This window comes from Poecilia latipinna, unplaced genomic scaffold, assembly GCF_001443285.1.
Source record: "Poecilia latipinna isolate Pla-1442-1.1 unplaced genomic scaffold, P_latipinna-1.0 Scaffold1369, whole genome shotgun sequence".
NCBI classification, from domain to species: domain Eukaryota; kingdom Metazoa; phylum Chordata; class Actinopteri; order Cyprinodontiformes; family Poeciliidae; genus Poecilia; species Poecilia latipinna.
In genome coordinates this window covers 119,731-177,609 of record NW_015113985.1, presented here as the reverse complement: position 1 = coordinate 177,609, position 57,879 = coordinate 119,731, and the positions used below count along the sequence as shown (strand labels likewise).

The 57,879-nt window shown below is 38.8% G+C and overlaps 1 long non-coding RNA gene across 2 annotated transcripts; it reads left to right on the top strand.

Annotated features, from left to right (window-relative positions):
• The first annotated feature begins 3,803 nt into the window (after positions 1–3,803).
• On the top strand, positions 3,804–33,872 carry LOC106962089 (uncharacterized). Of its 2 annotated transcripts, XR_001427898.1 has the most exons (6): positions 3,804–3,934; positions 5,592–5,674; positions 20,947–20,999; positions 24,840–28,976; positions 29,297–29,351; positions 31,297–33,872. It is a non-coding gene; the product is annotated as an uncharacterized LOC106962089 (long non-coding RNA). The 2 variants fall into 2 exon arrangements; XR_001427897.1 differs by having other exon boundaries at positions 24,840–29,351.
• The last annotated feature ends 24,007 nt before the right edge of the window (positions 33,873–57,879 follow it).

Here is a 57,879-nt window from a genome sequence, read left to right as displayed (position 1 = left end):
TTCGATTCCAGGTTCGATTCCAGCTTCCACATGTTGATGTGCTCCTGGGCAAGGTACTTAACTCCAAACTTCCTACGTATCGGCGTGTGTGTGTGAATGGGTGAATGTGACTCTAGTATAAAGCGCTTTGAGTGGTCAAAATGATTGAAAAATGCTATATAAGTTCAGTCTATTTACTTCACTTTTTCCACATTTTGTAATGTTACAGCCTTACTCCAAATTTTATTCAATTAACCTTTCCTCAAAATTCTACACACAAATACTTCTGTATGACAATGTGGGAAAAGTTTGATTGTTTTGACTTCAAGATGTTGTTTTCTGGCAGCCATTTGAGTTTTGGACTCAGTCTTGGTGTTTTGGATGAAAAATACCTTTTAGTTTTAGTCAGTGTTAATCATTTCTAGATGGGATAGTTTTAGTATAATTTTGGTCTTCATAAAGTTGGTGTAAAAACAAGAATTAGTCTTTGCAACTTGAACTGAGTTCTGAAACCACTCCTTTGAGATCTTGGTCATGTGTTTGAGTCATTGCCGGCTAAAGAGTGAACCGTCGCCCCTGTTGGAGGTCAAGAATGTACCTCGGCAGATTTTAATCTAGGATGCTATTGCATCCAGCTTTCCTTCTATCCCGGCTTCCAGATCCTGTAAAATATCCCCATAGCATGAACTGTCACCATCGTGCTTCACTGTGGGGATGGTATTGGCCTGGCAATGAGCCCTTCCTGGTTTCCTCCAAATATGATGCCAAAGAATTCAATCTTTGTCTCATCAGTCCAAAGTATCTTGTTTCTACTGGTCTGAGAATCCTTCAAGACAAACTCCAGGTGGTTTGCCATGGGCCTTTTATTAGGGAGTGTCTTCCATCTGGCCACACAGGTGGTGCATTGGTTGTCCTTCTGGAAGATTCTCCTCTCTCTGCAAAGGAAAGCCAGAGGTCTGACAGAGTGACCATTGGGTTCTTGGTCGCCTCCCGGACCTGTATCATTTTTGACTTTAAAGTTGTGTGCTACTTTGTAGTGGTCTGTAAACAAATCCAATTAAACTAAAGTTTGTAGCTGTGATGTGTCATATTGCAAGAAAGGAACTCTTCTATATGGCATATTATAGATATGGAGTACCTAAAGGTTAACACAAATATGAGCGAAAATTGTGTTTTTTTCTTTTATCTTTCCTTTAAACATTTTTCTCTTAATGATGTTGTCATTAGACGAAACAAGAAAAGTTTGTGTTGTGACAATACACACTATTTCAGTAAATTACAAAGACATTGCTCGCTGCACAGGAATGTAATAACACACATATGAAACAGTCACATTTGATTAGGTTTGTGTTTTTTTTTTTGTTTTTTTTTGCTGCTGTGGGAAATTGATTTCATTGCGTCCAATTTAAAATCAAATGAAAGCTGGCAGTCTGAAGGCGTAGAAACACTACCTTTATCGCAGGACCCCTGCTGGATCCCCGCCGATGACCTGATACTCGGACCACAAACTTGAAATAGCTTGCCATTAGAGCTGAGATGAAGGTTCCTGATACGAGTGGCTCAGGTTGGTGGACTGACTTCAGCCCACGCAGCTCATTATTTTTAATTAGCCCCACCTTTTCAGCTCGTCCGTTTTTATGACAGTGCGTCATTAAGCACCCGAACGCTGACTTTTAAATACAATCAGACGTTTGATGTTGAGTTTAACACATCAACTGACGTACATCTGCAGCCAAGGAGCACGGTTGTTAAACTTTGCGATTGTCTTTGTAAAGTTTGCTCTCACTTATTGTTTGGACAGACTGGAAACTTCATATGTTGTCACTAATTGTCTGTCTTAAAGCCTCTTTATGTAAGGATAAGGTAATGAAGGAGAATAACTTTTACATCTAATGAGCTGTAGAAACGTGACATTACTGTTGCATTTTTTAAAGTAGTCTGTTTCCATACAGAACTTTGGCCACTTCTCAAGGCTCGCTGGTCAATTGTGAGTGATTTTATGTGCTAGTTATTCACTGACTTGCTTATTTAGCAGACACTAGAACTTTTATTATATTGATAAGTTACATATTAGTGACTATTTTATGCCTCTAAATAAATATAGAATAGTGATGGGCCTATTGTTTGACACAAAATGTTTTGAAACAATGACTCATGGAAGTTTTAAAATTCAGATTTTCTAACTTCCTTCCTAAAATACTGCTAATGGATTAGCAGTATTTTAGGAAGAGAGTTGTTTTTTTGTTAGGTTGTTGATTATGTTTGTCCTCTGTAATATTGCCACAGCTAGAGACTCTAGTTTTTACATTTTTGTTTTTTTGCATTAAAAGCACAGAGACGTTCAGTAGCGGCTCCTTTGTCTGGAAAATGTAATTAAAAAATAAAATACGCCTACAGTAACACAACCTTACTTTTTATTCAGCCTCTGTGATTCCTATTTTTCATTATTCACAGCCATGCTTGTTGGTTCCAGGCTGCACAAGGTATTGTATAATAGAGCTGACTTTAAAACAGATTGAAACAAGGCACTTTTTAAAGGAGATAAATAACACCAGGCATCTCTTTGACAAAAACACACATTTTAATTCCGACACGAGACAACAGATTTGAACCATTTTTCAGTTTGATATTTTGTAGCATTTTGTTATAATTTTTGCATCAGAAATATCTGCTGCTACCTCTACTTCTGCAAACTTAATGCGTCTTAAGTCGATTTCAGATATGGGATGTGGATTATTAATGGTTTTGACAACATGGATTTTAGCACATTTATGATGTTGCTCTTCACAGCCTCAACTGTAGTTCATACTGTACAGTTAGAATCGAATACAAACACAGATACACACACAAATAATTGAAGCGGGTGAAGGTCGTATAAAAACAAGTTATAATTATATCAATTTAACCTGCCTACTTTGATTCTGGATTTAATAAAGTCAATCACACAATCTCCAGATAGACATTTTGTAGAGCAAATATGCAATGGCACATCTACCAACCGTCTTCTCTACGTGGTATACCTGAAATTCCAAAAGGCAAGACATGTAAGAAAGAAACAAAACTGCATATGACAAATGTTTTTCACCCAGGTTATGTTTCTGCCACCAGTCAAATGTTTCTGAAGTGGCCGTAGACAACATATTCCATGTTGACAGCACAAAGGCTCTCAAAAAGACCTATATGAAACCTCATGCAAGCCTTTATTTTTGACCCATCCAACACTAAGCTGTTCTAAGACAACATGGTTAAAGTATGGGTTTGAATTGTTCAAAGTCATAGTTCAATGGATAAGCCTCTGAACATAAAAATCATTCAGTTTTTAGAAAAATCTCCATTATCATCATCAAGAAATTGAAAAAGGAAGTTCACACTCAGCTTTAATACAGTTTAGAAGTATGACTTGTAAATGTTGACTTTATGACCAACTCTTTAGTCAAAATGAAAACTTTACATATAGCTAACATTAGCTTTAACAAACTACTTGGCATGTAAAAGGTGAATGTTAGCTTGATTGAACAAACTCATTCTCTAGTGAGAACAAGCTTCATTAACACAACTTGTTGACATTGATATTGTTATACGGCATCATCTTATCAGTTCTTGTTTTCTTTTGAGGAACAGATTCAGAATTACAATTATTTACATTGCAAAAGCAAAAATAAAAAATAAAAAGCAAAAAAAAAGACATAAATAAATCATCTCGTGACTTCCGAAAGCAAACTACCCAGTACGACTGCCAAGTCGTTTATGCTGGTTTCTAGATAACAGACTACATGAAGAGGCCATCTTCCTCTCCAATTTAAAAAACAATATCTGAGCAACTGTTGAACCAAGTTACACTACATCCGGGTTCCACACACTCCATTTTTAGAGGATTAAAGATAAAAGACTGGATTCAAATGCCTTCATTTGCCAAGTGCATGTTTCTAATCAGGAATTAGAACCTTTGTAATAAGTGAGTGATGAACAGTTTCTCCTTCTCAATAAATCTTATAGATATTTGCTTTGAGGATACAAATAAGGGGCAGATGGAATTAGCCTAGAAATGAGAGCAGGGTGGGGTATGAGAAATGTGTCACTAGGGGTCGACGTCTTTTTGTGGAACATAAGTCCCATTTATCCCAAATTACGGCGGGCGCATGGCTGACTTACTTTGATGCTCTTCTTGTTGGAGTGCAAAGGGATGAGGGTGACTGTAAAACCATGAGCCAACCATGCTGCTAGCACTTCACAACAACTGATAGGCAGAAGTAAGAGCACTGCCCTCCACAAATAATGATCCATACGGAACATGGTTCGCTACATAATAAAAACATACTTTAATGAAGCTTCGAGGCAGAGAAATTTTCCTCAAGGAATTTTAATAATCGAATCACTCGGGGAATCGTTTAAGCCCTAGTCAATACTTTGTAGAACAGCCTTTCAATCAACAACTCTTCCCAATGATTCTCTATTAGACCACGTTGACACAGCAGCTTCTCAATTCCAACTTCTTGCTAAAATCAGAGCCATGAGTGGTGGGATTGTGATGTGATACACGTCTGTGAAACTGACTACATTCATAATGTCGTAGTTATGATTTTATTTTAGTCAACGTTCACTTCCTGTCTGCCTTTTTCTGTCATGATGTATGTCTCACGTCAACAACATAAAAGTTGAATAACATTTTACATGACTGTTCAGACACTTTGAAAATGATCACAGTGAGTTTTTTGGGGGGTGAGAAGATCGGAATTCAGACTGTTGTGAAAAATTTGGACACGGGTTGCTAATGAGCAAAGATATTTTATTTATCCATTACGGTACTTTATCCATTCTATTGTAGCCCAGGTCAGATTCAGACTCATTCTTCCCTGATTTCCAGGTAGTTAGCTCTAACAATCTAACAATGTAAAACCCCTGGTGAAGAAATAAAAAAAGCATCCCCACAGCATGATGTTACCACCGCCGTGTTTCACCATGGTGGTGGCGTTGTTCAGTTACATTTCCACCGTATACCAAATATTCAGAGCAAAAGTAGAATTTTAGAGCAGAGCGCCTTCTCCTGCGTGTGTCACGTTGTTTCACACACATAACCCTTGCCTTCAGATTCTCCACAACTTTACCCCTGACCTGTCTGCTGCATTGCTTCATGATGCGTTTTGTTCACAAGTGTTCTCCAAAAAGCCTCCAACACCTTCACAGAACAGCTGGGCTTATAATGAGATTAAGTCGCACACAAACAGACTCTGTTTATTAATGAAGGGGGGTGAACTTTAGTGCTCTGCACAATTTTCAGATTTTGAATAACTGGTTTGTGGGGGGTGGTGGGGAGTGAAAACCAAGAATTATTATTAATATTTTTGCAATAATATTTTTTATAGATATTAGTTTCTATAAATATATTAAAAATGCAATTAAATTATTTATTAGCCATAATTTTAATTGAAGGCAGAATCCTAAGATATGTCAGCGTTACATTAAAAGTAGAATTAGATGCAAAGTGACACAGCTGTACATGTACCACTGCTGTCACTTCTTTTCACTCAGATGGAGATTTGAGCTTCTTTTCAAATCGAGGTTGCTGTTTTCTTCTTCTTCTAACTAAGTCAATATTGTTTCTGTTACCTCAGGATTATGACGACGGCTACGGAACCGCTTACGATGACCAAGGGTATGAGTCTTACGACAACAGCTACAGTAATCAAGGACAAAAGTAAGTTGCTGCATTTTTTAAAATCAAATTATCTTCATGATAATTTGTTCTGAGGATGTACAGTTAAGTCAGAAATTATGCACACTTCTGGTGGATTTTGATTTATTCAACAAAGAGGTTTGTATCTGAAAGGAAATTAGATAAGGAAAAAAGTTGCAAAAGGAGCTTAAATTAAAAAAAACTGTTTATATTGTATTGAGAATGGCATATTGAACAATCATTTTTATCCTCTTTAATACTTAATTGAAAATGCTACACTAGTCAAACCTTTTCTGAATAGCTTGTACTCATGTTTTAAATAGTATATTAATGATCTCAGCTTTGGTGATCAGCTTTAGGAGGCCGGAAGGCCTCTTTGCCATCACCCTAATCAGGTTCAAGTAAAGAATCCAACTGGGTCAGCTCCAAAATGTTAAAATTCCTTCCTTAAATCTCTGCGTTTCTTTAAAAATCCCGCATCAAATATCAGATAACTTGTTTGACGTCTATTCAGTTAACATGAGTTCAACTATAGAACATTTTACCTGCAAAGGCATCTTGCAAAAGAAGTATTTTAGCTGCACAATACATTGACAGATTCATGTAATTTCAGAGCAAAGAATAGAAATGAAAACTGACTTTTATATGCTAGAAAGAAAACATAAGACATCTGGCAGCCAAACTATACAATAAATTAGTCAGTTCTGTCAAAGTTATGAGGCTGTTAAAAAGGATTTAAAATTGGAAATCTAAATCACGGTTTCTTCCAGTCAACGCTGAAGCACTTTTTGCCTGCCAGCCGCAGTGCAGATAAAAAAAGAAAAGGTAAAAAAAAAAGACTTTAAAGTCACCTACCTTTTGTCTTTCACCTAAAAAATATTTGGCTTTATTGAGACCCAAAATTTCCCACTGCTGGTACTGTCAGCTTGTACCACACCTGGTGCTGCACTGCCAAAAACAATAGTTACCTGGTATTCCAGCTAATAATAATAATAATAATAATAATAATAATAATAATAATAATAATAATACATTTAATATGTATAGCTTTCCTAAACACAAGAATCAAGTACAATTAGAAACAGAACACCAAATAAACCAAACAGTCATAAATAGAGGAGAGAAAAGTTGTTGTGTGTTTTTAGATGTAATTTTGAATGTTGATAGGTTTGTACAGTCAAGGTCCTGGCCAAAATTCAAACCAGAAACCTTCTATCCTTCTGCCACCAAAACCTGACGTGGAATGCTGGTTTTGTTTCATGGTTTGCATATTTTGCTTTTTAAAAGAAATGCCATTAACTTTTTCACATTAAAGTCAGAGACATTGTTGTATTTCCGTAAGAATTTACTGCATCATTGTGAAGTGAAAGAAATAAGGTGGTTTTGAAATTCTTTTGCTTATAAAAACAAAAATGTAAATATGCCATCCATTTGTTTTAACCCTCCCTAAGTTAAGTGCGGTTTCTTCTGGAAAACCATAAACATAACTTTTTATGGCCTCATTCATGCCACTCCTTTCTCGTATATGTTGCTATACGTTTTGCTTGTAGGCTGTAAACAGATTTAATCATCCCTGAGTCTTTAACTGTATCCAGAAGTCATATTTTGTCCTCTAGTCTGTCACTTAAAACCCCAATTAAATGTATTGAAGTTTATGGTTGTAATGTGACAAAATGTGAAACATTAAAAGGGCATAGCTAATTCTGCTAAGAACCACATAACCCACACCTAGCAGATTTGATTTCCTAAATTCATGGTTGTTGTTTTTTTTCACTCTGATTTTATATGAGGTTATTTTTTGTTTTGTTTCTTTCCTTCTGTGTATTAACTTCAGTCTTAAAGAGTTTCTAAACAGCCTGAAGGCGTGCACTGAATCCTCATTCCGGTATACTTATGTGTCTCAAAGGATGAAGTGTTTTATTGCAGATCAGTTTAGGGCAGGGAGTTTTATTCATTCATGGCATTTAGCCTCGAGTGAATAACAATGATCACGTAACGTTGATATTTTAAATATAGTTTCAAGACTGTTAAAAAAAAGAGAACACAATAGAATTCAGTTGGTGACGTACAGAAACTATGTGTGTCCTTTTGGGTGAAGTTATTAGGAGTTTTAGTCATTTGTTTTCATCAGCTCATAAAATAGATGTTCACAAGTTCTTAAGTCTTTGAGAGAGAAGTGCAAGTCAAGTCTCAAGTCTTTTAAAGACATTCTAAAATTGGATTTATAACACTTAGTCAAGCTAAAACACTGAACTGCTGCTGAACACTTTTTTTTTCTTTAGCCTAAATTTGCCAATAAACCCTTTAGATTTTTTTAATTCTGGATATTTAAATAACTTCTCTAAATTATGTGCAAAAATTAATACAATATGTCGTTGAAACCACTAAAAACATTCATATTTATTTACCTTCAAAGAAAAATTATAGATTAACTTAAAATCAGTTAATCCTGGTTTTATTTTTGGAGAACAGGGAGAAACCGTCAAGAAACATTACGGAAAACCCATACTTGCATATTGTTTCCGTGACAACCAGTCATTAGTATACCCTACAGTGACTTAAATAGGGAAACATTAATCATCTAGTCAGATAATCAACACTTAGCAGCTCACTTTCGCTCCTGATTACGCGAGATAAAGATTGTTCCTTGGACTCAAGTCCCAGAGCCGCAGTCTTAGTCAAATCAGAAATCCTTGTTTTAGGAGCAAGTCAGAGTCACAGATTTTATCTTTCAATAAAAAATGAAATCTTGCATTGTCACCTCACACTTCTGAGAAAGAAAGAGGTTCAAAAAGTTGAGCTTTGTTGCTACCAAGAAGCTAAAATTTGAATTTAAATGAAAAATCTAAGTCAGTGATGTGGTCACAGCTCGGCTCCTTCTCATTGTGATCTAAATATCCTAACTTGGATCACATTTAAATGATCCGACTTGAGTTGCATTGTGCTTACCGTGTTTGGCATGTCATTGTGAAATAAACTACCACAATGGGATGCGGTTGCTTTTAACACAGGGCCGTGCGCGGCTAAAAGCAGAATATCGATCTGTCTTATAACCATGCAGCTATCACACTCTCCAAGCCGCACAAGGTCAGAGGCTTTTGTCTCTTACTGTATTCTATCAGCACACAATGTGCTGGACATTAACGCACGCCAGTCTATAGGACATCAAAGAGAAGAATGCTTGTTGCCACATTTACGATGTTAAAAAAATAAATAATAAAAAAAATCCACCTGAATTGGCAGCAGCTGGTTTTAGAAAAGAAAAAAAAAAATGTCTCCAGGAGGAAAACGGCAACATCATTCTGTCCCTCTGGCTTTTGTTGAGGAGGGTGGTCGATGTTTGCTTTTGTAGAGGTGTCAGGTTGTATGTCACCAGGCTTCATCCATCTTTTCTGCCATCTCTCCTTTTTTTTCTGGTCAATATCACACACACGTGTGCGCGCGCACGCACTCACACACAGACACACACACACATGCAGCCTTCCGCCTCCCCGATCGGCGAACTTTTTTTCTTTTTTTTTATCTCAGAAGTGTCGGTGCTGGGTTGGGGTGAGGAGGGAGAACTCGGTTCCGCCTCGGGAGTCGGCAGCTATTTTCCTTTTTAAAAAGCGACCCCGTGAATAACGACGGGCTCTGCCTTGGTTGCCAGGTTGGGTGAGAGCGCAGAAGGGAAAAAAAAAGAGAGAGAGTCTGTCATGTAGATGCTGGAGGCTGGGTGGACTTAAAGAGATTTTCATGTCTGTTGTCTGGCGGGAGACGAAGCGACTAATAGGGCCCAGACATAGAAGCTTTTGCCTCCAGAGACGACTGATTCACTTACTTCTTCTCTTATTTGTGTCCTTTATCCTGGATTTGCTTGGAAAGCTACTGTTACTGCGGGCTGACATTGAGCATGTGCGCGTCGGAGGCTTCATGCAGTTTTGATGAGTGGAGATGGAGTGATCACATTACCTTTGTTTACACAAAGGCATTTCTAAACCTATAAGCGGTGCCATTTATTAATATTGTAAAACATGCTAGTAGTGCCGTACAGGGACGTTAAAAGAGTATTTGCTCCCTGACAGGTTTCTTCTGATTTTGTATTTATATTTGATTTAAAAAATACCCCAAAATCAATTTTGAAAAGCTATTTTTGAATAATGATTTGATTTATTGAAAGCACAAACCTGTCTATACTAACTTTGATTTGTGTGAAAAAGGTAACTACAACACTACATAGTTCCTTCTGTGTTTCTGAGCCGTTCACTTTCTGGAGTGATTCAGATTGTTGTCCGACTGCATTAACCCAACTGTGCCTAAGCTTGAGGTTTGACTGCTGATTTTATGTTTTTTTGCCTTTTAAAAGTCCTACTTCTGTCTTGTCAACCCACTGGAGATTTTCCTGAAACTCTTCTCTGTTTGAACTGGAGTGATTTTCACATTTGAATTTTCACACATGCACCACTTTTGCCTCCTATTTTTTGTTAGTGCTAAATTAAAAATACTGACCTTAACTGAAGTCAGTAGCTATGTTTCTCTCCAATAGTCAGGTGAATTTTTTACCGCCTTTTAAAATGGGGCAAAAAAAGAAAAAGAAAACGTGAACAAGGCGTGTTTCCATCTGCTGGATTGGAGTGGAGATGCACCAATCTGATATTAATATCAGTATCTTATATTTAGAATTCCTAATTGCATTTTCGGAACCATTTGAAAAAAGGTTTGTTGCAGTTTATTTTCATGTTTGACCAATATAGTCAACCTATTGTTTATTTCAATTTCTTTATTATTGTTTTAACATTGACTGTTCTACTAATAATTGCACAGACTGAACAAATTAAAGTTGCTTTTACATGTTTGACCAAGCTTGTGAAGCTGTTGGTGTATTGAAGTGCTGTACTGGTGCTGAGTTATCAGATTAAGTTGTAATTCAGTACAAGTCTCCATATTTTAAAAAGAAACATTTAACTCTTCATCTGTTTTTCTGCATTGGATCAGTGTCAGCCGGTGCTAAACCTCAGATATCTGAAGTGAAAAAAGTGGATCGGTGCATCCCTAGACAAGACATAGCACAATCTAAAAGTGAGAATTAGCATTTTCATGGCAGTAAGCTTTATGGAAATAGTGTTTTTGTCTATAATTCTATTAAAAAGAAAACTTTGAATCCCTATAGATTCACAGCTGTTTTTAACTTTGCGACGGACAAAGATAGACGTCATTTTCTCTCCAAGCCCAAGCACAGTCATAGCAGGTCCCATCTGCAGCAGGGCCCAGAGGAGAGTATATATATACATATATATGTGTGTGTGTGTGTGTGTGTGTGTATTTGTTTGTGTAGGTGAGTGTGTTTGTGTATACGTATGTGGACTTGAAGTCTCCTAACAATGTTTCTGGCAGCCTAAGGAGCTCCCAGTCACCAGCCTGAGCTCCCGACTGTGTGGCAGGATTTCACTTGCCGCAGGATAACAAGCTGAACAATTTACAATCTCTCTGTCATGGTATTACCCTGGTGGCTCCCGCCAGGAGCAGGCCTGCCTTTTTGTGAGCAGGAAGGAAAAAGGAGAAGGCTGAAGGCTCGCAGGCTCCCCAACTGGTTTTGATGCCGCACCAGATACGATAATTAACTGGAAAAACATTTGTGTTGATGTAAGGAAAGCAGCTGCAGAAGGGTGATGTGTCGTTCACTTTCAGATCTTCAGTACAATCCTGCTACATGCGGTGAGGCATTATCTTTCTTAGATCTATTGATTCAGCGTAGCATAAATGCATTTCATTGATTTTTATCCACTATTGTGGCTAAAAATGTCGACAACTGATTCCTTGCTTTCCACACACGTTGTTGGTGCTCGGTGCTCATCTGACCGTTTTCACTCTGGGAATGAAATATACCAAATACATTTTATAACAACCTGAAATATTCTCATTTATTTTTTGTTTTGTGTATATATTAATTTTGTCTGATTAACAGATTACAATTTAAAAGCAAACTATCAAACATATACAAAAATGCAATTTTCTTTTAGGGTTTGACAGCTTTGAAAAGTCCAGAAAGGAAAATTCCAGAAGAAGTGTTGGCACCTATTTTGAATTACCTCAAATTTACTGATTGGTACCACAATAATGTATATCACTTTTTCTGCATACAGTAATATACTAATAACTTCTTCAGTTTTCAGCAGATTTTGCTTTGCTCAATGTACATCAGAAATTTAAAGTTTTTTTTTCTTGATCTCATTTGGTTCACTGGAAGATTTAACTTTATCTTTATTTTATATCAGAAAGGAGCTATAACCCTGTAGCATTCACAACTATAAAACATAATTTAATGTTGATATTTGCTCAGTGAGTTTTTTTCCCAGTGGAAGAATAGAAAGTTCAATTGTCTACCATTGAACGCACCGTTAAAAATCTGATTTTTAAAATGAGCATGAAAGCAACTTTTTATGATATTAGCTTCTAAATGGATGTTTTTACAATCAAGTTTAGAGTTTATGGAGCCAGTCTATGAAATGAAAATAATAGCTGTGGTCTGGCTGTTGTTTTACCCACCAGCCATTGCATTGGAGTCAAAGCTGTGTAAATGTTTATTATTATTATTATTATTATTATTATTATTATTATTATTATTATTATTATTATTACTACTATTCACTAGAAATACAGCTGAAATGAGAAGTTTAACCTTTTTTCCTCACTGACTGAAGTTAGAACAGGTCACATTTCTCTTGTCTAAGATCAGTTAAATTTACCAATAACATTTCTGTTTGCAAAATACCACAATAATGAAAGAAAGAAATAGAACCAACTTTATCCATTAAGTTTGTGGGCACAAACAGGAAAGTTTACTTTTGCTCACATTGTAGCCACAGTCACAAACAGGAAACTACAGTATATAATGAAAAATACTTAGTGAGTCAGGGCTAAGGGAGGAAGAAGGAAATAGAGCAGTATTTAGAACATGTCAGAGATTTCTTTATTAATGTCTTCACAATACAAAGTGTAAACACATTTTCTCAGTATTTTGTAGCATTGCCTTAGAACAGTATGATTTTGGTCAAAGGTTTTGAATTTTTTTCCACAATCTTCTGACCAGTAGTTTGCTGGGGTTCTGGTCCAGTTCTCATGACAGAACTTGCTCACATACACCAAAACATTGACTTTGTTGTCTTTTGCTGATTTTGCTCCAGCAGTGAAACAAAAAGGTGGATGTGTCTTTTATTCGTTGGATGTCAACTTCTGGTCTCAAATGTATTTAACCTGCAAACTCGTATTTAATGTGATTTGCTTCTATTTGACATACAAACTGCAGTTCTCCTCCCAAACTGTAGGAGTCACTATTTAAATGCCTTTAGTCCTGCAGGAGTTCATTTAAAAAAACATAATTTCCATAATTTCTTGGAACAGATCGGACTCTTGATGTCAACCTTTGAAGCACAATAAGTTTTGATAGTTTCCTCTGTCACTTGCTCATTTAGGACATATTTTTGGTTGTGGATTAGAATAAATCATAGGATTTTTGCATTTTTATAACCTACAAAATCAGGTTAGAAGTTGTTCAGCACTCAAATAAAGTGCACTCTAAACGCCTAATATGAAGATGAGTTGTTTGCAGGGCAGTGGATATGATTTTGGTTTGGTTTTGTGATTGTTTTATTTGAGAGAAGTGTTGCCAAGAGCTAATTTATGTCTTATGTGCATTGTGTTGGGTTCTTTCAAAGCATGTGAAATGGTGTTTCATGAAGACACCCACAGAAAAATGTCTACTGATGTACGAATATATAAACATAGAACCTGTTGTCTAGCAACATCCAGTTTTTTATGAATTTTCTTTGGGGGGGGGAATAAATAAAAGGACTGACCAGCCTTCAGACATTACAGTAAGACTTCAAGAAATTGAGTCGACATCTTTAAAATATTCCATTTCCTTTCAAATACCTCCATCAATATTTATATCTAAAAGTGTCACGCTCTTGTGAAATAAACATCCTATGAATTTTCCAATAAATAAACACTCCTGTCTGTAGAATCCCTTCTCACAACAGACCTGTAATGTGTCCTGTATGTGGTTCATCATTGGTGCATACAGTGTCATGTCGTACAGCACGTCTATTGCACGTTTTACAACTGCGACAATGGTAAAATTATATTATCTGCTTTTAACATTTGCAAAAGGTTCTATGACACATCACGGTCTGAAGAGGCATGAGGAACAAACCCTGACAAATGAAACGAGACAAACTATGCACTGTACTGTACACATGGTGTCAAACAGAACAGCCAAGCTTGAGTCATTTAGACGTAATTAAATCTGAAAGGCAAATAAGGCCCTCGCAACATTAAGACATGAGACTTGAGCTTACAGGCTCCTTTTAGACGCCCTAAAGACATTTCACGACATTTCCATTTTTCAGAAGAGCGCCAGGCGCCCCGGGGAATCTCTCAGAACGTTACCTCGGCGTGACAGCCATGGCAGGCAGACCAAGAGCTTCCACATCGCATCCTCATCTCGCTGTGCTCGTAGACGAAAGGCAGCGGAGAGTTTCAGTTTGCCGTAACCAATCAGGTTCTAAGGTCAAGCAGGCTGGAGGGCGGTCTCTGGTGTAGGGAGCGTCTTTAATTTTATTAGATGAAGGGAGGATGCCTCTGTAGGGAGGCAGCAGCGGCAAAGGACACTTGGAGAGGTCAAGATGAGGGGACCTCTCAAAGCACAGGGGCGATCAAAGCATTATCTCATACTTGACGCTTTAAAAGATTCCTCGTGGTTCTTGCTTTGCGATGCTACCCTGGAGGCTGCATCTCAGAGGTCCACAGGCAATGTTTTATAAAAGAAAGATGAAACATGCAGAGGCATTAGTAAACCCTGGTGCAGGAGACGTGCGCAGAGGGGAGTGGCATGGTTTCCTAACTTTCATCATGTAGCACATTGGAATCACCTCCAAAACAAGCAGCGCTGCCAAAACAAAGCTCCCATAATGTCGTTTTTTCCTTCCTGCTGTTCCGAACAGGGCGGGTGATAATACGTTTTTCTGAAAGCAGAGGATCTGAGGTGAAGAGCATGATCCGTCTTGTATGCGTATTGCTTTCTTTGTTTTATGATGTTCAGCAGGATATGCAGTTGTGTTGGTGGGTTTGCAGGTCTGTGGGATTCCTGCACTTTTCTATATTTTCAAAACGGTTCTAGTCATTTCGTTCCTTTGCCCTTTTGCTGTTTTGGCCATTTTGTACCTCAATGTTCTCATTACAGAAAGCACCCAAAAAGTAGGATGTTTTGTAGTAACCAGTTATTATCCACAAGGATAACATTTCATTAAAACACATCGGTCTATTTTATTATGTTTTTGTACTTCAAGTCTGGCTGGTCTTCCGAGAATGAGCACTGAAAACAGTGTTCAAAATAAAAGCTCACAGCTTCCTAAAGGTTGAAAATAAAGCTGGACCACAGCTAATCATTTTAATTTTAGTTTTTTGTTTTATTGGTTGCCCAGTGTTAAAGTTCAATTTCATTACACTGAAAACAAACAAGGAAAACACAAAGAAACAGTCAACAAAGCACCAAACTTAAAAAAAAGTAATAAAACAAATTATAAGGCATTAGAATTCAAATAAAATAAAATGAGTTAAAGTAGAAATAAAACACTCAAGAATGGAAAATATTTCAACTTGAGCACAATTTCTTTGCTATGATACAAACATTTTGGCAGAAAAATGCCAAATGTAGGAAGGTAGATCAAACAGATTTGACTGACCCAGATTATAAAAGTTAATTATCTGATTGTTTGACCTATTAATAAACTGATACTCCCTGTTAGATGTATTTTAAAGTTTATTCTCTCCTTTTGTTTTAATGTTGCATCAAAGGACCTCTCACTAATGTCTCCAGTTTGAGGCTTTTCCTGTCACTCAGACACAGAACAGAAATGTCAGTGATAAAACAACTGAAGTCTTTGTAGTGTTTTACTGCGGCATCAATAACACAGTCTAATAGTTTTGCTTTTTTTTTTTTCAATCTTGTCATTTTAAGATGAACCTTTTCAAATCTTGCTTCTGAAGGCCTTGTGGTGCCTTCACACACAATGTGTTTTCAAGGTGGACAGCTCATAAAGATGAATGATGGGTGTTGTGGGGTAATTAGCCAATCTGAGGTGATGGGAACAGATGTACATAACTCTGTAAATTAAATCTGCATGGAGAACAAGACGAGTCCCCTGATCTTCCAGATTCATTGGCAGAGGGAGTCTTTTTTCCCCCCTTCAGAGTGGATTTCATTAAGTTTCCCAAAAAAACTTGAAATTACACAATTCTTCTAGACAAAGCTGGAAGGGAGACTTATTTTGGAAAGTCAATTCATTTGCAATAGGCCATTTTGTCCCTCTTTGTGTCTCTCCAGTAGGGGGTCAGTGCTGGAGACAGCCTGGCAATCAGCCAGCACACCGAGCAATCACCAGTGTATCCATAACGAAGGTTTTCTTTGGAAATTACATGCGCTTCATTTCAGGCAAAATTGTGAAGGGGAATAAACTGTAGCATTCTTTCTTTCTTTTGCCTTTTTCTATTTCCCATTGTAATGTTATCTGTGGCAGAAATCACTGAGCTGGTATAATCAGAGCATTCAGTGTGGGGCAGTTTTCATCAGCATTTTACTTCTCCAACATTTCTGCTGAATGAATAGAGGGGGAAAAAAATACGATCACACAGGAAGTGTCAAGGAGATATTTTTGGCTTCGGGATTCTTGGGGATGAGGAGGTAAAGTGTGTAAAAATGCAGAAAATGGGTTAACAAAATAGAAGCTGCTCTCGCCGTGTTAGACCAATCCTACATTACACCTGAAGTCTCCCGTAAATGTCCTGCTAGATTTCTTCAGATTTCTCACAGAGGAGTGGAAGAGTAATGAGGATGTTAGAAAGCAAAGTCCGTGAGGGATGTGCTCTACATCATTCAGATTTAACACCGCCATCTGTTTCATGTTTCATGGCGCCCTCCAACAGCAACATCAGGGCTTCAGATGAAGCATTTACCCGGATGACAGATGCACTACCTGAGGAAAAGTTGGCCTGGACTTAACATGTCTGATAAAGGAGACACACATTTCTAATAGGCATCGGCTTTTTATTCGTCGTGCTGGTTTCGACCAATCTTTTTTCCTTTTTCTTGGCCTGGGGAGACTCAAAGCAGCAGACTCCTTCTGGTAATGAATGTCAAATCAAAAGCTGACCTATTTAGAAAGGCAAAGCTCTTTCACACCTATGGCAGGATGATATCTCTCCTGAGATCCACCACAGGCGTCTCTCCTCAGACAAGTCCATGCTGCCGGCTGTACTCCCTTAACTTGTTAATTCATCTATACTGCATTGTGTGCTGTGTGAGAGTGAGACATTTAGGTGGTCAAGACTATTTATTTCTTTAAGTTTTTCACATAGTTTGTGGGTATGCACACATATTTGCTCATTTGTTTTGCTTGTCGTGGTTATTTGTGCCAGAGTATTTTTTGCCAGTGGATGGTCAGGTGTTCTGGCAGTAGTTTCTTTCAATAGAAAAACAGCAAAACTAAAAATGTACGCAGATGACTTTGAGTTTGCAAAGGAGGAAATCATCACAAGTTCATTGTGAGTGATAGAAGGACTGAGCAGGAAAATGAAGGACGGTGTTCTGTCAACAGGTCTAGCATGGTGAAGAGAGAACGGAATCAATCAGTGAAGTTCTTGATTTCCCAATCTGTCTATTTTAGACCTCACATATGGACCATAAGACATCATAAGTCATTGGCTTATGACTGAAAGAACAAGATCATAGATAGAGGAGGGTTAATTGAGTTTTCGACATAGGGTAGCTGAACTCAAACATGTAGATAAAGAGTTAAGTGGAGAGGATAGCCCAGGTTTGCCTCGGGTTCTCAAGCTGAATTAGCTTGCTGTTTTGCTGTGTCTCTCTGTGGCCTATCTCAAAGTGAAATGTATTTACATTTTTATCAACCATTTTAAAATTAGAATAACATCATACACAAAGTGAAAGACAAAACATACTTTTCTAAGCAGAAACAACAACTGATATGGTTTGAGCAGCTAAGTGTACAGCAGGTTCTCAAATTAAACTGTAAGCTTTTAGCTTCCCAAAGCAGGTTTTCCAGGACTCTTTGACCTTCAGGATTCACCTCACAACTTGTAATTGAAAGGAGAAAGTGGCTATGCCGAGAAGTTATGTTGCAATATTGACAAAATGTCACCTCAGAAATTAGAGGGGCCTAACAGCTTCTGCTGTTCAATTTCTTGACGGTTAGAACATGTCCAGACCTGAAGCTCCCAGCACAGCCATTACTGACATTTCAACATGCAGGCCGAAACAAATTATTTCCTCACAGGAAGTTAGGCTCCGTTTCTAAACACGGCAAAATAAATGATGTACAAATGGCAGTGTGGTGCAGCATCTTGGATTGGATTGCAAAATCTGGATCTCTATATTATAGCTTTATAGAATGTGACAGAGGTGTAGTATAGAGGAAAGCTGAGAATTCTCCAATACGTGTGTGCAAGCACCTGTGAATTGCAACAAATTGATTTACTGTCGCTCATGAAGATGATGCTCATTTTAATGACTACTCTGGAATTTACTCCATTTTAGCTGAATGTGAGGTCTAATTGTTGAGCATCCTGTCAGGTCTCGTCTCTGGGTGAGCAGCGTGATGAGCTGAAACACACATTTACATGTTTCTCCATCTCTACCTCTCCTGTCTCTTAAAGGAGCCTCGGGAGCTGGTCTTGTTTTTTACGATGATACCTTGGCAGGAGAACAGCACTCTGTTTTTACCTGATTCACATCTTTAGTTCTTGAGTTCAGTGACCTATGTAGGATCTTGCATTATAATTTATTGAAAGATGACAAAAAACCCTGCTGTTTTATGGTGTTATTTGGTGCTGAGCTTGTTTTTGTTTCGCTAAACAAATGTTGGAACCAATGTGGTGATTCTGCCCCCATTTGGTTCCTGCTGCTGCCATTTTATTCCATCTTAATTCCTTTTGAAACTATGAACTCATGTACTGGAGCTTTGGGTGTACCTTTGACTCTGTTTTATGAATAATGATCGTAAATTAAAATGAAATGCTCAAATCTCATATGTGATTTAATGAGGTAGCAGCATCAGAGCAAATGACTAAAAGAAGCTTCACAATCTACTAATGAAGGCTGGTTTTGTTCTGGACACTGCTGTGGAAACTGGATATTTTTTCCAAATGAAAAATATTACTGACAATCCAGAGTATCCTCTTCATGAGACTGTTATACAGTGTGTCAGTCAGAGGCTTCTTCAGAACTGCTGTAACACTGGATGCTACAGGAAAGCCGTGTTGCTGCCCACAGACATGAGTCTACAAAAATTCAAAGAAAATTCAATAACATGACTTACAGCAACATTTAATTTCCCCTTTGGAATTAATAAAATATTTTATATATGTGTTGAATTAAATTGCGTACCATTAATTTATATTACACTTAGTTGATTGTGATTCCGATGCCTGTTTGGACTAGTTAGCTCTTGTCTAGTTTGAAAAAATGACCCCTGATTGTGATTTGTTATTCAAATCACACGACCACGTTTCAGTTCAGCAGTCTGTTAGCAAACAGAAACAAAAGACTGGCATTAAAAAAGTGAACAAAACGTTCCACAGTCAGGTAACAATTAACATTTAGTGAGCAAGAAATATCCTGCGGCTGATGGCCTCAATGTGTCCCACAAATCTGGACACAAAAAATTCTTAAATTGCAAAAGTACTAGGGTGTGCTGTGGTGGCACAGGGGTTAAGCACAACCCACATATGGAGGCCTTAGTCCTCGACACAGCTGTCGCAGGTTTGATTGGCGACCTTTGCCTCATGTCTTCCCCCTTCTCTCATTACCCACTTTCCTGTCAATTAACTATCAAATAAAGGCCACTAGAGCCAAAAAATATTTTTTTTTAAAAGTACAAAATGTCTAGGACGTAGTGTTTGTTCAACTGTAAAATGTAATTTTTAATACATAAATTTAATAATTTATTGATGAGCTAAGTAAGTGGGATTCATTTTGAGTCAATAAACTTTAGATGAGGTAAATGGTGGTTCCAAAAAATAATTCAGTGACATATTTACACAAATACCAACATATGAAACACGGCTGTTGTGAAAAATGCCTTCACTTTGTGGTTCATTGATTAGAAAATGTAAATAACTGGTTTTGTGTTTTGTCAAACACTAGGGGTGCACCAGTTGAAATTTTCTTGCTGATTGCCAATTTTTGATCTTTAAAACGCCTGACCTGCCGATTCTGATTTTGGCCGACTAGTTTCTTTTGTCCGGACTGTTGCTAACTCACCCCACTGAGATGCTAACAGTTGGGTGACTATTGTTAACCAAAGCAACAGAGGACAGTGGTTGATTTTTAGACATTTGCTGATGTAGATAAGATCGGTGGAAAAGATCGGCTTCACGTGTAAGCATCGGCTGATCATTGATCTTCCAATATATTATATATTTCACTTATGACGTACAGATGACGTTCAGTTCTCACACATGCATTTCCCAATAAAAAATAAACCTGCAGGAGAAAAGCAGCTTCTCTTCAGCCTCTTATTGCCGTTTGGCCTTTCAGGTTCACAGTCCTAAAAACAGCTACTTAACCGTGGAGGGAGGAGAAAAATAATAATTTGTTAGTTCTGTGGTGTCACAGCTGTCACCTCTTTGCCCTCAGCAGTCAGCCGGTGTCGACTTGGCGTTTGGTGGGTTTGGGGGGGAGGGGGTTGAATGACGCTTTCAGCTCTCTAATCTGGGGAGCAGAGAGGTGCTGCTATCGCTGACAGTGTGACTGACAGGCAGGCGGAGAGGACCCAGCTGTGATGGCTGCTGTCGGCTCAGTGGCAGCCTTATGATGAATTGCCTCTCCTGAATGATAGCGCTGTTACCGAGTGATGTCGATGCAGGATTGTTCTGTCACCGCCTCACCGACGACCGCAAAAATGAAAAAATAAAATAAACAAGCAGAGAAATAAACTGCTATGCAACTCGTGCCCCATCTCTTTTTTTTTTAAACTTTATATTAATGTTGCCACGCCTCATACGTCTCCATAAGTAGCAATATAGAAGTAGAAGCTTATGGGGGAGGAAATTGTCTTGTACGTTTACAAAGTTTTAAATGATGTAAAGTAGGTTTTTTTTTTCTTTTTTTTATGCAGCTGCACAATTAATTATCCTCATAGTAAGGGAAGATGAACATTATTTTTAAATTGCAATATATTACATTTGTTCTGCGCCCTATTTCCTGATATTCACCTCCATTTCCTGTCTGCTTCCAGCTCAGATGACTACTATGAATATGGACACAGCGGGGAGTCATATGAGTCGTACGGTGAGTCGCAGATCTCCTTTTCCACTGTATATATATACATATTATTTTATGCAATATATATATATATATATATATATATATATATATATATATATATATATATATATATATATATAGTGTCAATTGTCAGAACAATATCTCTTTTCATTTCCTCACTTGAGTCTGCTTACTTTATCTCAGTTGCCATAGCACCTGGCTAATGGAGTGCTGTTTCAGACACATTCAGACTGAGCGTGTTTAAAAGTCATTTGTCACTAATCAGAACCTCTTCAGCTCATTTAGATAATTAGGTGGAAGCAGTGTTGCTCGAAATTAAAAACAATTACCAAGAGTGGAGGCTTAAGGTGCAGGAGTGTATATTTATAACCGCGGCGTTGTAAATATTGACTGACATTTCTTGCATCACTCCAGCGTCTCTTTTGAGAATTGTTTTGGGGGGAAACACGTGAGATAAGGCCAAATCACTTCTCTTACCCGCAGAAGATTTCCGGGGGTTAAATGCTGATTTTTTTTCCCCTCAGCTATGTAGAGGAAAACGTCAAAACAAAACAAAAATAGAGGATAACCTTTACATCATCCCTAATCCTTCTGCAGTTACACGAGGAAATAAAGGAGCAGATTTTACTGGTTTGTAGAAGGTGTTTATATTTATTTGCAAAAGGATTTTTACAAATTGGGCTTTTTTTATATTTAGTCATGTTGGTGTATTTTCTTCTATGAGTACAAAAGCTGAAAAGTGTGGCGTGTAAAAGTTTTATTCCTGAGTCAATATGTTTGCAAAACTACTTCCACTGCAAATTCAACTTCAAGTGTTTATTTATGTTTTTGTATAGGTCTGTATCAATCTGGCAATTCTTAAAAAAAAATAAATAAATGAAGATTTCACCTAATTTTCTGTTTTTATAAAAGCTGCATAATGTAGCTTTAATTACTATATGTGGATTCTGAATATTAAACTAGTTTTACATGGTTTCAGGACAGTATTAAACACTTTTTGCGTGTTTGGTACACATTTTTGACGTTGACTGGTCGAACACAACTAAACTGCCAGATTTGGCCTGTGGGGAGCCAAAGGCCAATATTTGTTTTATGTGGACAACTTGTGTCCCTTATTTTATGCAAAGCTCCTTCTGCTTCACTGCCATTTACATTCCTCAATGTTCCCAGGCAAAAACCTAAATATCACTTCATTACCGTGACACCGGTTTCAACCTAATTTGCTGGACAAAACTTTACTTACTTTAATGAACTTCTTCTCGCTTCTGATTTGGAACGATCAAATCAGAAGCAAGTTTGGACCAGCTGCACTTTCTGCAAACTTCTGGCAGAGCTCAACCTCCCTGAGGCAGTGTTCAGCAAACCTATGTCAGCTTTCTGACATGATCGGTAAGATGCGGGCCAAGGTCAGATCTGCTGCCGACTGCATTCATATGACAGCGGAATTACAGCGCTGTAACCGCGCAGCTGTGGAGCAGCAGGTCGATGCATCTTTTATGTTGTGCTGTACATCTGGCCTTAGTGTGAACTTGACTTGTTTTGGAAGCTGCTTGTAGTCAGTGCAGCCTAATTCTCTAATACTGCATTATAGCAACGCCGTGTTGACGTTCTGTCCTGATCCAGCTTTTAAACTGGATTATTGAAATGTATTATTCATGATACAGGATGCAAAAAAAGACAAATGTTTCAATTAAACAGATGCCAAGGCAGAAGGATGCTTTCAGTGTCAGCAGGATTAGACAAAACCTACGTGGCTAAGTTTAATATAAAAAAAAATGGTAGGATGGTGGAAAATAATGCTGCATTGAATTATAGTGAAGTTTTTGATACACAGTTCCTTCCAAAAGTATTCAGACCCCTTCAATTTTTTTCACATTACAACAAATTTTCAATACATGTTATTTAAGCTTTATGTGACAGACCAACACAAAGCCACTCAGAATAAAACTGTCCCTCACTGGGGAAACCTATCAGATGGGTAATCTGAAACATGTACATCTACACTAAAATCAAAGCACAAAAACAAACGTAATTTACAGCACAAAGTCTACAAAGTATGCACAGACCTGTTATAACAAATTTTGTTGTTCCAGAAGTTATTGTGATGAACGATAATTTTGTTGTTTTGAGAACATTTTCAAGTATGTAATGTAAAGGCATGATAATGCAAGAACACATTCTCAAAGACAAATAAACCTTAAATTCTAGTAAACATTTTACACTGGAACTGGAAAATGTCTTAAAAAATTAAAAAATAAAACATAAAAAATAATTAATATAATGAATTCTGAAGTCTCTGTAAACAAAACTGTCCTTCAGTAAAAGTTGAGACCAAAGCATCAGACTGAAAACTTCTAGTTTTTGGTAGAAAGAGAGAAAAGAGAAAATAGATACATAATTTATCCTTATTATGATGATTTTCTACTTACATCTAATGGATACACAGTTAAAAATTAGGATATTACATGAGACCAATAAAAAACTATTTAAAAAAACAGAAATGTGGGCTTCATAAAAATATGTTTAATACTTGCTTTAAGGTGAATTTCAAAAAGTGCTTTTAATCTGACAAATGAGACTCTTAGGGACATTTATGTATGTAGCAACAGAGTGTATATATTTGGTTGTGTATTTGTTTAGCTGAGAAGCTAGAAGTGAACCTGGAGAGGACAGTGGAATTCACTTCAACTTTACGGAATCTCCTTTAATTGGGTTGAGCTTCTGCTGGAGGTTTGTTGAAATTCGCCCTTTGTATGTTTGGCTGTAAGCCTGCTGACAAACAGAGTAATGACACCAAAAGCCGACCTCCACCTTAGCTCAGCGTTAGCCGGGTAAAACCGGCAGTGATCCATGACGCGTATTCGTTTTTGCTTTTCACGCGTTTATTCCACGAACGTGCTGTCAGAGGCAAGTCAAAGCCATTAAAACTTTCTAAACTTTTCTGACTGTGCCAGTGAAAGAACAAGCACCCTCCACTTATTAGACTGATGCCGACCTGCGAACATGAAACGCTAATAATGATAATAATAATAATCATCATCATGCTGCGCGGGTCACACAGACTGGAAGGCAACAGCTCAGAGAAAGCAGATAAACAACACTGACAGGCTTTCTTGTTCTCAAAACACAAGGTTACCTTGGTGTGTTTCTTCAAAGTGAGTGTCAGTGGAAGGGTGACAGGTTTAATTAAGGGGTATTGGCTATGTGCTGGCAACAGAGAGCCTCCACACTGGGGGGAAAAAAGAAAAAGAGAGAAGCAGCCTTTGTTAGCTTCAGCTCCGGGGAAGTCTCAGCGCTGGCTGGAGATCAGACAAAGGGTGCCGTCAATAGCAGCACTTTCACATTGATGCTAGCAGGGGGGGTGAGCAAGACCTGATTTGAGCTAATGGTAATTGTGACCTTTTTCTCTGGGAGTTGCTAAACGGGCCCTTTTCAAGTAGCCATTTGATCCTCACATTCAATTAACCTGGATGGATTCTTCCAGGTGAAAGCTCTGACGGAGCGGGAGCTTTTTGTTTTTACAGGCAGATCCAAATTCCTGCTTCAACGTCAGCAGAGGGAGAATGTTTACTGAACACCTCCGATACGGTCAGGGAAAGTTTGGAAAAGTTTTTCATCTGATTTAATTATTTAGTAGGGAGGAAAAATGTGACATTTGTCTGATTTCAAGTATATCACTAGAAAGTAGATTCTTGGTTAGATTGTGTTTTTTTGCATTGTACAGAATTTTTACATGGAAAAATATTTAGGAAGTATTTGCTGCGTCTGCATGTGTCGCTTCAATTAAAGTGTATCGCCTCTAATCACTCTCCATCTGTTTATCCTGTGTTCTCCCCTGATCAGGCCAGGAAGAGTGGGCAAACAGTCGCGGCAAGGCTCCGTCGGTTCGGACGGCCAAGGGAGCTTACAGGGATCAGCCATACTCCAGATACTGAACTGTTTTTACAAGCCGCACCCCCCCAAGGCCCCATGGTGGTTTCAACCCAAGTAATGGATTTTTTTATGGACGTTCCCATCTTTTTAGAATTGAAAACCCGAATCCGCGACATAACACACAAACAAAACTCTGAACTGAAAGTATTATAACATGAAAATCATACTCTTGATTTGGAAAAGGAAAAAATCGCAAAGCAGTTTAGGTAAGCTCTCTGTAGTAGAATCGACAGAAAGTTAAGGCTAAAAAGGAAAAAAAGACTCCATAGTACATTAAGTTTCTCTCTCAGCTATGTGATTGTGAAGAATGACATTGTATCAGGTTATTTTACTTGGTAATGATTAGTGAGCCACGCCACTGTAAGCTGTTGGATACAATGCTTCCACACAGCTGCCAGTGCAACTTAATTTATCACCCTCTATTCTTTAGACCTCTGAAATGTTAGTAGATTAGTTTCTAGGAAAGTGCAGTACTGTAGATACTTTCTCCTGAAGGATAATTGGTTAACTTTGTGTCCCTTGTAAATGAAACATTTGCAAACTGAAAAAAAAGAAGAGATAAGTCATTCTGTATACACATTGTATTGCTGTTTCTTCCTCTTTTTTTAATGTAAAATAACAGTCCAGTTAGTGTTAAAGGGCTTATAGAAGCATGGTGTGCAACTGTGGACGTTACCAGCTGTTAAAAGAAGCCTGTGTAGTTGTGATCATTGGTTTTGCCCCCAAACATCTCCTTAAGTCCATTCAGAAATAGCTGCGCCTGCTTTCTGTACGCTGATCCACCATAGCTGCCAAACGCTTTGGGAGCTTTCAAATGTCTGCCTTTCTTTTCAGATGCTCCTGCTGAGCATTTGTGATGCTCCTCGTTTTTATGCTTTTAGAGAATATGAAACGTGATACAGTGCTGGTAAAAGGTTTACATTCCCTCATCTTAGGCATGAAAGTCCTAAACTATGATGAATTTGAATCAGTCTTTTTTTCGAGGTGTAATGAGAATACAACATGATTTTGAGGATGCAAAAATTTGAGTTTGTTAATGGATTTACTCCAAACTAGATCAAAGGTTATACAACCAGGCTCAAATGGTTACAAATACTTCCTGTAATTTGGTTACATTTAGATTTAGATTCTGCCTGAACTTGTTTCTGGCACATGAGGAAGTGGTGCACTGGGTGCCCATATACACCGGCTGACCTTGTGACCTTTACTGCATGTCTTCTTCCCTTTCTCTCTCTGTCCATTTCGTGTTTGATTACTACAAGTAAAGGTCATTAGTGCCTCAAAAAAAAGAAAAGAAAAAACTTGATAGGTTTCTTGGGACTGACCTGGCTTTCAAGCACAGTCCGCAAATCTTGAATAGGGAAAGGTCAGGGACATGTTAGCCTGCTTTATCAGCTCCAAAATATGTTTTGATGTGTGTTTGGGTTCATTGTCCTGCTGGAACATGATGTTGTGCAAGAAAAACAAAAAAAATCAAACAAACAAAATTGTAAGATTTGTTTTCTTCACAAGGCACAAGAACATTCTCAGCTCAGCTAATGTCTAAAACCTAATTACAGGTACTGACTCCTGACAACAGATATTGTCTATGTAGTAAACAAGAACAGTTCAGACTCTTTGTACAATATCTTATGTTCACAATACCAAGATCTGATTAGTAAACTGCAAAAAGGTTTGTGTAATTTCCTGACTTTTGGAGATTTGTTCTGCTGTGCTGATCGACTCTGTGAGATTTGATTCAGCAAAACACCCAATAGACCGGTAGATTTGTCTTGATTGGGGACCAAAGTTGCAACATTTGTTCCATTTTCAGCTGATGATATTTTCTTTCACACTGCTCTGTGTCAAACAATCCAAACCAATTGAAAAACCTGGTCCCCTCCTCGCCTGTGGTGGCACTGCACCGAGAACCACTGAGGCAAATGACATGAAAAGCTCTGAAGAAGACACCGAGTGCAACTGCTTTCTTCAAGAAATGTAAACAAAAATGGAGTGGCAGGAGATTTTAATGGTCGTAGGGTTTCTCTTTCGTCTTTGGCAAAAGAACACAAACCATTTCTCCCTCAAGCGTTAGACTCACACATTTGTTTTGGTTGTATTTACCCAGAATGCCCTGTGTCATAGTCCACTTCCTGCTTTTGAAGCAGTCTTTGGTTCACTTGGTATTCACACATGCATTCAAACCAAACAGAGACCTGGGTTTGTAGGAAGACTTGAGTTTGTTTGCTTTTTTTGGTCCACATCAGAGTTCAATTACGCATTCCCACCTTCCCAAATGAACCCGACTTTCTAGGCAAACAAACTAGAATTAGATTAATGCAGATTAATCAGAGCTAGTTTGAATGCACCCTATATCTTAATAAGTAATACTGAACCAACAGCGTGTCTAAGTTTGATCCAAGCAGCTCCTGTCAGATGGAAGAATGTTAATTTGGATGTTCAAGAACATTATGAAGCCAATAATGTAGTATGTGATGGAATCTTAATGTCCACAATAAAGGCAATTCTATCATTAACTTAGAAGAATCACTTCACAGTTGGCCATATGGACAAGACAAAGGCTGTCTGGAGAAATGTTTCATGATTAATAACAAGAACTATTTTTGGAAGAGTCAATGTGATTCATTCAAAACAAAGAAAACTTTACAAACTGTTGTACAGACTATGTGGAATAATGACGGCTAAACACAACTGACAAGTTCTTCAGTTTCAACTCGGCTGCTACATGCTTGAAACTTGGTCATAGTTGGTTGTTGGAACAGGACAATGACCCAAACAGCTATTAAGCTTTGTATTGGCCCCAACCTTTCCCACATTGAAGGTGATTTATGAAATGTGCTTAAAGGCCAGGGCAGGGCGGGGCAATGGCGGTAATCAGAATGAATTCAACCAGTTTAGGCAGAATTATGCCAGAAGCTTGGACACAAAACTGTGTAGTTTCTCTTCCACTTGCTATGACACATTTAACCAAATCTAATGGGAGTGTATGGATATAATTAAGCTTTTATGGGTAACTTTAATCACACGTGGATGAGGGAAATTTATATTTGTGCTCCCAATCCTTCTCAAAACTCAGTGAAGTTGCAGCTATCCTCATTACAACTGGACAAAAAGAGCAGGCAAAAGTAATGACAATTATGACATTCATTTACGTAATCGGTGTGTGTAAACTTTTGACCAGAACTTTACCGTTACCTTTCTCCACACTTGTTTTTGAGTTTCAATCTCATCACCCACCTTTCCCCCTATCCTTCTGGAGATATGTTCAACTCTATGGATTGTGAGCTTATGTAAGCCCTTTAATAATTCTTTCTTTGTTGATGCTAATAAACATTTTGAAAGAAAACCTTTGTGTTGAGGAGAATAATTACACACTGCTAAATGCGCTTTATAATTTAAACTAAACCCAATGAAACCCCCTGATGTTTGAAACATTTGCTCCACAGAAAAGCTCAAAATGAACTAAGCGGATCTTTTACACCTTGATAACATTACAAGAGCTTAAACCGTCATATGTTACAGATTTTGAATTTAACACAAATATCAAGATGGCATGACCAGAAGTCCAAACAAATACAAAATGGCCGCTGGCGACCTTGCAGACGGTCTTGGTCATCTGATAACGTTTTGCACCAATTTGGATTCAAACATTTTCATAGCGCCGTCTCCCACCGAGACGCAGAGGATTTAAGCGATAACAACTCTTGAAACTCGTATTTGCTGATACGATTTGATGCACCTGATCGCGTCACGCATCATCAGTAAACACACAATAACGTCTCTGAGTGTTTACTCCCCGACAGACACGGCTCATCTAAAGCCTGCCCGACCTGCCACGTTGGCTTCAGCATAAAAAAAAAATGGAGGATTGGTGGGGTAGAGTTCTCTCTCTTTCTTGTCTTCCTGTTTTTGCTCTTCCTGCTCATGTGACCCTCTCCCAGTCGCTTTAAAGATCCTGCCTTTACCCCGCACGTTAAATTGAACCCCAGCTGACCTCCGCAGAGAGAGGACGGCAGTAGCTGTTTAAAAAGACCGCCGCCCCACAAGGTAAACACCCTAACGCAGTTTAACCTCACCCCCCTCAACATAGTTACTCATAAACAAATTCTAAACATCAATGAAATGTTTTCCTGTAACTTTGAAGTTCGTAATCCAGCCACGAAGCTAGAATTAATTAGATTTCTGAAAAAAAAACAAAGCTAAAAAATGTTAAATAGTTTTAATATCTCAACAAACTGTGAAATCATTTTGTTCTAAGATTTTAATAAAACACGCAATGTTTCGTTAACTGGACTAAAAACATGGCTTATATTTTCTGATGTTGGCTGAAAACGATATTGCTCATGGTGTTTATGTTTTTCCTTCAGGCTGAGGTCACAGCTGAACACCGCTGTCTGTCCAAACACGTTCCTACTGCTGAAGGTGTGTTGCAGGCTGCACTGTGCATCATGTGTGGGTTTGGGCTGGTATAAACTCTGGTGATATTACACCTTTTAGCTAACCTAGCACAGTCTCTCTGTGTTACAGTATGAAAAGAAAAAATAAATAAATCAAATGAATTACCCATTGGTAAAAGAAGGTTCTGTGAGCTTACCGTCCTCAGTAGTTCCCTATTTGGTTACAGAGCTATCCTTTATTTCTGACCAGTCAGCAGAAAAATGATTTTAAAAAAAACTATGGATGCACCAATCACTTTTTTCACTTTCGATACCGATATTTGAGGTTTAGTATAAACCGATATAGATCTGATACAGAAAACAGTTGAATTGATTTAAAATGTTTTATTTTTGAACACAGTCATAAATGTACGGAATGATAAATGTTTTTAGTAACTCAGCACCAGTACAGCACATGTAAACACACCAGTAGCTTCACAAGCTTGGTCAAACATGCAAAAACAACTTTCATTTGTTGTCTGTGCAATTAGTAGTAGAACAGCCAACTTACAATAAATAAAGTTGAAACTAAAGACAATAGGATGACTTCTTTGGTTAAAGGTGTAAAAAATAAACTGCAACAAACATCTTTCAAATGATTCAGAAAGTGCTACTAGGAATACTAAATGTAATGTAAAATAAATAATAAAGCATTACGTAACTCAGAGCACAAAGTTTACAATTAGACTGAATGGACGTTGCCACCAATACATAATCGAGAATTTTTTTTAAATATCAGGACTGATACAGATATCAATATCAGATCGGTGCATCTCTAAAGAAAGAAACCTGAGCTGATCAGATGATCACCTCCATGGGATGCAGTGTCATATTAGCAGATAATAAATATTTGCACATTCACATAATGTTGGATGAGCTGAACATCGTCCATAGCTGCAGTCGACAGCCTCACGCATTGTAACTTTAGAGCAGAGATATGAACATGGTTTGGATGAGAAAGTAGCAACAAACTGAGCGAGCGTCTCATATGAAAGTGCAGACAGTTAATATTCAGAAATACACTGATGTATCATATTCAGTCTGAATTGCTTTCAATTCTACAAATTTTGACATAGAAATGACATCTGTTCTTCTACATGTAAGCTTTTATTGATACTAACTTTGATGGACCTCAATTCAAAATATCCAAACTGTCCCTTTAAAGACTTACTATGGAGAAAATCGAGGCAGTTCTTTGGAATTTAAACAGGATGCACGTTGGAGCGAGTCCACGGACATTTTGTTCCTGTGCACTTCGTGTTAACTTCTTTTGATGATGTACTGCAAGTTAAATTGGTGTGAAATGAAGGCAAAAAAAATAATGTTTTGATCTTCAAAGTAAGACTCCTTTAAAAGTTTCAGAGATGAAATGAGCTACAACTTCAACCATCACCCAGACATTTAATATAAACTATATGGAGTTTAATCAAGGAAATAAGGGAGGATTTTTATTTTCTTTTTCCATAAACAGTTTAAAGTATGTTTATAAAACATCACAGATAAGGATCTAATACAGTGATATATTCCATTTAGCAACCTTAAGAGTGATAAATACAACAAATCAAATATTAATGTGACTTTGAGGCGACCTGGCATTTTCCAAATGGATGTTTAAAGCTTAGAAATATTTTCCCACAACTTTTGAAATCCTTCCGAAGCTCGACCTTCATCCCCCCCACCCCCCACCGTAGATTTCCACAATGTCCTCAGGGGGATTCTGGACTCTCTGCATCTTTGTGCAAATGCAATTACTGTGTGAGAACATTCTGTGTTATCTGAACCACAACAGGGTCTCCAACTTCTTTACATTGTGGAGATGACACCCTCCGCTTGCATTAAGTGAAGAAATGCAATGCCTGACTGATTGCATTAGCTAAAAACATGAACAAAAATGTCTCACAACGTTCTCTCGCTTTGTTTTGTCTTTACAGGATTAAGAACAACGGACGCGTCTTTCTAGAAGCATTGTCCAATTGAATCGGCGTCCAAATCCACAGAAGATCTTTGCTTGACCGTTTGTTTTTTTTACATTTATAACGTGGACTGTGGTCATTACTTCATGGCTTCAAAAAGAGATGGAAAGCGACTTGTTTGGAGACGCAGAAAACAGAGTTGGAAGCCACATCACATGAATCACACCTCATCGTTCTCCGGAGAAAAGAGCAAAAAAAAGCTGTGAATGGACTTCAGCGTCCTCTGGGACTCAGAGAAGAAAAATTCTTTCAGAGCATCATTGACTCTCCGTAACTTCTTCACACACGCAGAACTGTTCTGGATCGACTGCGAGCCTGAACCCGTCTCTCCTGTTTGCAGTAGAGAAGATGTGTGAACCTTTTATGGTAGACGTTAACTGTTGCCTGCCTGGATGGATGAGTTCATGAATAATGCAGCATGCCAAGGGAGGAACGTCGTCATCCTAAAGGAATTTTCTGTTTTCGTCTCATTGTTGTCAATAATTTCAATCCAGTGTTCCCAATTGAATTAACAACTCAAAAAGTGCCTTTCTGTGACAGTTTTAGATATTTTTGAGCTAAAGTTCAGCTGCCAGAGCTAACTGTTTTCCTTTCTACTGTGTGTCACCACAATGTTAGAAACTCCTTCCCGTCCTCACAGAAGACGGCGCCCCATTCCAGATGCATCGCTTAATCACGCTCCACTTCGGTGGATATTCCAATTCTGAAATAGCTTTTCCGCCGATACAGAGAGAGCTCCGTAAGTCCAGACGGACTCATCCCTATTCCACACACTTGTAAGTTCTCAAAGGCAGACAATAGTTTTCCATTAGAGGAAGCGATTGTCGGCGGAGCCCCGGGTGCAGCCTCAGACAATAACATGGCGACCCAAAGCTCACATGTCGGCCTGCCGGAGTCAACTCTCATCACCTCCAGGGGCTGATTCCCACTCTGAAGTGGCTTAAAGACACAGGCTTATCTGAAGTTAGCTTGTCCGAGTTAATAGAGAAAGAACAGCTTATTTGATTAAGAATGCATACAAAGGAGGATGTAGTGATCTGTGGCTAGAAGACGAGTCAATTTCAGCTCCAGAGTACAAATCAATGTGTCTCTAACAGACCATAAGACTGCTTAACTCAGCAATGAAATTAGACTGAGGCAAAAATGCTAAAGCAGTGATGAACTTGTGAATAAGGGACAACTTTTGCTGAAGATGTTGCCCTGTTGTGATGGTGTTTGCTTGTTTTCTTTACGGTTGTGAGTCAGATATGAACTCATCTTTACTTCTCCATTGCCACATGAAGTAAGATGTTAAAAAGGGCCATCTTCAGCTGGTGTTATTGCTGTATAGCCAACTATTAATCTGACTCGATTTAACAGATACATAATCCTCCAATTGCTAGGTTCCATTAGGTTCCTCTACTGCAGGGTTTCATTTTGGGCCATATCTAGATCACAAATAACTTCAAATTATTGAAAAATGTACTGATAAAACTATATAAAAGCAAACTGTTCAACCATTAAAGTGGTAGTGTTATCTATTTTCCACTCATATAATACCATTTTATAGCACAATCAAATAACAATGTTAACTTCAGTTTTTGTAGATATGCTTTATGTATCAAAAATGACTTAAAAGAAATTTGACTTTGTATTTCTATGACTTGAAGTTGGGCCTCTGTCTCTTTAAGAAACTCTTGGTCTTTCTGAAACTCTGCCCCAACAGGAAGTGACACCTGAAAAGCTGGACTGGTCAGGGCAAAAGGTCTTTATTGTGTTCATCACAGAGCCAGCCTGGGGGAAGAAACTGTCCCTGTGGCTGCTAGTTTTTGCAAATAGTGCCAAAATGAAGGTTAAAGTTTAAACAGTTTGTGTCCAGGATGTGTGGGCTCTGCAGGTATTTAAGCTTCCTTTCTCCTGACCTTAGACTTGTACAACAGAAAAGGTCAGCCCTGATTCCAGAGATATAAATATCTGTCATTATTTTATCGTGCTACATTTAAGTTTGTGTACACATGAAAAATTATCATGCATAATAGTATTGTGCTGTATTAGCCTCTGAAGCTGTAACTCATACAACATCATACCCCAAACAACATGTTCCAGTTGTTGCCAAGCTCACTTTTATAAACAATAGGAAATTACGTTTTTATTCATGTTTTAAACACAAATGGAAAATGCTGATTGGGGATGAAACAAGACTCATGATATTAAAACATGACAGTGTTTCTCGTCAAGGTAAATGCTATCTTGTTAGCAATAACCATTCGCCTGATGTTTTAGTAGAAGTTGCCCAAACTTTAGGTTTCCAGTAGGAACGATTAATGGGAACAGATGGAGAGACAAGACAGGGGCACAACTACATATTATTCAGGTGGATGCGAAAACATAAATCGCCCCGTGAAGGAGTGTAGAAAACATATGGTCGCTCTATCCGTATGAGTGACCATATGTTATGAGTGACCCCCCCGAGACGAAGACACATGAAAGGTAAAACTCGCTACGTTTACATTTACATGTGCGCGAGGTGAAGGAGCGTAAGGGCGCGGTGAAGTGTATGCGAAGGCATCATCGGGGCACCGCCCCCTCCAGACGGGGTTTTGATGCCCCCTCTGGTGCAGCGCCCCTATGCGTTGCATGTGCTGCATACCCACTTTTTGCGCCACTGAGACAAGACATGAACAATATATTAGTGCCACAAGTTGTTCAGACACTGAAGGAAGCAGAAAGCAACACCGTAACAGCCAAGGGTGGGACGTCTAGCAGTACGTGGAGATACATCACGATCACAGAGAACGTTGTCAGTAGTAAGTGGTAAATGTTGTTCTGCAAACCATACAAGTTCTGAAGAGATAAAAAGAAATCATAAAAAGACAGACATCTTGTTCTGTCTTGTTCTCTTGAACGCAATATCGTGTCTCGTCTTGTGAGTTTTAGGTATTGTTACACCTCTAATGTTCGTAAATAAATGTAATACTAAACTATAGTTGTAGCCAGTAGACCCAAACCATCAGAAATACAAAAAAAAAAAAAAATTCATTTTTGGCACTTTCAGCCAGAGTGCATTATACGCATGGCGGCCATATTTGACTTATGATCAAAAGTTGAAGATTTTCTGACATGAACATTTTAAAGGTCCTACTTCCATGGGGAAATAAAATTTCCTTAAAAGTGCCAATTTTTTCTGATTTTTGTTGTTGTAAAATTACATCATTATGTCATAAAGATAGAAAGTTGAGGTTCATCCAGGTTAACACCTCTCAAATCACACACCATGGCAACAAACAGGATTGTGTGGGTGCATATTAATGTATGATTATAATCATACATTAAATATAAAATAAAAATAACTAAATGGATTAATGTATTACTACATTAATCCATTTAGTAATTTTTATTTTTTGTTTTCAGATAATTCTTAATATGTATTAAGGGAGAGACTGCAAGTCAGAGTAGATTTTGTTCCAGGATAAGACAAAGAAAACCACTGCTGTATTTTAATTCTTTGACTTTTCCTTTGAGTCAGGCTCTGAAACAGACACCTCCTGCTTTTTGGGCCGTAATTAACCAGAAATCTGTTCATCAGGCTGAGATTCAAACACGGGTAATCGATGGTGAATCCTTGTTGAAAGCCGGTGCTAACGTGAGCACAGGTCAGCATGCGCCACCTCCAAAGTGGCTGCTGAGATTGAGAGGGATCGATCACTACGGGACTTCTAGTCAACAGGCCCGATCAATGGCAGCAGCACAGAACACGGATATCTGTCCAGCTCATATTTGATACCATTGAACAATTCCTGATTTTTCTGGGAAATAGATTTTTTTTTCTCTCCACAGATCAAATCAAAAAAGTGCAGAAAATGAATATAAATGTATCAGAATAGAGACGTTATTACAATAAAACTGTATGCCAAGTCTATGATTAGATATCTCTGAACTGTTCATGTAATGAGCTGTCTAAGCTTTGAAAATACATTTTTGCTTGTTTATGTGTTTTAGCAGTAATAAAGTTTCCATGCCTGCTGATTAAAAAGTAACATTGTTCTGATAACGGTGTGTCACAATGGGGAGCAAATAATAATAATAATAATAATAATAATAATAATAAAGATTTTTTCTGTGTGTTGAATTATTGGGCTCTGACAGTTCTTAAAGTCTGCACTAAATATAACGGCAGTCGATGTGTTTTCCCCCTTCAAGCCCCCTCTGCTGCATTGATATTATTTACCTTGATACGCCCTTGGAATAATAGTTGCAGATCAAATGAGTTTGTGTAGCTGAAGCTGCCTCTTCTCCAACCTTTTAAATATTGCATGTTCTCCCTCCGCCCGCCGCCGCCGTCTTGGATGCGGTCCTCTCCTCATGTAAATGCTGCCGTTTCTTTACGTCTTCGGGCTTTTCTTCTTCTTCTCTCTCTGCTTCCATCCTCCAGGCTGTTCCGCTTTGATGTTTTTTTTTTCCCTCGGCCGTGTGAAATTCGAGATTAAAGTCCGTCTGTCGGAGCCCCAGCCGCCGATACGTACGCAGATAAACAAAAACAGACACAAAAAGTGTTGTTTTGTTTTTGCTAGAGAAAGCAGCTAGGACTTTACTTAAAAATTAAGAATGTATTTACATTTTGAAGCCGCTGGATAACTTAATTTCACCAGTTGCGGTTCTTTAACGGCTCAGGAAACGGTGTGGCTTCAGTCAGTTTTTGTTCTCCAGCTCTTAAACACTGTAAACTGTCCTCTGGGCTCGTAAAGGCTTACCTTCGGATTGTAGATCTCAAGTGGGGGTATAACTTGCTGTATTCTTGTACTAAAGCTACTCTGAGGCTCAAGAAGCACTTACGAGCCGAGTTGATGTTCTGATGTGTTAAGAAGAAAAGCTGGGTACAGTTTGCTCTTTATTCCAGTCATAAAAGCAGAGTTGTAGAGCTTTCTGTGAAACGGAGCCAGTCGGCTTTACGTCCTACCACAGAGGCTGAGCACATTAAAAACTAACCAGAACTGTTAACCATGATTTTGAACTGGTATGTGGGAATTTCTTCTGGTCGACTTTTATCCATCACTTACCTTTAAATTTAAGCACCCGGTCCAGACTTTTTTTTAGAAACAATATTTTTCTCAGTATTTCTAAATAGGAATACCTATGCTGGTACAGAAAGGCTTTGCATAGATACGGCTTGGTGATAACTTCAAGTCCAGCTACATTTAAATTCAAAGGAAGAAGATGGACAGCATGGCCAAAGTAGTTCTAGGCAACGATTGTCCAAAAACAGCTGTAGCTTGATTCTCTTTACACTTGCTAAACTTCTTCATCTTACAATGATGTTAATTGGAAACAGAATCAGGAATAAATGAGGCAAGTGTGAAATATAGAATAAAAAATGCCCTACAGTTGGTGTTGGCTTGTCCTAAATGGGCCTATGACCTTTTGAATCTTTTTTTTTTTTTTAAATATCTCCTGATATCCAAGTTGGCATGTAAACACATTAACAGATTTTTATTAAAAATCTAAATTCATTCACCAGATATTCTGACTGCATGTGGACACAAGGTGGAAATTCAAAAGACAAATCTTAGTTTGGAAAAAAAAATCTTAGTGTGGACACGAGCAAATTACTGCCCATGTTTTAGGAAATATAAAAGCTCTAATTCTGATTGAGATTCTTTTATTGATGGTAGAAGATTAGCGATATGTGAACATACAAACAAATCTGTTGGCACACTCTACTTTCGGCACACTGCCATCCTCAAATCAAGAACATGATAGTGTGAAGACTGCTGTCGTCCTACTGCTGCAGTAATGTGCTTTGGCCGAATAGGGCTGAGAGCTTTTGACCAACAAACACTCCAGGTAGATTTGGTTGGAAACAAACTAAAGATATCTGAGAAAAACACCTCATGTTGGCTTTTAAGCAGGGCATGAGGCTGCACTCTATTGAGAACCTGAGCAAGCTAAAGAGAAGAGAGAATAAAAGCAGGATGCTGTTCTAACAGTGGCACCAGCAAGCAGTGAATTACGTGAAACACTCCAACTAACAACCCAGAGCCTACCTATTACTGCCACTTAGAATTTCAGCATAATGACACAGTTTGAATGGACCGGCCTTAATGACTTGTTGTTGTGCACAGTAGTAGCTCGGCGTAGGCGCATAGCCTCAGTTCAATGTTAAAAGGTAATAAATGGTCAGAACAGTAGGCTTAATGCTGGCCAAGGAGCTGAAGAGGGTTAGCAGATCTCCGATCCTAATAAGGAGCAGCTCATATCTGATGAGGAGCGCATCGTCCAACCAGGACTGAATACTCCCCTCAGAACGCAGGACGTTTATGATTTAGCCTGCGAGCTCTTCTAAATCTACAACTGTTACAGTTAACGAGGAGCGCTGAGGAAATAGGGACTTTTGTAGTAAATTACTACATTTAAAAGGTCAGTCAAAGGCCAATGATAATGTCTGCATTAACAAATCCCTCCTTCCTGCAGCACAGAGGAAACATTTTATGGTTGTGGGCTGTTGGGATACTCTAGTTTGAGGGAAGCTGTGCTAGCAGTCATTGCTCTTGGATAGCTCACCATCCAATTACAAGCTAGCATACATCATAAACCATGCATGCATACACCCATTTAGATTAGATTACCCTAATTTACATAATGTTTAATTCAGAAATCTAGCTGCAGAATGGGGTAAAAAAAAAACATGTACAGTAGATAGTAAGAACATGCAACTTTTCTGAGAAAGACCCCAACTCAGAGAGCCAATGGAGCTCTGGCTGTGAGGCAACAAAGGTCAGTAAAATCACCTTTTCACAGCAATTACAGCAGCAATTCTTTGTGAGTAATGTATGTACATACCAGCTTTGCACATCTAGAGACTAATATTGTTGCCATTCTTAGCTCAACTTCAGTCAGATTAGCAGGAGAGCATATATGAACAAAACATTTTTAAGTCTTGCCCCCCCCACTGGGTCATTCTGACCTATGAATATGCTTTGATTTACATGAACCGTTCCATTGAAACTCTGATTGCATGGTTGGACCAGCTTGTCCTTCTGAAAAGTGAACCTCAACGTCACTCAAGTTTTGACTGGTTTTCTTCTGGGATTATTCTGTATTTACCTCCTTCTCTCAACTCCAATGGGAAGAAATCATCAGCACAAACTTAGCATTAAAACTATTACTTTCCCCCAAGTTCCTATAACTGCACAATTACTTTGTGTTGGTCAATATGATAATGGGGGTCAAATGGGACAGAATTGGGCCTTCCAACAACATCAAATTATGGTCAAGGTTTTAAATATTTTTTTCAAAATAGGTCTGTGTGTGAATAAAAACGTAGGCTTGGTAATTTAGCATAAAATTGTTGTTTTTATTTTGTTATCTGCCATTGTAGTAGTGAGAAAACAAGACCTTGTATAAACATTTTTTTTCCCCCAAAAGATGCTAGTTTTATATTTTTGTGAAACTATGCAGAGCTTTTCCCAGCAGAGCGATCGATCTGTGAGTTAAAGCTCTGAGGATCCGGTGGGATGAGGAGAAGTGCCGACCTGTTTCTTTTCTCTGTACGGTCAGCCGTTTCTGCCGATCGGAGCGGCGGGTTCTGATTCTGTCTCAGGATTTGGGTTGATCCCCCTGGAGCCCAGCTGAACACACCTCAGTTTTAACGTTTCATCATCTAATCTTATTCTGATTTAGCCGTCAGTGCTGCTCTCCTAGCTCGACCTCCAGACCTCTGGAGGTCGTCTTCTTTTTTTTCAGTGATGGCAAAAGGTTTAATGTCCCTGCTGTCCTCCGAACCCCTGAGACCCGTTTCATATTCTGTTTTTTCCTTGTAATTTCTGCTCAGACTGATAATGCTGCTGACTAGATGATAAATTAAAACATAAAATAATGCAGCTTGTACATACTTTGACCTAAAAAAAAATCTGTCCAGTCAGACACAGTTTTGTTCCCCCAACAACACACCTGACCTATATTTAGGACCTTGACTGCTGCCCGGTGCTAAAACTGTTAGCAGTGCTGCTGCATAGCAAGAAGGTCGTGGGTTCAACTCCCAACCTGGAGATTTCTGTGGTTTCTGCATGTCTGGCTTCGTTCTTGGTTCTCCAGCTTCCTACTGGCTAAATTGCCCTGAGGAATGAGTTAAACCTTGGATGAGGTTTCTTTATAAGTCTTGGGGCGTGCCGCACTAGCAGATCTAAAGTAACTGTAATCACAGTCGTTTCTATGGGAACGCGTTACAACAAACCTGCACATTTCATTGGGATTTTATGTGCCAGACCCACAGAATGTAAGATTGAATCTATTTTTTTTATTATAAAACCTATATCAGTAACTATGAATGTTGTTATATACTGAAGTATTACCAAGTTGAATAAATTAGAATATGTTGCAATTTGGCTAATTTGTCAGATTATAAATGCCATGAATGTAACAACTTTTAAGCGGGTAATCACACTTACTTTTCATTAAACCCATATTTCTGAATCATTTATGTACTGGTCTGATGCAATATTTAATGTTAGCTCTAAGCAGAAAATGATCATAATTCATTCTTTAAATGTGTATGAGCAAAGGTTTACCACTGTGCCACTTTTAGACTGGAGTTGTTTTAAAATGGAAGAAGTTCATTTTGGTCTCTGTTGGACAAGCTAACGGTTAGCTGCAAATGAAGAGTGTAACCACAGTTGGTGAGATATAAACTTATTCTGTTCTGATAACACAACCTCATTCAAATACCTCACACTGTCTCTTTAAGAACACACTACAGTGTGATCTGGGTTACCTTGGTAAAACACGCTAGCCAGATTTCACTGCAGATGTCTTTCTCTCCCAGGATTCTGTTAGATTCTGGCATCAGCAGTCATAAAAACGCTGATATTAGCTGGGGGTTAACACACAGCATCAGCAGGTCACTTTTCATTCACAATTTCACACTCACCTGACAGCAGAAACATGAACACATGTGAACGAGAGTAGCTAGTGAGAACTTGGTGTCGGGGCAGCTAATGTAAAAAACGCTGATTGAAGAATCAGATAATGAACCTGAGATTTTATGCCTGCATAGTTCCTCCTTTAAAATGATCTTGCAGTTGACTAAAAGGTTGCAGTACAGATAAACTCCTTATAGATAATGAGATCCGTACAGGTCAGATTTCGGCCAAAACCAAAGCGGTCATTCAGCTTTAGTTTTAATTAAAAGTTCCAGTGTAAGGAGAACCGTCCGGCCGGCACGGCCCCTGTCCGCCCTGGCCGTAGGAGTGAGGAAGTGACATTAATCAGCCTCCACCTGGAAACAACGCTCTGATGTTAATTTGTCACAAAGCTTTGTACACATGCCTCCCCCGCTGCGCTGCGCTCTGCAGCCGTCACCGTTTAATAAATCACTCAGGGAACAAAAAACAACTAAACTATCACATCTCCAGGGTAACCTGAGACAAGAAATCTTCCTCCAGAGTTCCAGCGAGGGTCACGCTCAAACACGAGTCTGTGAAATTAGCTTCTTTTTTTTTGTTGTTTTTACCCAAACATTATTCACGCCGAACAAAAATAGTTTTTTTTCCACAGTGACGTCCCTTAACACCAGGGTTCAGACTCCACACTTAGTTTCTTCAGGAACAACTCCCTCGTAATTTTACTCGTTTTGTTTTGTTTCTCGGATGCTTTGACAGCTCAGGGAATTAAGCCACAATTTTCCCCCAACACCGTAGGCCTTTTCACTTCAAACAAGTCCGAACAACAAGAGGTACAATTTAACCACACCGCTACGAACAAAGAAAATCCGGCTTGCAAATGATACAAAGTGTCAATAAAGTGGGTCTGCCATACTTTTTAAATTGGAGCGGCAATTTCTCCGAGCAAAAAGCAACTCTCACTCTCTCTGAGGCAGTTCTAGAACCTTCTGTCTGCCTGTCTCCGTCCAATCAAATCAACGAAAAGGGGGGAAAAAAGAAAGGAAAACCATTTGACTGTTTCATAAAGGCGATGTTTGTGTCGGGGCCAGCTCCGTGTCATGGTGGCAATCTGTGTAACATTTTCAACATGGCAGTGGTCAGAGCTCAGCGCTGTCACATAAAGGTTAAACAGGAAACAAGATGGACGTTCTCACCTTCCTGGAATAAATATGTCAAATGATAAAACAGGAAATATCAGACAACCATTGATTTTTGTGACATTTACAATGTTTATTTAAATGTTTTGGGATAGAAAAGACATATTCAGCGCGAAACATACACAGTCGGACCGTCAATATTCACAGACATTAGGTACCACAGCTGCCGATTTGAATTGTTTAGACACTAAATACCTTTATATATGGCAATACACACAATGGAATCCATATTAGCACTACTGCAGAAGCTAATATGCTCTATACAAACATCTGTGTATAGGTGAATTTTCTATAAATAATTTGGAGTTAAGTTTTTACAAAGAAATCTGAAAAGGTGGGAGTTCACTATGGTAAGGATCCATTCACACCAACCCAGTTTAATCCGCTTTAATCAAACTCTGGTTCGTTTGCCTAGAAGGTTTTGATTGGGGAAGTGTGAACTCTGATGCAGATCAAAAAAGTAAACTCTGATCTGCCTAAAAACTTAAGTCTGGGTTTGGTTGAAGTTGACTCTGGTGCGATTCAAATGCATATGCGGATGGTAAACGGACCACAGACAACACCAAAAACAGAAAGTGGACTATAGCGCAGGGCACCTGGGTCAATGTGACCAGAACAAAGACATGACCTGGTCCTTTACCAAAGACAAAAGAAAAATCCTAAAAGTGCTAAAATCTGACGCTACTTTGTATTTGTTTTTATTCTGAGGAGAAGGAATTTCCACTCAGCATCTTTTTCAGAGGTTTTTATGTTGCTTCCTTCACTGGTTCTTGGTGCAGCGCCCCCACAGGTGAGGAGGTGAACACGTTTTTCAAAGGGACATTTGTTTTAAATAAAAAGTTATTCAACATATAAAAATAAAAACCAATTATTTAAAAATCTTATTCACAGTATGTACAGAATGAAATCTCAGAATTGCTTCCAAAGCTTCTAGCATGTCTGTAAAATATGAACTACAGTATCAAACATTACAAAATCTGTTTCTGGAATATTCTATTAATTAAATGTATTCACTAACACGAGAAAAAATAGTGGAGAATGCAGTCAGAGAGATCTGATCGGTAATATTCTCCACTTGAACTCCAGCAGCAGAGTGCTACGCTCTGAAATCATATTCTGAATAGTTTACTGCTTTTCAGTGGAGAAAAACAGACAGCTGAACACTAACTTTACAAAAGGAGAGGGGAGAAAGAAAAACAAACTGAACTATGTTCCTTTATTCTTTGATATCAGCGGCTGTAGCCTGAAACTGGTTGGGAGCCAGTCGACGAGTATTGAAGACGGCATGTCTGACTGACTGAAGGCGCTTTCTGGGAGAGGCGGTTGTGTAAAGTGTAACCCTGGAGGAGACGGGAGCTCTGGCAATTGTATGATCTCGGAGTGAAGCGGGCTGAGTTCTGCTCCGCGGGGGTCTGACTTAATTCAAACACATCTATCACGGAACGGAGAGAAAAATCAAATGAGAAAACATGTAAATTTATCAGGGGGAAGAACTCAGAACAAGTCTTCCTCTCATGCTCCTCCGTAGCCTTTCATCAGAAGACATAAATGCTTTTTTCCCCTCTTCATTTTCTCTTATAATGTTTTGGTCAATCAAAGAGGTTACCACTTTAACCCCCCGAGCACAACATGTCTTCTCTCTCAACCTCCTCACCTGTAAACTGCTTCCTCTGTCAGGATGATGCCTCCATCCTTCTCAAACTAAGGAACTGCTCCACAAGATGCACCTTTTTCCCAGTAATCTTTTCTCCAGCAGGAAGGTTCCTGTGCCTCATGTGATCCCTACGAAATTGGATTCCACAAAAATGCAATTACTATTAATGCCAAAGAAACAATTGACTTCCCTCACATCTAATTATATCACAAAAAGAGCAAAACTGCCGACGAACAAAGCGCTGGGAAGATTGACGGGGGATCGGACCCACAGAGAGTCTATCCAAAGAGGTTTGCGTCCGGGCTGAATAAGAGCCGGTCGACGGAATTTGATTGGACCGCTACCGTCCGTCGGTAATGAGAGCTTTGTCTTCTTCCCCATGTATGGGAAGTGGGCTTTAGAGCAGATCAAGTTCAATTCCCTCATCTTCTGTCAAACAAAAGGAAAATGAGCAAAGAGGGTTTGAAAACACCAATTAAAAGAAGTCAAAGTGACTTGATTCAAGGTTTGTTAGCGGCGGCGGGGTTCTGCTGGTGGGTGCTCACCACTGATAGATAGGATTGACTCAATGCAAAGCAATATGCGACATCACGTCGCATATTGCTTTGCATTGAGTCAGGAGTATTTATGGTCAGGAAAATAACGCAAAGAATCTGACACAGGAACACAGTGGTTTACTGTTAATCCATCGAATCGGCGCCTAAGGCGGGAACGCCAACGCCAGGTGTTTGGCAAAGCCCCCCTCCCGTCCCCTCCCCACTGCAGACTGGCCTGCTGGTTAATCACTACAGGACTCCAGCAGAAACGCGCCGTCAGACGGAAAGCGCTCTGCCAGGACAAACGCAGGAATAACAATGAAGCTTTCTCAGCATGTCGGCTCCGCTTTTAACCTTCGTCGCTGAAATGTTTTGCGATGCCATTTGGCTGCCTTTAGTGCTGTCCTGCATCACTGAGTGAGTGCTTGATAATGCCAGTCGGGTTGGGGGTGGCAGAGGGCTGGGAAAGGGTGGGGGGGGAGGGTGTGTGGCAGGTGTGTGTGCAGGTTGTGTGTGAGCGACGGGGGCGGGTTGGGCTCGGACGGCAGCCACACAACCAGAGCTCCAGGCCAAGCAATTACAGAGCCGTTCTGTATTGATTGGAAACCTCTCGGACACATTATGACCGTCTCGCCTGGCCTCAAAACTCCAACCACGTTCTGCCTCTTTGACTCGCACTGTTCTTAACCTGACCTCAGAGCTGACTTTAGAAAGCATTAGCATGAGTCCTGAAGGGGCCGGAGAGGCAGGCTGGTATCAGGCTGCCTATATTTGGTGGCGGAGCGACGAGGCCACAAGCTGTCCCTACCAGGATGCTTTCACACTGGATAATTGACAGCACAGATTCTCACTCCTTCGCACTGCCAGACTGCTTGCCATAATTCAACTTGGGACACGCTCATTAACATAGGTTGGGAAGGTGCTGTCAGCCAAGTCCCCTGCCATCATGGACATGATGTTATATATACTGTGAGAAGCATAAACTGTATTTTCAGTCGGTGCGCCATAAATGAGCTGTTGAATGACGAGTTAAACAGCCAGAAGCAGACGAAGCCTCTAATTAGACCACTGCATGCTTCCTGTAATTATCTGTAGCTTAAAAGATCAGGTTTATGGCACAAAGTTATAATATCCATATTTCTGTCAACAGTTTTCGCTGTGCTCGTTTTGAAGCATCTTATTAGAAAAATGGTGAATGGCATTTTGAAGTGTTGCGTTAGAAAAGGTTGAACGGAGATGGCAGGAATTCAAGATATCTTTTCCAACCAAGGTTTTACGCTCACTTGAGATGGTTTTATGGATTTTCTGAAAAAGAAATAATGTGCCAAAGTGGAGATGAAAACACATTTGCAAATTGAGTTCTGGCGTAGCAAACGTTCCCCTCCAGCAAAGAGGGGAGGACTGTAGCCTGGAGTGGCCAGGTGAGAGGCACCGCAGGCTGGGATGGGAGAGGTGGAACAGATCCATAGTCTGGAGGGTCTGGGTCTTATCACAGGCACCAAACTCAGACACATGTTTAAAGCCCAACCCTTCAGTTAAGAGGTTTAAAGATTTAGAGGTCTCCATTTTCCTGAGATGTGTTTTAAATGCTAGTTTGAAGAAATGGCCATTTTCATGGCCTGGTGGATTCGTTCCAAAGCCGAAGACAGACACACGCCTGATTGTTTTTTTTTTCCCTTTTTGCAACATTTTAAAAGTTTGCTCAAAATTTGTTAGAGAATTGGATGGAAACATAGCTAATGTCAGAGATTTTTGTAGAAGTTTCAGATTGTACTGTATGTGAAACTAATTTCTTTGCTGTCATTTAGAAATAAGAGTAAAATTCTGTTATTATGCTTTGACATCAACCTCCCAATGGGACTACAGGTGGAAATTTGCCACTTGGTTATAATAATTACATATGTTCAATAACATGTATTGTTCCATTTTAAAAAAAAGAAGAAAATGTTAAACTATAGAGCTGCGTATATGACACATTGTGATGTAATAAAAAAAACATGCTCTTTTTTCCATATACAACTGTTTCATTTTGAATTGTTCTTGTTATTTTGTGTCTTCCTTCATTTTGAGATGTGAAAACTGCAGAAACAATGATCTTATAAACTAGCACATTTTTTTTGTATGTAAAAAATGATCTTAAAAGATCTGAATCACCTAAAATAGCAACAGGCGACTGAAAACAAGTTCCAAACTTTCCGGTGGTCACATCACTTGAAATAATTTCTAAAAGGTTGAAACAGAAAAATGTAAGCAAAATTTTTCCAATTATTTCTTAAGCATCACCTGTTGAGTGTTTACTATGGATGGGGCGTCCAGGCAACAAAACAGAGCAGGCAGCATTTGGTTTTGTATTGCTCTGGGATTTTCTGGACCTACAAATCCAGAATGAGGCGATCAGCAGATGATCTTCAGATGATCTGACATCCGTTCTGTGGCTGATGGGGGTTTTGTCCTGAAGAGTACAGGTGATAAGGACTAAAGGAGCTCAGGTAAGCGTGGTTAGATAGAGAAGTCACAGGTAAAAAGAGCAGTGGGTAACACTTTATTTGAAGGGGGTTGAATAAGACTGTCATGACACTGTCATAAACATGACATAACACCTGTCATGAACATCAATAAGCCTTCATGAATAGTTATGACTGTTGTCATAAAGCGTCATTCGGTAAATAATGACACTTTTAATACAAAGTTGACATTATTCAAAATGTGTTTGTTATGACAACTTGACATTAACCAAGAAATCATTACTGTTTAAACTTTACCTTTAACAACATAAAGTTACCTAATTTTCAAAGTGCAATCAGTAATACTTTTATAACAAATTTATATCAGTAATGATTTTTTTGGTTAATGTCAAGTTGTCATAACAAAGACATTTTGAATAATGTCAACTTTGTATTAAAAGTGTCATAATTTACCGAATGACGCTTTATGACAACAGTCATAAATATTCATAAAGGCTTATTCATGTTCATGACAGGTGTTATGTCATGTTTATGACAGTGTAATGACAGTCTTATTCAACCCCCTTCAAATAAAGTGTTACCGAGCAGTGAGAAACTGAAAGCAATTCAGAGAAACATGAATCATGACAGAACAACACTGGATTACAAATAAATATTTTTTGGAAGATGTCAATGTTTCTTCAAATGAATTATGACTATTTTGCATCACTGAATCCAAAATTTACATTCATTTTTCTCATTAGTTTTTATTCTAATTTGATTTAGAGAAATCTGATCTTCGACTTGACTAAACTGATGACATTTTTGTGACATCATCAGTTCATTTCTGTTAATATTTCTCAGCCATAAAAGGTTTTAGGAGAAAAATAATATTTTTCTAAGAGAGTGTATTAATTAAATGTTACAAACTTGGATTTCTGTAAATTGTATAGCACTGATAAGGGTAAAAACATGTAGATTGAACATTATGTCTTCATCTCTCCTGCTGCTCATCACTCATTGATCAGATCCTCAGGAAACTGATCCAGATGTGAGAACAAGTCTTGCATTTTGATGCTCATGTTGCTCCGTAGTTCAGAAAGTTGACCTGATTGAGCAAAACCAATGTGATTTTTGGATTCAGCTCATCAACATGAGCCTGAAACAGCTGAAAAACCCAGACAGTGTTTTGGTTGTTGACCAGTGTCATTAGTGTTGGATATTCCTGCTCTTTGAGATGCACACAGAGGAATCTGTTGCGTTGGTAAGGCTAGCCATGCTAACTCTGCTCTATATGATGTTTAAAGATACATTTCAAGATGATGCAGGTTGGGTCAGATTTTATATACCCAGTAATATGGAGACAGTCAAGGTGTACTGTTAACCACAATGACAAACTGGTCAATGCACAATTAATATCTAAGTTTTAATATTTAATATTTAAATATTGGTGTATGTGAGGTATTTGTTTTGTAAAAGGTTAAAACAGCAGAGCCAGAAGGTTGTGGTCTGAATGTGCTGACAATCCAGTGAAGCTGAAGATGGATTCCCTGTGATTCCTGTTCAGCAAATACACATCCTGGAGCTAAGAAACGCTCCGCTGGTTTCATCATCACACAAGACAAATCTGTTATTCCCTTTATTGATGGAGGTAATACTACATACAGTCTTATTGTTTTTTGTCACATTCTGTGTTTGTAATTTTTTGGGAGCATGGATTAAGGCTGCTGTTCTTAATCCATGTCTTCAGATGTCTTCAGCCTCATTTCTGCAGCCGTGGATCAAATCAGGACAGAAACAGAGTTTTCAAACTGATACACTTAGAAAAAAGAAAAATATATTTAGATAAATCCTTGGTCTTTAACTTTTTTTCACTTTTGTAAACAAATTCAAAAAATATCCTAATCCATTCCATGTGTACAACCTTGTGTTTACACGTTCATTAAAGCAGCAAACTTAATAATAAAGACTTGATTTCTACTAGTGGAAATACTTGCCTGCTTACAGATTATTTTTCATTACAACTAAAGGTTTCAGATGATCACAGTTTATTATCTGACAAAGATAAGCATGTAAATACACAAAGAACTTTAATGCTGAGTAAAACTAACCAACCTGACCTTAAGTGACAAAGTAACCAACCCTTGTTGAATCATAAATGAATTTTTGTTAACCCCATTTTTAGGAAAGTTTGACTTTAATTTGTGCAGCCATGTCCTGGCAGCTCCCAGAGCTGAACGATGCACATATGGAGCATTCACACCAGCTCCATTTAGTTTACTTTGACCAAACTCTTTATAGTGTAGTTTGTTTGTGTGTGTGAATGTGTAGTCAAACTAAAAAAAAAAAAAATTCACTCGGGTCTGCCTACAAACCTCAGTCTGGGTCCTGTAGACGTGAACAAGGTTCAAATATATATGTGAACACCAAGCGGCCGGAGACCACTCCAAAAGCAGGAAGTGAACTAAGAGCAGGGCATTCTGGGTAAATACAACCAAAACAAACGCTTGTGTCTAGTGCTAGCGGGGGAAATCACTTTGGACCTTTTCACCAACGTCAAGAGAAATCCTCCAACCACTAAAATCTGACACCACTCCGTTTTTGTTTACATCTCATGAAGAAGGAAGTTGTGTTCTGTTTCTTCTTCAGAGGTTTTTGTGTCTTTTCCTTCAGTGGTTCTTGGCGCAGCGCCCCCACAGGTGAGGAGGGGAACAGGTTTTTTCTTGAGGAAACTTAAGAAGGTTTTGACAAATATAGTCAGCATGTGGAGAATTTCTTTGAAAATCCTCCAATGTGCAATTAAACAATTATGCAAAGAGGACTAGGGGTGAAAACTCCTCCACAGCGATATGACAGACTCATGAGTTAATGTTTCCAAGGGTGACACAGCTGGTCAATAGCTTTGGGGGGTGGGGTCCAGTTTGACACACTGCCAGGTTAGTTTTGATAGTTTAATATATGAAAATTGTGACTCAATAATTGTATTTCTAAGTAATGTTTAAGTTTTTTTATTTAATGGTTTGAAACTTATAATTGTGACAAAAAAAAACTTGTCACAGCAGTGGAGAAATAATTAACAAGTAAGACTGAGTCAAAATGTGACCTTCTTTTTCTCCTTTTTCTCACCACCAACCACGCCACAAGCCCAAGTCTGTTGCTATGGCAGCGTCAGATGAAAGTTTGACAAGGAAGGCATACATTTTTAAAGCTCTTATTGGCAATGCCTCAAAGGTAGCAGCTCCTGCTGCCCTCCCCTTCAGCTGCTGTTCAGCCACATCAGTGTCAGGCCGCCGGCTCCCTGGAGGAAGGCTGCGGCGGCGGGGGCCGGCTGCGACTCCAGAGCCTAATTGGGGCCCGAGGACGGCTCCCTCTGCTGCTGCAGCTGTGCTGCTGCTGGCTCGCAGTGCCATCACAACCTCTGTGACTAGCCAGAGGTCAGGGGGTCTGCGGGTGGCTGCCCCGCCAGAGGACGATCGGACCGGGATGGCAGCGCCGTCCTTCAGACCGTATGAAGGCTGACTGACGCCCTCAGCTGCTCAGTCAGCTTCTGGTGCAGGACATTTCAGCAGAACAGCAGCTGATGGAGACCGGGCTCCCCGCGTGGACAGGAAACCATGATACAGCTCCTTGATGGGAGCAGATCAACTCGAGGCCAAGAGGCGAAAAGTCCTCAAGGTTTTTGTTCTGTTCCGCCATCACAGGAGTTCCAGATCAGATGGGATTTATTGGAATTATTCTGATCAACTAAACTAAAGAAACTCAGGGGGTTTGGAGACTGAACCTTTTTATATATTTGGGACCATTTATATCAACCTTAGTTTGGTCATGAGCTTACACAAAACAGAGCCCACTGCACTGACCCCCACTGAAAACCTCCTGGTTATTCCACCAAGAATTGATTTCTGAACTCTGTTTGTTTGTTTGTTTCTAAATTAATATGAATTGTTTTTTGTTTTTTCATTATTTGAGGTGTGAAAGCACTGCATCTTTTTCATTATTTTGACCATTTCTCATTTTTTGCAAATAAATGCCACATTTTTGTTAGAAATTTCGGAGACATGTTGTCAGTAGTTCATTGAAGAAAAGAACAATGTTCATTTTACTCAAACATTTACATATAAAAAGTCAAATCTGAGAAACTGACAATTTTAAGTGGACTCTTCATTTTTTCGGGAGCTGTAATTCAGAGTGTTTTGCATCACTTCAAATAATCAGAATGAAATAAACATATGATTATGTTATTCCGTTATCACAAACAAACCTGGAGTGTTGCCTTGATTCTTTCATTCATGTTTGAGAAATCCTTTAATCTCCAGTTTTCAAACCTCCACCCCACAGAGCAGCCCTGCCCAAAACTCCCCCAATCAGCTCCTTCAGACTAGTCAGCAGCAATTAGCAAATATATGATGGAACTGTAACTCAGCTGAACTGATTATAGGAGCTACTTCTCAAAGCAACACTGGTAAAAACGTTTTTAAAGCGCTAATAGAGGAGCCATGTTGTGATGACTTTCTGAAGGCGGAGTTTCAGAAAGAGCAGGGACTTCTTAAAGAGACAGAGGCCCAATTTCAAGGCAATAAATTGCCATACCAAATATCTTTTAAGTTGTATTTGAGGTATATGACATATTTATAACAGCCGAAGTTAACATCGTTACTTGATTGTGCCATAAATTTCAGTATGTGGCTGTAATGTTTCATGCTGTTAAGAACTTGAGGTTTTCTCTGTGAAATAGAAAAAACCCCAAAGAAAATAAACTAACAAGAATTTCCCTTAACAGCTGCCCATCGACGGCCATGATATTTAAATATCAGAATTGTCCGCGAAGAAAAAAAAAAAATCTAAGAAAATAAAGAAATCAAGAAGACAAACTAATTTCTGTTGACTTGATGTTTCAGGAGATTCAAATATAGAGACACATTTCGCTCCATTAGACTGAAGCAGATGAGCGGATGCAGGAAGCTTAGAGTAATGAAAACATAACCACCAACATTCACATACTGACACATCAGCAGCAGCTCTTCCCAGAACAATTTCCTCCACCTTATCATATTGGCATGACATGAATTAATGTTAATTGTTGAATCAGAAAGACTAATGCGCCCGAAGTGTTTTTACCGCAGCGCTCAGCGTTTGCTGTTGGACGCTGACATGTGTGAATGCAGACGGGAGCCGGCGCTGCAGAGGACTTATGACTTGTTTTGTTTGCCCTGTGGGCCTGGAGCGCACCGACATGTTTTAAAGTAAAAATATGGTTTTCAGACTAATGTCATTTTAACTGCAGGGTTGGAGGTAAACTCATTGCCTCTGGCCACAACGCTGCAGCTTCCAGCAGAACATCTAGATCAGCTTTAAACTCATCAGCATTCAAGAAACGGAAACAAAGAGAGATCAGTTTTCAGGTTTAGTTAGTCTTCCTCAGGTCCAACATCATCATGTATCCATAGTGATTCTAGCCAGACTCCAGTCTCAGTACAATAAGCTCTCAGCAGTCAACTGAACTACAGAACTGGAGGTTTTTCAATCTAATATTAGTCTGTCAAAGATATTAATCCATTTTATTCAGATTTATGTTATTCACAAATACATTACAAATAAATTATATTCATGCTCGTTTTATTCTTCTAATTCTTGAGTAATTTTTTTTCCTGTTTTGCTTAGAACTGCAATAAATTTGTTGCATCTGGACCAGGAGTCTGCAGTTTTCACAGCCTAGAGGAATTTTGTTTTCATCAGCCAAAAGAAAGTCATTTAAGGCCGATAAGAAGGCAACCTATGAATTTAGATACATATTTACTGTAGGAAATGTGTTATTTTAAAAAAAAATAGTATTTAATTTCTATTTTCAGGATTTAAAATAAAAAGACAAACAGATTAAGAAAGAAACCTGAATTCTGGAACAAAGATTCAGTTCTAGTGCTTTCGTTGTAAATGTTAATGTTCTCTTTTAAATGTTACTTGAAAACACAGTTTTTTGTTTTTGTTTTGTCTAAGAGTAATATGTGAAAAAAACCCAGTTATTGTTCAACAAAATAAAATATATTTATTATCATTATGGCTCCACTTTAAACTTTTTTTGACATGGTATACTATTTATTGAACTGTTATAATGTAACACTACAAAAAAGTCAATTTTACATAACACTGTCCCTTTACATGATTGCAAACTGTTGTAATAAATGTTTTTTGTATAGATATATAGACATAGATATGTATATGAGAACATGTCACCTTGCAGAGTGTGATGTTCTATTGCTCTAAATGGAAAATGTGTTACTTTGACAAAGACATCCTGTTTCTCCAGAATATTTAGAATGATAGTGTGACCACATTTTGGCAACACAGAAAATGAAAAGAAGGTACACTTTTACTTTTACTTTCTTTTTTCTTTTAAAGTTTTGTAGATGTTGTGTTCCCTGTTTCCACTCCACTGCTGTTTTCTGTAACCGACATAACAGCATGGGTCTGGGATCTGATTTTCTTCCGTTTCTGGTTCGACTTGTGATGTTGCTGTTTAAGGTTCTCTCCTCCTGGCTGAATTCAGAGAAATGGATAAATGAAAGAAATTTCCTCAACAACAGCAAGGATAAACATTAGAAAAATCAACTGAGAAACTTTTATGTCTCAACTTGTTCCTGTTCACGGACTCTCCTGACCACAGAGCCGCTGTGTGTTGCCTCTCTGTTGGCCTCAGATAAGGTCAGGTCCAGAGATCTGCGAGCCGTTTCTGCTCAGAGTTGATCCATGACGTCCTCCTGGGTAAACCGACTTCAGGTTTCATGTCTAGCTGCAGAGCCAGAGAGTCGCCTTCCAACATGCTTCTGACCTCATCTGGCTTCACGTCTCCTTCCAGCAGCTCTGAGATCCCAACAAATAAAGATCACAGTCCCGGTTTCTTCCTGTGAGCTTTAAACATTTCGCAGACACAATAAGTTTGCACTTCAGGAGTTTACAGGACCATGGTTTTATTTATTGAAATGTTTTTTTTTTTTTTTTTTTCATAATCTGTGGTTTTTCCAAAACAGATGGAATCAGTCTGAAAGACAACCAGAGAGTTTAAGCCACCACTTTTTAACAAAGATAATAATATTTAAAAACAGAAAAAGCTCTTGGACTTATTAAATTTAAAATATTTCCTTAGGTTGGAGATTAGCAGATTTAGGTAAAATCAATTTTTTTTGTTAGCTTTGCATCATGTTTTAACGTTATTCTCTCATCAAAAACACACCTGCAGTGTTACCTTCATCCTTTTATGCATGTTTGTTTACAAACACATGCATTATATACACATGTTTGATGTATTGCAATATATGGAAAGCAGCAATCATTTGTATATTTTGCAACATATTTCAATTTATTACACAAATATATAATAGAATGTATAATACATGTATAATTCAATGTATTTACAACATATAATAGATGTGAAAATATGTTGGGAAAGTAATATATTAGAATAAATTACAATATATTTCCAGTAATACATTAGTAAATATGTTTCCCTTTTCTTCTTCTTCCTCAAGAAGAAGAAAAGGAAGAAGAAGACAGTAGAGGTGAGATCTGACTGAGGGTGAGGTTCAGTAAAAGGCCAAATATATATTTGGCCCTTTATGTGTGTGTGTGTGTGTGTGTGTGTGTGTGTGTGTTTTTGTCTACAGCAGGAAAGTTTTTGGCCATTTTTTCTCCCCTGCGTAGAAACGGAAACAGCATTATAGTTAGAATGGTTGCTAGGCAGCAGCATGGAGGAACCTGTTCAGGTACAAAAGGCCCAAAGAAAGTCACTCTTCACTATTGAGAAGAGTGATGTTTCAGTCTTTTCTTATTTTCTCACATCTCACTGCAAATCAAAAACTTGGGAAAACCGGGAGCATCCTGTGGATCCTCTGCTTTGTGTGAAAATCTGTGAAGTTGATCTACATGTCTAACATAACCGCTCCGTTTATCAGAAAACGCCACAGGTTTACGTCTCTGCTCGACTCGATGGATAAGTTAAATAAAAGCGAGGGTCAGAGTCGTTTGGTGACAATTTAACGGTTCTTGCTGCATTGATCGCTGGGTTTACAGAGTCCATGAGCCGGATCAATGCGGCCCAGCGATCACATCCGTCATAATCCTCAGCGGCTCTCAGACGCACAAATCTGCCGGCGTGCTGGGCGAACGGGGAGCCGCTGGGAAGCATCCGTCTTTGTAAACAACATAGATTCACCTAAACAAAGTATCAATAAGCAGATAAACCTGAAGAAGACGCTTCAGCTGCTCATTTATCCCGGGGCTGGAAGCCGAGCTGAGCCTTCCACTTACAGGCAGTGATTACTCCATTGACTGGGTGCAGGAGAGGGGCCGTGATTTATTTTTGTTTATTCGAATAAACATTGTCACCGGAGCGGTCTATGACAAACAATCTATTGAACTGCTGTTATATTAAACAAGTTATTCCTCAGACACCTTTCTTTTCTTTTCTTTTTTTTCAGATGAGGCTGCTGAAGCGAACACCAAATCCATTCCATGGTTCCATGGATGAACTCAGCTTCACCCCAACAACAAATACTGGAATTATCAAACAAATGCTCTTTATTTGTTATTTCTGTATTCATATACTTGAATGTGCAGTTTAGCTACAGACTCATCACTTAATGTGACGTTTATGCCACAGCTAACGTAGCAGGGATATTTGCCTTCAGGTAGTCAAAACACTTTTATCTGAATTGTTTGTGGTTCAGATTTTTATTTATTAGCCAATTTATTGTCATAATTGCCCAATATGTTTCAACATTTGTTCCATTTTCAGCTGGTGTGGTTCACTTTCACACTTCACTGTGTCAAACGAATCAAACTGTTTGAAAAACCTGTTCCCCTCCTCGCCTGTGGGGGCGCTGCACCAAGAACCACTGAAGAACACAGCACAAAAACCTCTGAAGAAGAGAGTGAGTGCCACTTCTTTCTTCATGTCAGATTTTAGCAGTTGTAGAACTTCTCCTTTTGTCTTTGGTAAAAAACAACATTTCTCTCCCTAGCGATAGAGATGCCTGTTTGTTTTGGTTATATTTACCCAGAATCCCCTGCATTATAATCTACTTCCTGTTTTTGGAGTGTTCTCTGATTCCTTTGGCATACACATATGAATTTGAACCGATACTTAGCTTTGTAGGCGCGAGTTTGCTCTCCAAATGAGCCTGACTTTTTACGTAAACAAACTAGAGTTGATTAAACAGGTCTGGTGTAAATTCACCCATAAAGGCAAAATAAATAAATAAAAAAATTTTTGCGATGTTATGTTAAAACTGAGAAATATATTGTACTTATCTAGGATGCAACAATAGCACTGGACTGGTTTAGATCATCTTGGTCTGGCAGGTTCCAGGTCGGCTTTGGTCCTGATAAATCTTCTCACACCGTCGTTACTACTGGAGTGCCACAAGGCTTAGCACTTGGGTCACACATATACACACTTCATCAGCTGTAATGCTGAAATGTATGCTCCAATGTAGCCAAGTTAAGATCTGCAAATAAGAGCAGGCCAGATTTTCTCCTTAGCGATGCAAAAGACTCATTCATTCATCTCAAATTCTATTTAATCAAGAATCATAGAAACAGGGATTAGGTTTAAAGGCTGCTACCTTTTCACAGAGAGCATTCATGTGTCGGACTTGTTCTGCTTAAGGTTGGGTCAAAATACTTGTCTCAACATTGTCTGTTTTGAAAACAGCAGTATATAACTTTGATAAAAATTCTTTTTTTTTTTTACATATTTGCTGAAACTGTCAACATGACATTATGGTAAGAGACAGATAGTCTACAACAAAAATTGAGCTCTTCTGCTCTTTCTTCCTGATAGCAAACCCCGTCCTGAATGCTAATGCTAGTTAGCATGGCCACCGATGATGGCAGAGAAGCAGTTTTCCTGTAAGCAGTTTGTTTTGCTCTTCCTCTGTTAGCTCATTTAGCAGCGCTTACACGAGACTGATTGAAGGCACCAAGTCCCCCCTCCTGGCTCTGATTGGTTGTTTTTGATAGGGAGCAGTTCTTCATGACACAACAGTTCAGGCAATAAAGGCGGAGGATATTGTTCTTTTCACGGATTGTCTGTCTCATATCATACTGTCACAACATAGTAACATTTAAAAATAAATATGTAATTTTTTTTTTTTTAACAAAAGTTACATACTGTAGGTTTCATGTGGAAAAAGTGGCTGTTGATGTTGGATGGATCTGAAGGGAACTGAAGGCTCACCATGAGAGTTTCCAGTTCCCTCCTGGTCCCAAACGGTGGCAGGTCAAAGATATTTACAGCTAATGTGAGTCTAACTTTCACAGAAAACAATGACATAAAATCTTCTTGCAGATTTATTTCCTCCGTTTTATGCTGTTTGTCCTTTTCCAAGTGAAAGTGTAATTCCCACAAAAAAACAACAAAAAACAAAATAAACAAAAACAACCCCCCGCCCCCCCCCAAAAAAAACAACAACAACAAAAAAAAAAAACTACTGAAACCGCCTTCTTTTATGTGCGGCAAAGGGCTTAATGACGGAGCAAGCAGGCATCTGAGAGGAGACATTATCATCCAGGAGGACGAAAGAACCATTAGAACCTGATTAGGTGGAGGAGAGCCGGACGGAAATCACTCCGGAATCTTTTTTTTAACCGTTAATTAGCGGTTCTGTCGGTGCGCTTCATTCTGCGGGGATGACTAATGCGCCGCGCTCTCCCACTGCTCGTCATGACCAGTTGCTACATCGCTGTCTCATTTGCATACGCGGCTCTGACAGCAAAGAAAAACCCAACCGCCGATTAACGTAGCCGCAGCCGAGCGCGCGCCGCGGCCTCCGTCTGAAACCAGACGACATGAAGCTAACAAGATGGCCGGATAGAATCAGTAATTGGCTGATTGTGACACGACTTGCAGTAAGTTGTGCTGACATGCCAGTGAATGCGGAAGGGGGGAATGTATCAGTTTGCACCTCTAATGCTGCTCTGAAACCAAACGGAGGTTGTATCAAACTTCCCGCTCGGATTTAATTGAAGGCTGAAGAACGGCCTGTTTCACATCCTCTCTTCCAAATAAACAAATCCCCTTTGGGCGACGGCTAAGTTATGAGCCCGTATGGGTTTCTGAAGAGGTGCTCAGCAGCCTAGTTCCAGTGAAATTATAGTTTGACCTCAAATGCACCTCACTTTTACCGCTGCCCAAATATTTGATGGAGAATTTGTGGCAGATGAGATCCGGGCTGCTCTGGTGGGGCTCATTTCATGTCTGAAAAAGGTTCTCACTGATGTGTGTTTTGCTTCATCATTTTCTGTATTTTTTTTCCCAGTATGTTTGACTTTTATTAAATTCTATTAAAATTCCTTCCCATCCTTCCCTGCTGCAGCTTTCTTTAGCTTTTTTTTTTAATACTGTGGAAACCTTTTCATAAGGAATGAGTTGGTTTGGTAGCTAAGTGAGATGCAGAAACTCCAAAGGAGGTGAACAGGATTACTGATGACATAAAGTGCATATATGTGTAAAAACAAGGCAAATATGAAGAATTTTACCAAAAGGTGAACGCTAATTCCACGTGCACAGGAGGAAGAGGCTTAACTATTGATTTAGGATGTTTTCCTACCTGGTAGTTCGGTAGACTTGGTTCGATTGGGGGGAAAAAGTTGCAACAGCAGTTCTCCTTTTCACCTGTTGGTGGGGCTGCACTACTGAAGGAAGTGAGATGAAAAAATCTGAAGAAGACACTGAGCGCAACTTCCTTCTTCACAAAATGTAAACAAAAATGGAGTGGAGTCAGATTTAGCAATGGGCTCTTTGCACCTAAGGCGTTGACGTCACATCTCCAGGATCTAATG